At 39.2% G+C, this 50,524-nt stretch overlaps 2 protein-coding genes across 3 annotated transcripts; both read right to left on the bottom strand.

Moving 5' to 3' along the window:
- Window positions 1-1,203: 1,203 nt before the first annotated feature.
- Window positions 1,204-22,977, bottom strand: eml2 (EMAP like 2). 2 transcript variants are annotated; one of them, XM_048982287.1, is made up of 22 exons: window positions 22,823-22,977; window positions 19,018-19,197; window positions 17,916-18,042; window positions 15,616-15,720; window positions 12,134-12,162; window positions 11,838-11,967; window positions 10,945-11,094; window positions 10,234-10,303; window positions 9,690-9,800; window positions 9,471-9,566; window positions 9,158-9,292; window positions 8,903-9,002; window positions 7,202-7,356; window positions 6,665-6,790; window positions 6,405-6,536; window positions 6,231-6,298; window positions 4,632-4,720; window positions 3,539-3,636; window positions 3,375-3,462; window positions 3,186-3,281; window positions 2,962-3,092; window positions 1,204-2,515 (listed from the first exon to the last, which is right to left on the bottom strand). In XM_048982287.1, exons 1-22 carry the CDS (start codon window positions 22,896-22,898, stop codon window positions 2,390-2,392), a joined length of 2,418 nt encoding a protein of 805 aa, XP_048838244.1. In that variant the 5' UTR covers window positions 22,899-22,977; the 3' UTR covers window positions 1,204-2,389. The 2 variants fall into 2 exon arrangements, with proteins under 2 accessions (XP_048838244.1, XP_048838243.1); XM_048982286.1 differs by lacking the exons at window positions 15,616-15,720; window positions 17,916-18,042; window positions 19,018-19,197; window positions 22,823-22,977 and adding an exon at window positions 14,606-14,740.
- A 4,714-nt stretch (window positions 22,978-27,691) lies between these two features.
- On the bottom strand, window positions 27,692-47,713 carry clip3 (CAP-GLY domain containing linker protein 3). Its single transcript, XM_048982291.1, has 14 exons — window positions 47,527-47,713; window positions 40,800-40,942; window positions 38,454-38,593; window positions 37,089-37,182; window positions 36,133-36,294; window positions 35,282-35,400; window positions 34,556-34,792; window positions 34,074-34,209; window positions 33,221-33,367; window positions 32,657-32,791; window positions 32,020-32,143; window positions 31,677-31,741; window positions 30,949-31,021; window positions 27,692-30,637 (listed from the first exon to the last, which is right to left on the bottom strand). Exons 2-14 carry the CDS (start codon window positions 40,927-40,929, stop codon window positions 30,583-30,585), a joined length of 1,617 nt encoding a protein of 538 aa, XP_048838248.1. The 5' UTR covers window positions 40,930-40,942; window positions 47,527-47,713; the 3' UTR covers window positions 27,692-30,582.
- Between the last annotated feature and the right edge of the window lie 2,811 nt (window positions 47,714-50,524).

The raw sequence follows: 50,524 nt of genomic DNA on the forward strand, positions 1-50,524 counted from the left end.
TGATCTTATCTGACAGCAAAATCTTTTCCCAGTCTCAGGCACCTTGTGATTCTGGACAAAATGTGCCAGTCATCTGACCTTAATAACTTATAGCGATTCTCCCTGGCAAAGTCCAGGTGTGTTTTCAAATGGTTTTTTTTTTTTCAGTGATGACATCTTTTGTGGCCCACACATGCCAGAGAGGTAACGTCCCACATTCCCAGCACCACTGCCCCTTTCCAAGGTCAGATCCATTTGGGTCCTTCCACTCATGCTTGTGAGCCAAATGGCGCAGCACATTACCCCTGCATTTTAACTTGTGGGAGGTTAGTCCACAACATGACTTTATGTAGCCATGGCTCCTGAAGACAAACATCACCATCAGGCTTTGCTCTAGGAGTAACTCCTCGTATCCCTTACCTCTACACAGTGTCAGCTCTGGAAACAAACCAGTGGAGGTCCTAGACCATACTGGGGGAGGGCTTAGACTAGGGCCAGTGGTTCTGTTGGACGGATGCATTTGATCTTAATTTCCTCCAGGTATTACTTACACTAGATTGCCATCATGAAGCAAAAGACAACTTTAGATGGTCTTGCTTCCAAAAGCTTGATTATTTTTTTCCGTTGCTAACTTTGATTTTCACCAAACTCGACCAACCAGCAAATCGCATTGAGTCCATCAAGAAAGTGGGTTTACGTTTGTTTCACCTGCACCCAGTGCACAGTTTTAGCCCACATATATAAATATAAATAATAATATTAATAATAATACCAATAACAACAATAATAATAATAGTAATAATAATAGTAATAATAATAATATATTTATTTCAGATTCAAGAAGCATACGAATATAAGGGCCCATGTATGTTGCGAAGGGGCGCTGGCCCCCTTGGCCTCCCCTGGAACAAACATCTTGATCTGGGGTGGAGCGTTTCCCACTCTGGGGACCCCCAAAGTGAATGACCTCAGGCAGGTGTGAGGATACTCAACTTCTTTTTCAGTGGAAAGCAAGTTTCTATGAAACTGTACATTGCAGAGGAAAATCACTGTTTGTTTATATACACCAAACAGTAGATGGGAGGTTGCAGCTTTAATGAGAGAACTTCAAGGTACGGTGTTCTCTTATTCTCTTCTATTTTTATTTTTGGGATCACTGTGTGTCCATCTAGGTTAACAGGAGTTCATTTAAAAAAGTAAATATGTTCCAGAAAATAGACCAGCTTGCTTTTAATGTACTTTTTATTCCCATTACAGATTATTCAATTATTCAGTTGTAACTCCTATCCGTCTTCACTAAGTGTGCTTGAACAGCATTGTGTTCTTTTCCCCTTAAAGAGACTGTTTTAGGACTTCATGTACAAATTTATAGATTTGTTGATAACCCGGTATGACAGTGAATATATGTGGTTCTTCTTATTTTATTGCATTTTTAATGCATGAACATTGAAACTAAACAGTTTATATATGTTTATTCAGGTAGAAAATCTAAGAAAAAAGGAGCAAACCCTACATTTATGTTAAAAGATCAAGGATTACAGTCCTGTGCATCACATCAAGTTTAGATATTTAAATTTCAGGTCTACTTATATTGATTTTATATATACACACACCACACCAGGCAAAAATTTGGACACGCCAAGTCACCCTCAAAGAAGAGTGATACTGTCACATCACATGACCTGGCCACCTGACCTAAACACAGTAGAGATGGTTTTGGAGGCATTTGACCAGAGGGTGAAGGAAAAGCAGCCAATGAGTGCTCAGCATATATGTGGGACCTCCTTCAGGACAGCTGGAAAAGCATCACAGGAGGCCACCTCATCAAACTGGCTTACAGTAGACAGTAGAGTCAGCCAGTCCCTGGAACAGTTGGGGTTAAGGGCCTTGCTCAGGGGCCCAATGATGGGATCAAACCAGGGATTTGATGATGGGATCAAACCAGAGATTTGAACCAGCGACATTCCAACCCACATAGCGGCCCGCTCCACCCACCAAATAATTTTAATACTTTTTGGTCAGTGCATAATTCAATACGTTATTTAATAATTTTGATGTCTTCATAATTATTCCAAAATGTAGAGAAAAGTACAAATAAACCTTTCCATGAGTAGGTGTGTCCAATCCTTTGACCGGCAATGTATATATAAATATATGTATATATGTAGATATAGATATAGAATCACGCACTTTTAAAATGACAGCAGAAGCTTCTTTTTCTTTCCCCAACAGCATTAACTACTCTTCTACGCATGCTTTTCCCTTTTTGCCACTGCCCCATCTAGTGGCTACTCAGCATAGTACAGTACAGTACACTCAGACAGCAGAATGAGGTTAAGAAACAGGTTTAGGCACAGCAGTACTGCCACCTAGAGGAAAGAAGGCTTCAGTGAAATGCACCAAGTTCTCTTTAGCTGATCGCCCACTGCAGGATGCTAGTGTCTTTTCCGCCAGTGGAGATCAGCTGACTGTTGTCAAGCAGAAAGGCAACGTTGGTCACATGGCTGCTGTGTCCACCATAAGTATGGGCAGGTGCCTAGATCGATATCAATGGGAAATGCGTTACATATTGAACCAATTTACCCGATTTGTTATTGGTTTACAGTCATGCTGCAAGAGATTCTCAGTCTTTCCCCATGTATACTGGCGTTTAAAATCAGTACAATTCTTTGATGGAAAACATTTAACTTTACAAAAACAAACATTCTCCATAATATATCTAGAATTTGTATACAAGGACGCACATACATATATACACACACTATACAGAAGTGAATCAACACATAATTATATAAAAGCAGTATTTTTAAATTCATTAACATACGTTGACATAAAAATATATCCTACATAATAACTATAACACCATAGGTACTTCCAGAAGTATAGAATTATGCTGCGTTATGCTGAAATCACTCTTAAAGTTTCAGTTAAACACAGAATGTTTTCCTAAAGAACAGATAATACACAGAGTTCTTTACTTACACGTGGTTGTGAACAAGGGTAAGAGAACAAGTTGACTTTGCCGAAGTCATCGGCAGTCGCCAGGAGTTTGCCGTTAGGTGACCTGCACGCAGCATTAATGTCGGTGCCATCTTCACCATCATGCCAGATGCCTGCATCAAGAGAAAAGCACCATTAGCATAAGAACACCTCCTGGCACCTGAATGCAAATTGATTTGATTTAAAAGAACCGGACTTTGTCTCACCAAAGACATTGAAGCCCAGAATACAGGTGGAGGTGGCCCAGTCCAGGTTCCGAACAGCGTCTGCACTCGTCACATGTTTGCTACTTGCCGATTCCCCTGACAAATTAAAAAAAAAAAAACATAAAATTCATGTACTCATTTTTCAGTAAAAGTGAATTCTATGCAAACATTTTTGAAGAAGAAACTCACAGAATAAGATTTCATAATCGCCAGAGTTGGTGACAATGTACTGGCTGTCTGTGGACCAGTCCAAGTGGGTCACAAAGCTGGAATGACCCTGTTAAGTAGGGAGACTCGTTAGGTATTTGTCGAGGGACGTGCTTTCGTTTCCGGGAGCATGTTAATATACTCACTGTACATTTCTTCAATCGTTTATACTTTCTTCCATTTTCTGTTACCGCATAGATGTAAATAAAGTTGTCGTGAGATCCCACTGCAAGGAAGTTCCCATCTATTTAAAAATAAACAATTTTAAATTAGTGGAAATTTACTCAAATGTCATATTTGAGACACACACCAAGGAACCCCAAATTACGGTCATATTTACTGAAATACAGTGACAAAATGTCACGTTCTCTTTCTAAAGACTTGGTGTTCATTTCAGATGTGGCGCTAAAATGATTTCCATGCAACGAAAATATACTCCACTACAGTTAAAAAAATGGCAGGTGTGTTGGTCATTAGCTACACTTTTTAATAATGTTACAGGGTGTATTTGTCATTTGGTACATAATTTTTGGTTTGTTGCACACAATGAAACAAATACATTTATTTACACTGGGGAACTTAAATTCGTAAGTACCGAAAGATTATGCTAACTGTGGCTTTGACTTGGTTACGGCAAATATTGATTACAGTCAGTCATAATGGGCAGTTTGGGAACATTTTGGTTTCCCATAAAGTACACCAGTACTGGCTGATAATACTTATATTGTCTGTCATCCAAGTTCAATATAACAGAGCCATTTTGCTGGATATGCATCACACTCGAGATGACATCCATGCATCCAGTGAAGTAATTTAAAGTAATCCTACAGAAGTACATATATAGTAAACGTGCAACATCAATATTGTAACCTTTAACAAATTTGTTTCACCTACAAAATGCAACACAATGGTTCAGGCTGAAAATGAGTATCCGTGAAATGTAAAAACCACACACTTGTGCGTGTGATACATACAGCAAAAGCTGATACTTGTTCCTGCCTCTTTAAGGGATAATACATTACACTTCTATTAGTACCTTTAATTATAACGGTAAGCATGCAAGAATCAGGAAACCATGCTGAATTAAACAATGCATTTTTTTTTATTAATGTGTCTTGTCATCAGAACAATGCTAATGTGCTCTAAAGACGTCAGTTTTGGGCGTCATAATATCAAAATATATAAGAGGTTTAAAAATAAATACATAAACAATCAAATAAATAAAATATGGTGCACTACCTGGTGAATACTTGACAATGGAGATGATCTCATTACCATCGGTGTGCATGGAAACGAGGTCGCTAGTTTCAGTGTCGAGGACCAGCCACCTACGAGCGTCAAAATAAACAGCAGCTGGGTCACAATGGACATTCACTGTCTACAGCAGTCAGAACTGATCTCTTACATGAAGGCTTACCATGCTAAGTACCGGCGTTTTAGGCATTCATACCCATTGTTTAGAAGTAGAAATCTTTCTGTACCATCTAAAAGCTGCAGGATCGCTGTCGACTCCTCATTCTGCTAACTGTGTTTTCAGCTTCTCATTATTAGTCTAGATCTATAGTGGCTCTCCTGAACCGATAGTATATATCGATTATGACAAAAGTTTATCACCACAACTGCTTGCATCCAGGGCTGTACATTTATGTTTTAATGCCGTGTTTCTTGATGATTACGAGATGATGTAATGGTATCTTTCTGTTCCTATCTTTAATCTGCTTGCTGTTTGTTGCATGTCACTGCAACCACCATGCAAAGCTGAATTCCTAAATGTGAACTTATAAGGCTGATAAGTCTCATTCCGATTCCAATTAGGCACCAGGCATCACATGGCAGTACTAAGTGAATGAACATTTTCTTAAGCACCACAATAGCAGTAAAACGAACGAGATTCTTTAGACATTCCTTCAGCACAAATTTTCATTTAACATTAGCCGCTCTCATTGCATGTTCAATGCAAAGCCGCCAAACATCTTAACCACACATCTGAAACATCCGCAGTCATCACAAAGCCTGCCGGCAGACTAGCATTTTTCAGTAGATTATTCTATGAGGCCCTGACCGCATGCTGACTCAAAGCAGCTTACTCTTCCTCATTTAAGTAGCAGTACATATGAGTAAAGTAATGCTTGTAATGCAGATGCTGCTATTTGGTTACCATTAAGGCTTTGTTAGGAACACAGTACAACATTCCCATGGGCCCCCCACATTTAGAGACTATACAGAGTGTTACTATGAGTTATTAACCCAGCTTTCAATCTAATCTCTACTATGGTAAAAAAAAAAAAATAGCTCAGCAACGTAGTTACTTCCTAATAATGAGTTATGCAAAACACAAAAACCTTTTGTGATGCTTCCAACTGAATGTTCTTCTTTATCATTTCCTATTTGTAATGTTCTGTTATGGCAGACCAAAGCCTTTGGATTGCCAGGTGGAATTCCGGTCTGTATCAGTGTCACCAAATTCAGACAGCTGGCTGGCGTGAGACTTTCAATCCGAGACAAGTCTGCTCATACATTTACACGTAACAGTTTCATTACCTTATAGTCAGTCGAACGACACCAAGGCTTTTGATGCGGCTAATTTTAGTTTTACGATTGCATAATATAGATTTGCCGTAAGGCTTCTTGCATGAGCGTGAGAGTCAGAGAGCCTCAGTGTCGTGTCAGATTAATTCTTATACTGACCATTATAATGCATTATGAAGGTGTCAATAGTGCATTATCATGACTGCTCTAAGTGTTACCATAATTTCCACTTGGATATTAAAGTTGTTAGTTTTGTGATTTTCTCAGTTATAGATCCTTCAGCATTGAGCTTCTATATTCATGATCTACCTTGCTGTCATGGTGCCCACTGCAACAACTTCACCACTGGGGTGAAAACCCACACACCGTGCAGCATCCTACAGGGTAATTGGGAAAGACATGAGGAACAAGACACCAGTTAATTATGCGGTGTTATCAGGAAATAAAACTGGATCTGAAGTTCACTATCAAACAGCTTTGGACCTCGATGTACTTGCTCCACAGGGGCCGATGAGAAGTGGCATCCCAGACATGTACCAGTTTGTCTTGGCCGCTGGTTACAAACCAGTTCTTGGTGGGATGAACATCCAGACCCCAGAGTTCATCAGTGTGCCCCTTTCCGGAGAGGGAGAGATTCAAATTTGATGTCAAAACTGGGTTTTGTGCCACAGTGGGTGTAAAACGTTACGGTTGTATTTGATAATCATCGAATATTTTATTGGTATAAAATGCTGCTCCTGTACCTGGACAATGGGACTGAGATCTCCAGCGAAGGAGCCCTGAAGGATGGCATTGCGGGTCGTCCCCACAAACAGCCCGTTTTGCTTCCCCTCCGCCAGGGAGCGAACTGGGCCAAACATCTCAGGTACCTGTAATTAATGAGATCAAAATTAAACCCCCCCCAAAAAATTAAAGCTCTTCCACAGCCCAACGCAAGGCAAAATAAAGTTTGAGTTACACAACTTCAACTGCATGGCCACTCCTCCAAAACATTAAGCACGCTTTCATAAACTGAGAATAGTATTTGGTAATTGATTAAAAATTACACTTCAGGGCAGATAAGAGCAGATGTTTGAAACGTAGCACAATGAATAATTTAGGGATGCTACAGAAGCAGATGTTTATACAACATTTTAGCTCCTTAAATGTTTGCAGATTAACAAAGAGAGCTGCCCAATACTGCCCATCGACCATGACTGTCATGCTGCACAACCCCTTCAATAAAAGAATAGGACAGTGATGTTTAATTGTTCAAAAGTTACCATTTAATGGCTGCCTACCTCTACTTCATTCTGCTTGCGATAGTCATGATCCCACTGTACCACTCTTCGGTCCTTCCCACCGCCAGATACCAGAGTCCCATCTTTCAACAAACACAGAGCGAAAATACCTCCCTCGTGGGCACCTGACACCACCTGTGTAATCCGATAACCACCTGCCAATAAAATGCACAAAAAAAAATAAAAATCCTCAAAATGCCATAATGAATAAATGTATGCAAGTATTTTCCGACCCGGTCCTCGTGGGCCCCACAGACAGTCCACATTTTTACTCCCTCCCAGCCAGTCACACATCTCCCGACTGGGAGAGAAGGGAGCGCAAAAATGTGGACTGCCTGCGGGTCCTCGAGGACTGGATTGGAAAACATTGATACAAAGAATTTAACGTAACGCTTTACATTAACTGCACCTGCATAATGAATTCATAGAACATTCATAAGGAGCATAAGCGTACCATAACATCCTAATATACCTTAACAGCTTTAATATACATTAATAACAAACAGTATATGATTACATGCATATAAATGTGTATAATCAGTGTGTCCATCTTTTCTGTATTGCCCAAGAAACTCCTGGAGACCCAGTACAGGATAAGTGTTTGGAAGACAGACAGGTCAAATTTTATGAATAATCCCCAGTCAGCATACAAGACTAGTAAAGAACATGGAACAGACCACCTACTGCGCTGAATGGCACAGAATTCTGTGAGACTGATTAAAAATGGCCACTACACTATGGATGACAGGAACAGTAATTTAATTTAAAACTAAAGGACGAAAAGCACCATCAATTTTACACGAGCACAATCATTCATCTGTTCCAATCACTACTGAGAGTGATGTGTACAGTAGAACTTGGGAGTTTCTATTCGAAAATGCAAACTTATGTTTATTATTCAGAGCATTAATATTCAGGGTCTGGTCTGTGGTAGATGTCATTTTTAAGTTTAAAACAATCAATTACAGCAAGCCGAAAACAGCCCAATTTGGCCAATTATTGTGTCTAATTATTTAACAGTTGCATTTGTTCAGTATCTTTTTCCATTTATGATTCATTATTGCTGGCAGTATTTTGGTTCTCTGCCAGAGAGAAAATAAACATTTAAATTATGCAAGCCCTGTAAATGCTGAACTTTTACTTTCATCCATCCATCCATCCTGCACAGCTGCTGACAAAGTACAGGACAGCTGGGAGCTCGAAGTCTATCGAAGAAAGCATAGGACACAAGGCAGGAAATGCCAGGACATCACAAGACACCCCCACACCAAGGGGAATTTAGAAAAACCAATTTGTTTAAATACATGTCTTTGGGCCTGGGGGGGGGACTGGCGTAAGGCTACAGTGTTATACAATAAGCCACCCAATTGTCGGATGTCTCATTCAACAACCCCCAATCAGAGTCCTGATTACAATGGCAAAAACAAAAACACAGTCTAGGCTGACTTAATTCTAGCCTATCACAAGCCTGTATAATAGTAAACCCAGGATCAACTAATCTTCGTCAGAGTCTTGCTTGGTTTTATGGATGCAGCTTGGACAGATACAGAAGTAATACTCTGCTGCTTAGGAAATAACTGAAGATAAAATTATTTTTTTTTAGCTGTTCAGTGGCTCATACCGATTGGCACACTATTCTGGAAGTTTAGACTGAGCAAATCCTGCATCACCAAAACAAGTATTAGCTTTTTTTCCCCCAACCTTTTCCCCAGATGTAGATATTCCCGCTGGAGTCCCCGGTGATGACATCGCCGTTCTCCGCAAAGGTTAGGCACAGAACATACTTTGGCTTCTCATTTTTCTGTACAGAGATTACAAGTAACATCCACAGAGAAAATATTAAAATTCACAATACCCAATCATGAGCTTTTTTATTCGAAGAACGATGAACTGAACAGACATGAATATGAGCTGTTGTCTAACGATATCACCTCTGTTCAGTGCATGTAGGTTTACCTCAAATAGACCCTGTCGTTTTGTAAGCGTCTTTCCTTCCATGGTCCAAAAATTGAGGTGGGATTTTCCACAAGTGACGATCATGTTTGCCTCAGTTGGGTGGAAGGCAGCAGCCAGGACGGAGTCGTTGGAACACTGTTAAATTAAAAAGGTGCTCGGATACCAAAAATAGCAAAGGAATGTGCCAAGCTATATTTATCGCTCACACTTAAATGCACTGTGAGAAAAACTGTGCAAACTGGCTTACTGGTTCTATGCACCTTATTATTTGTGTACTAAACATACTGTTAGAAGACAGTTCTGACTTAAGCACCTTCACATCTGCAAGTTGCTTCTCTTTCTGCCAGTCCCACACAGACAGGATGTGGTCGTTGGCATCGTCCACCGCACACAGATGGGCTCCTCCATTCTAAGCAACAGGAGGAAGATTATGCAACCAACAATGGAATTTACTGCCGTCAGAAACCTGATACATCATGAAATGTGTCACTTCTCTCTCATGATATCATCTGTCTTAAAATTCTGGGCTTACCGACTTGCAGAAGGCCACACAAGTAACGGCTCGATCAAACACTCCGGCACCAATGATATGCAAGGTATTCAGGCTGACCGAGTCCCACACCCTGATATGTGGATGTAGTTGCTAGGCAAAAACAGACAGTCCCAAGTTCAAATATAAGGGTTGGCAGAGTGATGTCATCATTGCAAGACTCTTAACCCTGATTGATTTCAATTCAATTCAATTCAATTTTATTTATATAGCGCTCTTAACAACAGTCATTGTCAAAAAGCACTTTACATATAACTGGCCCAAACCCCACCAAGCAAGCCTGAGGCGACATTGCTACAGAGACCAACCCTGTTTTCTTAGCTGCATGTTACTTTGGATAAATGCAACTGCTAAACAAAAACATGTCACAACTTGCGTATTTCATTCTTAAATGTGCATTAATATATAAAAACTTGTTTTTTGTGCCGTAACATTACATCACTGCCGACTTTTTGAATTGCTCGAGTCTCTTGTACGCAGTCTGTTCAGCCTCCGAAATACTTTTTTTAAGGAAAAGAAAAATTACCTTTCCGTCACTGGAAGTCCCAGCTACTTGTCCAGTTGCCAGGGTAACCATGTCTGGATGGACTCCCAAACTACAGAGGATTGTTACTTCAGTCAGAATGTGGCTGCACTACCAACAAAGCGACACGGTTTCCCAAATATCCCTTGTGAAGCAGCATTATGATTGCTTGTAGTTTGAGATTCATAATAATAATCTGATTAATTATAAATAATTAATAATAATCACTGCAGTTTGCTTCTGCTGTTGCATGAGCTCTGCATCGTAATCATTCTCGTCCTTGCTGTTGGACTCACTCATAGGTAGTATGGGGCGTTTGTGAGTAATTTTTAAAGAATAAGGAGGAAAAATTAACAAGGACTGGTAAACAAAACAATTCACCTTCCCTAGTACGGAAATATTTTGAATTCCGTAAAGGCGAAACTGAACAGAAAAGTGATTTGTCCACACGGCTTTGTCGGCACAACTTGGAACAATTGGGTGAGTCGAAATTTTATTTATCGCTTTATCAATATTGCATATCACAAAAAAAAAAAAAAAAATCACATTGAGATATTTTAAATTTTTCAAGTATCGTGCAGTCCTAGCTCACACCTTTATTTACCTCCTGTAAAAGCAGGAAGTTTTGTAAAGAAATCTCGAATTCAGGAACACAGGGGAAATGATTTTCAGCCCATTAAATACTAGGATGAAGGGTTAGAAGCTTTTATTTACCACTTGACGTCATCATTGTGACCCAGGTAATGTCGCTGCTGCTGCTCTTCCACATTGTACAGCACCACCACGGAGGCGGTGAAGTAGACGATTTCGCCCGTGGGAAGCAGATAGAGGTTGCTGCGACAGTCCCTGCCCCTGTACCCCAACCTAGGTTACTGAAAGTTAAGGAGCGCAATCAACCATAACCAAAAGGCTGGCTGAAAGCTGATTTATTTCATTTTCTTGGCATTCCTTGCGTCGCGTGGAGCAGGACGGGGCAGGTGAAAGCAGCTTCCCCACGGGAATGAAAAAAGTATCACTTTCATATTCTATTCTTCGTAAATCCCTGCGTCAATAGTTATCAAATTTTCTGGTTCAACCAGTTTCTGCTATTCAGCGGCCAATACAATCAATACAACTGATATTATAAAGGTTCCTCAAATTCATCTGCAGTAGGAGAAAACCTGTCCATGAAGGACTAGTAATGCATCTAACATTTATGGAGAAACAGCAGAGAAGCTTCGCTTTCTACATTATAACTTGCCTCTCTTAACCTGGGATAATTAATGAGTTTGAGTTTTTAGTGATTAATTGAGAATGGAAATGGATGGAATTGTGGAATATAATACAAGTCCGTCCATCCATCCATCCATCCATCCATCCATCCATCCATCCATCCATCCTCTATGCCCACTTGTCCTACGCAGAGTCCCTGGGGTCCGGAGCCTTTCCCAGAAGATATGGGCACATTCAATCTAAATTGTATCATATTAGCTTACACCAGTCTTGCATATGGCCAAGATAATGCAGAAATTAAATGTTTTAAATCTGGACCAAGTCTGATAAACCATCATAACAGCATGTGTCAAAGTGCTCTGCTCCGCAAAGTAAATCGAACAATACAAGGATACACCCAATCGAGCCTGAGCTTCTGTTCCGGCAGCTCCTGCTTAACGTCCAGGGTGTAGCTCTCCCTCAGCCCACTGGGTATATGCATGGTGACGGGCCTTCCACGGAGGAACATCTTCACATAGCCATCCTCTGAAAGACAAGAAGAGAAAGGACCTTATCGCACGTTTCCCCATGTAAACTGACTTACTACACACATGATCTATTATCCGTTTCGTGGCATATGCAGTAATGTTTATAGAAAAGTGAGAACAGCTTAACAACAAAACTGAAAAGCATGATGCATAGAAAAACTCACCCGCATTGAGGGTGCATTCTTTGGATTTGCTGAAAAACAGAACAAAGGTAAATAAATTTAGACAAGTCAGTCAGTACTAGAATCTCAGAGATGACGCATGCGTCATGTACCCCACCCATAAAACTACCTGTCCAAATTAGCTGATGTTTTCAAATATATCCATAAACAATACCTTTCTTTAAAAGTAATGTTTACATACACATATATACACACACGTTTTACACTGAAACGTAATATGTGCAAAATGCAGTAAGTTACCATAGTTATTTCTTTAATAACCAAGTGGAAATAAAAGATATTAACAGACATGCATGGCTTCAAACATTTCTGGGCTTAGCATAAAAACGTCAATAAGGCCAGTGGCGAGACCCAGTGGGGTCAGTGTGAATCCGTTAAATTATCAGGAGTAGATGTTATAACAGGAAAATGATTTATATCTTGTACCATCTCTTTTTCTAGCTAGACATGGCACCATTCATCATTCAGCTCTCATTAGAAACACTAATTATATGTTTATACATACATGTTATATAAAAGGCAGAGAAAGTGATAGAGAGTGAGAGTGTTAGAGAGAGAGTTACAGAGAAAGAGAGAGAGGGAGAATATTAAAAGTGAGTTTCTATTATTTAGGTTATGTTTTGCCATTTTCACTGTTCAGATAAAGAGGAACTTGCAAAAATATAATTAACTGTCTTTAAAAAGAATCTCACCTATGTACACATGTAAAGCAGTAATAATTTATTCACTACCATATACATATTTGAATGAGAAAGAATTTGTAAATATTCTGCCATACTTCTATTCAACGGAAAAAAAAACCGTATTGCATGGTTTCACTGCTAAACAGGCCTGAACGTTTCTTTAACGGCTGTTGTGAGCTACAGCCACGCCTTATAAACCTCTGATGCGCCCAACTCCACCCAAAATGGCAGCCCGAGAGCCAGAAAGCCCACGAAACCACGGCTGAAATTGCCACCCCCGCACTAATGAAAATAAACTACTCCCACTTCCTGGTACCAGGATGCTACAATATATGCTCTCATAAGAGAACTGTCATTCATATCAGCACTGCCATGAGTGCATGATCACATGAAGATACTGTAACATTTATAAAACATATAAGACTTAAAGGTAGCCGTCTTTCCATCTTCTTCACTTATGGTAAATATCTGATGGACATAGATATTTGTGAGACCGAGACAGAAACACAGCTGGCTGTTGGCTTGTTTTAGGGAAGCCCCAATAAACATCCAGTAAGGATGGACCTGGGACTCAGTAATGCGAGGCCATTGATTAAAGATCGCCGTGACAAAAAGTGAAAATGAGAGTAGGAGGAAAAGGAAGGAAAAATTAAATTGCTTTAAGCTTTAAGTTTTCAAATGTAAACAAAAACAATGGCCATTCAGACACAAACTGAATATGCATTTGATCTGATGACAGTCATTTTGCGTCCGAGTCATCCTTCTGACAATAAAACACCCAACCAATCCCTCTAAGCAGAATCATAAAAAACACACTAATAATCATTCCTATTGTCTCACCATGCAATTTTAAAAGGCGTACATTGAAGACTGAGGGTGAAAATTATACCAACTAATGAAATACAATGCACAATGGATGGTAATTTAATCTATAAATGGACACACAGATTACAGAAGCCAGAGTTAATGTAATAACTTTACAAACTGAAACTACACCCAGTATCATAATGAACAAAAATGAGTGGAATTGAAGGGGACACCATATAAAATGTGATTTTAAAGTTAAATGACTAAGGAAACAAATTAAACACAGGTTTTTATCAATGCAGGAACATTCAAAGAAAGGATTCAGCACTGAGATGGGTTGATTATTTCCTCATATATTTGCATCCGTCCAATGGTGCCTGACAAATTTCATGGGATAAAGGAACTGACGTAAATTTTAATGTTTCTTTATCCCTTTTGCAATGTTAGAGAAATTGCATTTCAATACAAAGCATCAAACATTTCTTTATTTTATTTCCTTCAAAAACATAATAAAAGAAAAAGATATCCCATACAGCAACAGACTTGGTCCCAAAGGAACTTGCACTAAACTAATAAAAAAACCCTGTTTGTGTTAAACAGCATGCATCTGTTTATAATCATAAATCAACTCTGAAAACAAGAAATGGGCCAAACTGAAATCTTCAAACAGCCAGTAGCACAATAAACTCTGCTCTCGGTGTAAAAACCTTAATGAATTCCTGGCGTAAAACCAAGGAAGCTCTACAAATCGTGTCCTCCCAAGAGACACGTATTATGTTACCAAAATTAAAAAGGATTTCTCCTTCTTCAGCTACTTCACAACTGATTTAAAAAGACGTTTGCAAATGCAAAACTTTCCCCCCAGTTGCTCATTTGAACCTAGAATTAGAAAGTTCTCAAGTACGAGGAAACAAATAGCTTCTTAATTGGAAAGCACAACACAAAGCAACACTTATAAGTTTACCTGGATGACTTCTTCATAGTAAGTACCACAATGTAACAAAACAGAGCTGAAAACGACGCATGCAGAGAACTTCCCTGTAGAGCTAATGCTAGTGCTTCAGCTCTGCTAGTTACATGGACTTTTCGGCCAATGGAAAAGCACTTCCTGATTCTGCAACACAGCCTTACTTAACTCTGACCACACCCCAATGCCTTACAGTCCAAATATTTAATTTGCAGCTACACAGGAAGAGGTGGTGGTTGCGCAGCACCTTTACTTCCTTTGAAGAACTTAATTACATTATAAGAATTAGGTTTTGATACTTTTTATGCACCATCACTTAAATTAAATACAAATATAAGGAAATGACTTTGTGAAACAAACATACACAGCACAGAGTGTAGTAGTAATGCATGTTTTACACATGTGGGACCTGGAGCTAATTGAGCACACTAATGCAGCTTTTATAAAAGGCTCTGCTCTAAGATCTCCAGTCTACGGCTGTCAGAAAAATCTATGCAACGCAGTTAAATCAATATCCTGCATGATACTCTCATTGGTGTGCTGCCAACACATAAAGCTCATGGTAAAAACAGCAAAAAAAAGAGTAAATGTCTACTTAGGTTTATTAAACAATTCTTACACTACTGTTTTTGTGTGTTCGATACTGTACCTTACTACTTACTGGATTTGGGATGTCAATTAACGGCATAGCAAATTCGAAAGCATCACTAAAACAAATCGGGTGGACTACTCTTTCAAATGTAGAATCGACCTATTTTAAACTAAGCAATACACTCCAAGCTCTTACATCAATTTGCCAGTCTAATGCTGGATTGGCATGACTAAACCACACTGTTTTCCCTATTGAATCCATTTCTCCGGAAAGACGGAGGAAGGGAACAAGCTACTGTCTGTTTGACCGTTGTATCTGGTCCATTTATCAGTGCAAATTTCAGTGAAACTCATTGGTGAGATATTGAAGAGGGCAGATATTAAGAAGGACTGCCATGCGTGGTTAGTACAGTTACCTCTCTCTTTTACCAAAAGAACTGCTGGAAGAAGTTGTCCTGCTCCGGGAGTCGGAGGATAAATCTCTTCTACTGCTGGATAGTCGTTCCGTGGAAATACTTTTTCTATATGGAAGTAAAAAATCATTAAAGAGAGATTAAAGCAAATAGGATGACAGGAAGAAAGATAAAAGATTACATTCATACTACAGAAGCAGCATTATCTGCTTTGAATAAAGAGGAAGTGAGTTAACAGACTGGTAGCCAACATCAAAATCAATAATGCCTTTGTTAGCTCATTGTTCCCCAAGAAAGTAATGAAAAGTAGGGCATACTTAAAACTATGTTGACTTTTCCACCCCCTACTGTGGAAATGTGTACATACACACAAACACACACACACACACACACACACAGTTTTGTAATTATATCTTTGTGTGGACTCTCCATTCATTTCTATGGTAAAAACCATAATCCCAGTCACGACACCCTTAACCCCTACCCAGCCCTAACCTCAACCAAAAGTAATCAAACAAAATACCAGACTTCAGGTATTTTTACTTTGCAATCACAGATTTTTATAAAACTGAGGTTATTCAAATTGGGACCTGAAAAATGTCCCCAGAAGTAAGGAAGTTTCAGGTTTTGCCACACTTTGGGGACAGTTTGGTCCTTAAATGTGATCTATGTAACCCCCTCCCCCCCCCCCCCCAACACACACACACACACACACACACACACACAAAGGCTTTTATTGTTATGGCATAAGGTTACAGGGTTGAGACGGACTTTTCAATTACTGACTCATCAGTCAGACAGCTGCGCACTGCGGTCTGTAAATAAGAGGTAGTTACAATGAGCTGCCTGTTCTGTGGCACTGAGCTGAGAAACGCCAGGGTCATTTTCCTCATTATCAATTCTGTTCTCAACTCTGACAGATCACTATAATCGATGTGTCCTTTTCTTTTCATAGCTCCTTTTGTTTTTAATCTTAATTATTTAACCAAACACTTAAATTATCTGGAAGCCATTATAATAGAATCCAAATAAAATGCATTTTAACAAGATTATGCCCCAAGCAGAAATTTATATATTGTAGACATCTGGTAAATTTAGGTAGTTGCTCGATGCTGATTGCTCTGATGTGTAATGTCAAAAGTCTTAAGACTAAACTGATGCATACCCCAGTAATGGTGGGGAGGAATGTTATTGTTCTATCTTGGCTCCTAAGGTTCTTTATTTTATTATTTTAAAGCCAAACTGCATATATATCAACAAAACTATTATGTGTGTTTCCAGAGCCCGGCATATTTCCCAGATAAGGCCAGCATGGGGGCATGGGGTATTTCTGTAGGGTTATACCCCCAAGGCTAAAAATTTGGTTCCTGTCCGTGACACGCTGTGTGTGAAATTTGCATATTCCTCATGTATCTGCGTGGGTCCCTTCCTTGTGAAAACCTGCACTAATGTTAGGCTGAAAGAACATGCCCAGTACGTTATGCGCTGTACTCCTTAAGGCACCTTAATGGACTGAGGTAAGTAAGGGCCACAATCACCCTGTACTGAATAAAAGGCAATGGATGATGGGTGGATATGTCCTAGACTAGTGTTTTTCAACCCAGTCCAGACAGTCTACGTTTTTTTGTACTCCCTACCATGAGCTGGGAGGGTAGGGAGCTGGGAGGTAGCAAAAACATGGACTGCCTGGCAGTGAGCTGGGAAGTAGCAAAAACATGGACTGCCTGGCAGGGAGCTGGAAGGTAGCAAAAACATGGACTGCCTGGCAGGGAGCAAAAAATGTGGACCGTCTGGGGGTCTGTGAGGAGCGAGTTGAGAAACACTATCCTAGACATGGCTTTCATCCATCCATCCATTTTCCAAACCTCTTATCCTACTGGGTTGCGGGGGGTCCGGAGCCTATTCCGGAATCAATGGGCACGAGGCAGGGAACAACCCAGGATGGGGGGCCAGCCCATCACAGGGCACACTCACACACCATTCACTCACACATGCACACCTATGGGCAATTTAGTAACTCCAATTAGCCTCAGCATGTCTTTGGACTGTGGGGGGAAACTGGAGGAAACCCCACAACGACATGGGGAGAACATGCAAACTCCACACACATGTGACCCAGGCAGGGACTCGAACCCAAGTCCCAGAGGTGTGAGGCAACAGTGCTAACCACTGCACCACCATGCCGCCCCGACATGGCTTTCATCTAGCATCAAAATACATTATATGATACAACAGTGCCATCTTCAGGCAAGGTTTGGTACACTCATTTTTCTCAATGGAGACTGTACATAAGCTAAGCTTACCTTTTGATAGACAGGGAAACCTCCTTTTTTGGTGATGATGGTGAGGAAGGGTAGCCCCCGAACCTTTTCTGCTGTACATATCCATTGCTGAATGGCTTGGGAGGTAAGGCTTGTAAAAGTTGACGGACTGACATAACAGAGGGTGACATATCAGTCCAGAATTTAGGTGGCGGCTGTTTAAGTGTTAATGTCAGCAGCATTGTCAGCCTTTCAAGTTCTATGTAAAGCCTTCTTGGTGGAGCTACTGGCTACTTGCTAAATGCCCATCATCTCAAGTTACTCTTTCAATCATCCTCCTAGAGGAAGACATCAGTGTCAATCTATCCAGCCTGCAAAAAGGCCAACAATTTAAACTAACTGTGGATTTTCAAGAATTAAGATGATCGCTGCTGAATCAGGTCCTGAGAGAGAAATCAACCAGACATATTCTTTAACCACGAGACATAAATTATTACCTAAAGTACCAGCTTTAATCAACAAATGGCTCTAATCCTCCAGAAAGAGGCCATTTAGATGTCATATGATACCACATAGTAGGGTCTGGTTGGCAAGCATTAGTCAAGAGGAGATACATCAGTCAGCATTTAAACTTATGCAAACTGCTCTGCCATTTGTCTTCTAAATTAGCAATAACATTTCCAGAAAAATTATACAAGTACTGTACACAAACACGCAAAGCGTAATTAAAAAATTCTCAAGGGCCTGAGATACAAACAGTCCCCAGATAAAGAACGTCCGACTTATAGACAACTCGTACTTAGGAACAGACTGTCATAAAGCCAATTATATTAAAAAGTCTGGTTAAATAAAATGGCTCGTAATAACAAATGCAACCGCTACTTCGTGACGCTCATGAAAACATTGTATGGCTTCGGTGGTTCGTCGGTTTGAGGTACAATATAGTACTGTATGTACCTACTTTTATTACTCCTGTATAATAATAATAATAATTATTATTATTATTTTATTTTATTTTTATTATTATGTAATGTATTTTTCCGACTTACCTACAAATTCGACTTAAAGAGCGGATCTTGTTCGTAACCTGGGGACTGCCTGTTTATGAACGCTGGTACCCTTGGGCATCGCAGCTGCGACTCACCCTTAGTGGATGCAACCTTCTTCTTGGTAACCTGCTCCTCGCAACAGCACAGTCGACGCAGCGCATCGGCCAGTGCTGTCTTCAGCAGTTGGATTTCATCTTCCTGCAGCTGGACACGCTGCTCCAAGTAGGACAGGCGGTCCTCCATATCTACAACGCTGCTCGCTGACAGGTTGTCATCTAGGCGGCAAAGTGAAGTGAGGGATGTTTGCAAAACTCGGTACAAGAGTTTTCCTTTGTTTCCTGCTCCCTTCCCCTTTCTCCCTACAAATTTCCCTTTGTATAAAATAATACCGAGGTACTAGTGACAGAGCGTTAACATGCTTAAGAAATCTTGTAGGTCCTTGTGTTCAACTGAACGGTGCTGTATTTAAGTGGTTTGAAGCAGGCGAGCAGACCGAAATTCAGAGAATATTAATATAAACATATTTTTATCGTTAACAGTAACACAAATTGCTGACTTCTGCAAATTGCAGCTGGACTTAGATTACGGTGGAATAATACCGGACAATTGTTGCATGCAACCAAAATATAAGCAACCCAGACTGTAAAAAGAACAGAATATATATGTATATATGTATATATATTCAAAAGCAGTTAAATGAACAAAAGACAACTAGCAGCATCAGGGAAGAAGCAAATATCATATAAGATAACATATAAGATAAGATGTAGGTATTACTCAAATGTAGCAATCAATGAAATGCACACATGCCCTCATTAACATTCTGTGCCGCGAAAGAGTCAAGGCAGCAGGCAGCCTGAAACTTAAGCGAAGCTAATAAATTTTTCATTGGCACTCTTATCGATTACCTTCCCTACCTGCCATTCCACTTCTCACTCGACAATCACGCAATATGCTTCACGGCTGCTCCCTGATGTCACATCTACTCTTTTCTAATGGCTTCCCCTCCACGATAACATGCTCTGTGTCCTAGCCATCCTCCTGCATGGACCACAAAGCATGAGGTGGCTCTCTGCAATCCAACACCCACCCTGCTGGCCATATGATTCAGCATTCTGCTGCCTGCTGGCTCAGACCCAGGGTGCAGCAAGAGTGGGAAAATACCCCCATTGATAATGAAAAAAAAATCCACACATGCTTAACTAGTCACGTAGTCTCAAGTCTGGATTCTTTACCCAGTGCTTGCGATGAGATTAAAAATATCTACACTGCAGTGGAGTTAGCTGGTGCTATAATCGGAATTGTAAACAGATGGATGTTTCGCTAAAGGAATCAGGTTACCTTGTTCAATGACACTACAGCAGCGGCTCTCCTGAGACCTTCGATTTTTTAAGCGCTATGCAACTTGCCATCTCATATCTAATACTAAAAATTAAACTGCAGTAGTAATAAAATCTTGAGGTTCAGGGTTCATGATTTTATTTAGAAGGTTGTAGATTTGAAACTATTGTCCTGGAATAATTTCTGCATTGTTGTTATGCTGGTTGTATCACAGCATTCATTCCTATTTAACCTTTTCACGTTTCATTTGGTTACATGACAGCATAATGGTGTGTGCAGCTGAGCGTTTTATTGTTGGTCAAAACAATAAAGTACCATCCATCTTCTAGCAAAGTGTTTCCCAATCTGGTCCTCTGGTCCTTAAGTAGACAAGTTCACTGTCCCCGAGCACCGCATTGTCAATCACTGTTCTACCAATTTTATTTTTATTTATGAAAAAAATTATTCATTCAAGAAATGCTGATTAATCTGACCAGAAAGATAAGTTATGAAGGCCAGTATCAGACCTGCTGATGTAAACTAACATGGCTTATAAACTAAGATTTTCTGCTCTTTTTCCAGATACTTGTATCCAAAGCAATGTAGAAATCAGAGCTCAGGATCAGTCAATCCCAGGCAAAACCGGAGTTATGAGCCTAGCTGGAAAAAATTGAGACCGAAGTACAATTTTTTGTTTCATCTCTTTCTCAATTTATGCGTGTGCGTCTGTGAATAATATATACACTTTTTTTTTAGAATTTAGTGCTCAGTTTTCATTGTTGACACACCACAGCACACAGTGCACAACAATGAAATGTGTCCTTTGCATTTAACCCATATGCGACATGGCAGGGGACAGCGTCCAGGGAACAATAACGTGCTGGTTGGAGATTTGAACCAGTAATCCTTCAATGACAAGTGCACTTCCCTAACCATCAAGCCACCACTACAGCCTGGTTCTTCTGTGTTTCTCATTAATGAAGAGCTTCTTCCTTGCTTTATGGGACTTCAGTCCTGCTTCTAAGAGCCTGATACAAACTATCCTATCAGTGCACCTCACACCTGCACTTAATGTTTCCCATTCCTTTTGAAGGTCACTTCATGTCATTGTCTGATTCATGAGACACTGTCAGATAAGTTAACAACCAACTCTGGCATTAGAGAGTCACTTCCACCCTCTACCTGGCTGGTTTCTGGTCGTTCCCAGTGTCTCCTGCTTCACCTTATTCTTGTGCATTGCTGTCTTAGAAATTTTCAACCTGGAAGCAGCCTGCTGCTCAGCGTAGCCTTCAGCCAGCAGAACCACGGTAAAACCAGGATTTAAAAAGGCAGATTTGTTTAAAAAAATGGCGTGGTCTCTTATTCTTTTCCACAGCTCTGTATGTGTTTTTATAAAATTAATATTTACCTTTTTAACCTCAGATGCAAACATTATTTTTTGAGCATGAATACCACTGAACATCATCCTTTGAAACACCATTCCTGCCGGAACAGCATCACACAAAAAAAAAATTGGGTGACTTGTAAACATAAAAGGCAGAATTAAAGCAGCGATACACGAAGAAATCATCGTGGAAAACTTGCTGTACTCTGCAAGAGATCAGAAACTATGGAGAAAATGTTTGCCTAGCAAGACAATAATCCAAAAAACACAGAACTAAACCCACCGCCTGAAGCAAGTTAAAATTGTTCTTCATCAGAACCAATAAAGACTGCAGTTTCTTACAAAAGAACATCCACATATTGACTGGAGAAGAAACACTTTTTTTATCAATAAAAAAGAACCTCTAAAACCACTATCACATAAACATTATTTAAATATCCAATTAAATTTTTCATTATAGAATAAGGTAAAAAAAATCTGTTAAACAAGAGTATTTTTTACAGCTGCTGAAATTTCATTATTATCTTAATGATATGTGTATGTTTTGTAATACAGGGTCTTTCGAATTCCTATAAATTTATTAAATCAAAGGCAAATTTCAGGTAAATTGAATGTAAAGTGATTAATACAAATAACTGAGGGGCAATCCGAGCGTGTTTGTTTCCATTCCAATGACATCACTCCTTCCAATGGCATCTATACTCTCACTTCAGAGCTACAGCAATTACTCAATATCAGAATTACAGTACTTAGCTACCACCATATTAAACTATTTTTTATAAACTATTTTTCAACAAATTATTTTAAAGTTTAATCATAGACTCGTGATTATTTCCTTCAACCTTGGTATCCATAACAGGCAAACAGAAAATGGCCATTTACTGTACTAAACATGTACAAGACAGGTGAAATGGCTCTGTTGAACACGCCTACAAACATATTCATAACGCAGGGTTACGAATATATTATTAACATCTCAAAACATCTTCATATACTTCCATCACGGAATGAAGAGTGATATTTTCATAATTGCAAATGCCGTAGTACGACTACCTAGCAAATGTACGAAATTTGCCTCAGTCACTGACGCTACATACTTAATGGACATGCATGACACTATTTACATATAGAATCTTAACAAGATCGCGTTTCATTTGACTGCTTAATGGACTGAAATTATATCGGGAAATACCGACCATTGCAGTACTGTAGAAGAAGAGAAGCGGTGTCATAAGCGTTTCTGCAGGAGACAATCCTTTCAGACATTTTCATTTATTTATTTCTTATGCCTTCTGTCCTCGTTCTCTCAGTCCTTCCTTGCTTCCCTCCAAAATAAATTGTACTTAACATTAACCTTACACAAGTCTGCTGCTTCGTTTGCGGGTTACCGTTTCTGTCTTCCCGGTCCTCCTGTCCCCTCTGTTCCCCTGTTTCTATGGAAACAGCATCATCGTCATCATCATCACGTTTTGTGTCGGCGGCAATAAAATGGAAGCAGCTTGAAACCCATTACAATAAAACGAAATCTAAATAAAAAAATGAAAATATAAATCATGAAAACAGATTTTAAAAAGTCCCCTTTACATTAAAATGTTATCAAATCTAAGTTATAAACCCAAAGACAATATTACAAACTACACTCCTGAGTGTACTGCCGTCTTCTCGGTAGTTCGAGTTGTTTTTTACGGCATGGTGGTTGATACCAAAAACTAATACGTATAGATAGATATCCTATCTTTGCTAAACACATTTACTTATGAACTGTGATGTTGAACTAGAGGAAAATGTGACCTTGTGCGACTATTGAGAGATTTATTAAAGATTTCTGAAGTGAGAATTATAAACAACCAGCATGAATAGGCTAATACGAATTTTTCTTCTCGAATTTCAAACTCTCTGAATTCATGATTTATGACCTGCACTCCTGTACAGATATATATGCACACAGTCACCTATTCTACATCCATTTAGATTTTTTTCCCTATCCTAGTTAGGCGTAATTCCGTCACCTTTGAACTAACTTAAAAGTATCTTGCTGTAACCTGGTTAACTGCACCTGGTTCTAATTGATATGCTTTTTTTTATTTCACAAAACTCAAACAGTTTCTTGTTTATCTGAGATAATCTGATCTTCTGTATCTAAGTTGGGAAATCTAACTGTGACAGCAATAAATTTTGCAGGGTTGCCGGCTCTCACACATCTGGCATGACACTCACAGTTTCAGACTCGCGTTTACACAAGAAGTCTTACGGCAAATCTATATTATTCTATTATAAACCTAAAATTGCCTACATCAAGAGTATTGGGGTAGTTTGCAAACCCCAAAGACTATTTACAAGGTAACAGAACTGTGCAGACTTGTCTCAGATTGAAAATCTTATGCCAGCCAGTTGACCAAAGTTGGCAACCCTGAATTTTATGAGAACTGTGTGGTCGGCCAAAGTTAATACAGGCATCACCTGAGTGATTTGCATTTGTAGGTGCTGTGACACTTCAGTGTACGGGCCTTTCTTCATAAAGGCATTAGGACCTACCCATCAAGTGGGTAGTATCGATTTTTACTACGGTCACTAAGGAGAGTGACATTGTATACATTAAGTTTGTTGTAATTAATGTAAAAATAGAAGCAAGGCCACAGTCTCATTTTATGATGCTACGATGTTTAACTCTTCTTGTTTATTTTATGTATTACTGTAAGATTTTACCATACAATGAAGAGCTGGTCAAATATTTTTTATTATTATCATCTGTAAAATAGATCATATATGCATGTAGCCACAGGCTAGCTGAACCACAGTATGCTAAAAAATGCTAACTGTCACGCCCTGCCTGCAACACCTGTTTTTCCTTTGTCTTACCTCTTGTTCCTGCCCACCTGTTACTCAGTCCAGGTGCCTCTCATCTGATCCCTCATCTTGTCTTGGATATAAGTGCTTCTCAGTCCTTCCCCAGTCTTGTCATTGATGTCATTCCTCCTGTTGTCCGCACCATACCGTTTAGTATTCCTCCTGGTTTAACCCCTTGTGGTCTTGTTTAGCTTCTCTATTCCTGTTTTGCACCCCAATAAAGCCCCCTTTTGTTTGCTGTCCGCTTGTCCCCGAGTCGCTCCCTTCTGAAGCGCGGCACTACTTGGGACCGATTCTGTCTGCTGCCATCAAACACCACAATGCCTCATCCTGATGTGGTACCCCCCCCCCCCTCCTCCCCACCCCCTAACATGTCAGGAATCATCCTTGTACAGTAAAAGTCCAATGCTATCTTTTCATTATCTGCACATATAACGTCTGTAATTTCCTCTTTTTTAATATTTGTTCATTCATGTAGTATCACAATTTAATTAATTTTTCCATGGGATTTTATTTGTGACTGTGTGCTATTGTCTGTTTGGCATGACATGTATGTTTGTCTGTGCACTAGCTTCTCGCTGCTGTATGTGCTAGAATTTCTCCCTGGGATCAGTAAAATGCCTCTTAATCTTGAATAAGTAAAAAAGTCAGTTCAACATCTTGCTGAGCTTCGGGGAATTTTTGTGGCTTGGTGGATCTGGGGCTCTGTGCTTTGATCAGATGGTTGACAGTCCCAGTCCCATGGCTGTCAGATCCTAACAGCTCAGCCCTTGTTAAATCTCTCTGCAGTCACTATCTGACCTTGCGCTTTCATTTGTGCGTTGCTTTGGGTAAAAGCATCTGATAAATAAACGTAATGTAAAGTAGAACAAGACTTGGCTCTGTGTCCCATGAAAATTGGGATCCTGGACCCAAAGCAGCAACAGCCGTAGGGCTTATGCAAAGTGAGCCTTAGAATTTAATCTTCCAAAGACCTGAATAAGTGAATCAGCAATGCTGTTTCATCAGCAGTAAAGGGTTCATATTCTGAAGTCTTGCCATACATGCTCAAAATGATTTAATATTGCTCGAGCTCTACAGTCGCTGTATATCTTTTCACCTACTGTACTGTAAGTGGTGCTTTTTTGAATCACACCCATTAATGTTCAGTGATTTCACAAGTGTCTTTTTCACATGATCAGAGATGAAGGAACTAAACATGAAAGAACTGAACTGTCAACAATGCAGTCACTGGTTAATACATACGAGTGTTGCATAAAGACAAATTCTGGTAAATGGTTTACATAACATATTACAATGTCAGAGGTTAATGTTTCACCAACCCAATGATAGGGGACCCCCAGATAGTCCACATTTTTGCTGCTTTCCAGCTTCTAGCCAATGAAGAACTCCAAACACCTGGCATGGGTGTATTGGGAGTGCTGAGAGAGAACAAAAATATGGACTGGGTTGGGAAACACTGGTCTATGTTATGATTTGTCCTGATCTTCAGGATGTCAACAGGATTTGCCCTTCTTTCAATTTTGTCAAGAAAGTAAGGAGTGTCAAGCAGTTTGGCTATTGAGGGAAGCAGTACTCAACTATCTTCTTAACAGCTTATTAAGAGAAAATGAAACGCAACCTTAATTATGTTTTACTTGTTATTAATTGGCCCAAAGAGTTCGATTCTAAATGAGAAGCTTGTTAGAACCTGACTAGAGAACATATGAAGTTCGTCCAACGTCTTCCTCACCCTCACTTCTAAGCTGGTAGAACAAGACAAAGTACCCAAAATATTAAATAATAAAAGGCATGTAAACACTACACACACGTATAAGAGACAGAATTAAATCGCAGACTCCGGAGGTGTGACCCACTGCTACCTGTGGGATTATCGAGCTCTTTAAACCAGTTTAAGGTATTCGGTTGCAGTGAATTCTTATGTTGTTTATGCTGTTTATGGTCAGGCAGCCATTGGTGTACAAGGAATACAGAAGAGAGCTCAGTACTCATCCCTGGGGGCTCCTGTGTTGAGGATAAGTGTGGAGGAGGTGGAATCATTCAATCTGACAAGTAGTCCAGGAACCAACTGTAAAGACAGCTGTCCAGGCTAAGAGCTCGGAGCTTGTTGTCAAGTTTGGAGGGAACGATGGTGTCGAATGCTGAGCTGTAGTCCACAAACAGCATTCTCACATACGTGTCCCTCCTTTTCAGATTGGAGAGGACAGTGCGCAGGGTCAGGGCTATTGCATTGTCAGTGCAACAACACAGGCTTTTGGTGATTTTTCAAGGAAATAATATTCAAAGAAATAAATAGTGTTTAATAATAAATTATGAATAAATAATTATGAGTTACAGTTACGTTCTGTGTCATTTGTGAAAGGTATGCTTGTGCTATAGTAACTTCCAGTGGATAGCATTTATCATATCAGTACCAAACCCAGAGGAATAAGCTGAATGCCATTAAGTGAGTAGACCTGCATGACTGTGAAGAGTGCATTTAAACCCAGTGCTGTGGAGATTTACAGTTCTTTTCCTTGAACATTTTATAAATAAATGTGGTGCAATCATCAATCAGTTCGAATCTCTGCCGTAATTTGCATGTCCTTCCCGTGTTATCGTGGGGGTTACTCCCTTTAGTCTCCCCCCCCATAAGTGTGCATATGTGAGCAAGTGGTGTTTAAGTGTGCCCTGTGCTGGGTTGGTGCCCCATCCTGGGTTATTCCTTGCAGGGGTCTTGGACCCCCGGCCACCTGGAATGGATGGATGGGTGGGTGGATGAATGAACAGACATGTATTTGACTCCTGCTTGGACTTTGTGTGTCTGGGGGCCTCTGTAGGTTTCATCTGAGTACGCCAATGTTCCCCACAGACTATAAATGTGAACTGGCATCTCTGACCTTGCTCTTAGTGTGTGATTGCATACTGTATGTGAGTGTGTGCACTGTGATAGACATCCCAGCAAGCGTGCCCCCTGCGGAGTACCTTCAGTGCCTCCTGGTACAGATGTCAGGCACAGTACCAGACTAAACTTTACTACGTGGTTTTAAAAAATGGATTAGAAACTTTTCTCAGTCTTAGTTTACTAGGTAAAAGAATGTAAAGAAAAAAATTTTATAGAATATTTTTAGATATATTATTTTGTTAATTTTGCTTTATCTTTATTAACAGTGATTTTATACATACACAAGACAAAAACTCCTGTGGGAAGTTTATATTAAAATAAAAACAACAACTGATTTATAAAACACATCAAAGTAATTTTATTTTTCATAATAGTAGTCATATGTCTAAGCATGTTCATGCTAAAATACACTTTGAAAAAAAAACAAAACATGGTAAGAGCATGCAGCTGGGTGATTAGTGTTTCTACTGACATGATTTTTTTTATAACTGTACAATTTCCAAGAATAACCATTCTGTTTAAAAAAATGCATGGAAATTGTAATCTTTCTGAACATGTTCTACCTGCATTGCAGCAAAGACTGAATTAAGTAAATGAGCGTTACATTTGTAAATTTCGCTGACAGATAAGTCTTGGTTACAAGAAACAGGAATCAATTTTCAAAAAGACAACTACACTTTATTAACTATTATTGGGACTTTATTTTAACCCCACAACATTACAAACATGTTTTTGTTAATCTAGCTGAGATCTTTCACTGAACATGGCAAAAGAAACAACCACAAAGCTGACACCAGAAAGATATCCGATATGCAAATAAATTGTCATGTTAAGAATCAACTCACTTTGTAACAGTTCATAAATCTACCAGCTACTATCGGAGGAAGCCTTCCGATATCTGATATCCAGCGTTATACCCACAACAATGACAGACGTTCCATGGCACGCTAAGTCAGTAAAACATTTACCTATATGAAGGTCAAATGTTTACTAAGGCCCAGCATTTATCAAGCACTTTGGTCTATGACTTATTCAAACGTAGTTACACTCCAGCAAAAAAATCAGCCATGGAAGCTCAGTCATCTATTAACATTTTTACAGCAAGCTAAAAACTGGTTTTCTGTAATATCGATTTTAAAGTGAGTTTCCTTGCATACTTGCTGCATCATTTTGACAAACACTACGCATTGTTACTGTGAAATCACAAAGGGGAATAGAACCCTGAAACACCAACCTTAAAATATGTATTTTGTTGATTAGTGAACAATTGAAGAAGTATGCCACACAAACCCTTCATCCATTAACAGAACTGAAAGTTTTATCAAAGACTGCAAAAGTATTGATGGATCTATGCATGAAGGAAAAAATGATACTTTGTATACAGTCCAAGACATATTACAAATGACTTCCTGTTTCATTAAAACGCTCAGTCAAATCCATCTCAGAAAGGTACTGTTCATACTGTCCTACTTGAGTACTTCCTGAATGGTATACTATTTTCAAAATAATTGCGTCTGCTGGTAATGCAGCGTAAAGTTATAAAGAGGACTAAACAGCTAAAATGACCACCGAACCCATCCTTAAGCATTATCTGTGGCAAATTCTGTTTTTCTTTTGAAATGCTCATCTTTATGCATGATTACGTGAAAGTGAGTTTTGTGCGTGTACGAAAAGCTTGACGTGCTTTCCCGACATGATTAAAGTCACTATTGATATTTAAGCTGCAAAATTCAGTTCTTTGTATGAGCTTAATGATATACAAAACACAAACCACTTTGGGGACGTTGCCTAATGTTTTATAGCAATTATCTGAAAATTGAGAGTGACATCCATTTTACAACACTTCAACCAGCACAGTTGGACACAAAGCAAGCGATGGCAAAATATTCATCAGTCTATAGTACGCTATGGACAAATGTATACAACATTTTTAATACATAGATGCCTAATGCTCCCAATATACTTATGAACTGGCAGTTCTTAGATATTGACTGAACAATTAGCTTTTTTCATAAGTGCAGTACACAAGGACAAAAACACCCTAGTTTTCATTGGCAAACTTTAAATATAACAGGCAAAATGCCAAACAGCTGATATGAGTTATAAAGATGAATTGCCACAAAGCCATGTCTGAGGAGTAAATGTAATTCCTGGTATTTTTGAGATCGAAAACTTGATTGTAATATCATTCGGATACTTCAACATGCGAAGGCAAGTCAAAACTGCCTTTAGGAATAGTTATCATGTAAGCAAATATTTTGATTTATGTTCCTATAGATGTCAGCACTCCCTCAATTTAAAATCTTCTCAAGGTTTAAACTATTTCAGCTTTTAGCTAGTTTGTGAATCTGCACGATCTGCTTAACTGCTGCGTACATGGCAGTTTATGAAATTTGGTTAGAAAATTTCCAAATACCATCCGCACTTCTTAGCTACTGGCATTTGATCTATACATTATATAATACTGTAAACAAAGAAGCTCTGCAATAATTTCAGTCAAAGTTTTTCTTAAATGTCTCAAAACCGAAACAAAATTTTCCATTTGAAAATATCACGTTACCAAAGGCTTATCGTCCATTATTTGTCAAATTGCCAATAATCCTTTTCTACAATTTAGGAATACATGCATTATAGGAGATTTATAGATTTGATTAATCACTCAGGCTTTTCAAACTGACAAATTACATCCAAAATTCCATCTTATGGTGTCACAAATGGGTGTACTAAACTAGGAAAAAGACAGTACAAGCAGTAGCAAACAAATGCTCTGAAGCAAAAGCTTTATGGCCTAGTTATGTTAAAGCTGCTTTGTGTTAGTAGAAAATAAAGCTAGTTTATTGACATCAGAATGCTGTGCACCTGGTATGACTTTAAAATGATTTTGGTCATATTTAACATGGGGATTAGCTAGCAGCGAACACTAAAACGAAAAAAGTAACCTATAAAACTAACGTCAATATATTATTTTCTTTTTTTAAGCCCCCACCCCCCAGTTTTTTTAGACATGTTAGTGTAACAAACGGAATGCAGGACGTTAGTTACGATACAAGGCACTAGGTTTTGCTATAGGACTGCGACCAGGGACAGAGGTGTGTTGGTTTACTACGGCAATATTGACGGCAACAGTCTGGTTGGTTTTCAGAGAAAAGCAGAAATGCCACAGACACTAAGAGGAAAGAGAGCATTCGATCAAGAGAATGAAGAGAAGGATTAAGAAACTGGGGGTTACGACTGCATCTCTGCACGCAGCATCCAGGGAAACCAACAACAGAAGAGCAACCTGGTAGACAAAGAAATAAGCAGTTAATACACTAGTCTATACCCTTGGAAAAAGGTAATCAAGCCAAGATCAAAGAATAAAGATTCTGATTCTGATACAACTCCAGTGCCTCACTCGGGATTCAATGCCTTTTTGCCGAAACCAGACAAACAAATTGTTTAAATACTAATATTAGTGTTGCGTTACTTTAGTCATCTTAAAGTGTATTTTGATTGTTTCAAGACCAAACGTAATACCATTACCTAAAAATGAAATGCTGGGTAAAAAGCATTCATCTCACGAAAAAGAAATAAAGGCCACTTAAGCTGTACCTTGATATGGAGCTTTCTGATGTAATTTCCTTGGGCGTTCTTACTGACGTAAAGTTACGCTTGGGTTGGGACACTGAAGTAAACAAATGGGAATAAGCACATCAGATACAACACAGCTGAAAACAAAAAAGCATGTAACATGTTGTACCTGTGTCAGGCAAAACTAGCCAGGTTTTAGTTTTAGCATTGACTGCACTTACTAAATACTTCATATTTATTTTTGTGTGTGTGTGTGTGTGTGTATATATATATATATATATATTGTCTACATATACAAACCAGGTATACCAATCTATAGATGTACATTTACTTTTTTATCACATTATATATATACTGAACCGCAGTTTCTAGCAATTTTGCACCTTTTTGCAATTACCAGATTAGATGCTAATTTGCATTTTCGTAGTTTGAATATTTTGAGTTCTTTGTGGAATCACAATAAAACTGAATCTAATCTAATCTACTATTGTGAATACTTTGTGAACAGTTCCCATTTTAGACTCACTAAGCTTATTGGATTCAAACTAAAAAAAGGAAATACCATACTTTCTGAAAATAAACCAAGCCGCCATGAGTACTGGGCACGTTATATAAAAACCAGCCCTGTTCACGGGGGGGGGGGGTCTCCCCACCTTAGTCTTCGAGGTTTGTATGGTCAAATCCTGCTCAGTGTGTGTTTTTAAATACATGCAGTTACCCCTTTTCCAGTTTTCTCATGTCATACTTACTAGTAACCTGGTGAACTTTCTTCACCAGAGTACCATCAGTCTGAGACTCTTTTGGTCCACCAATTCTGGAAGGACAAGAAGCAAATGCAGGTGTGAGGAAATCAAAACCTTGCTGCAGAAGAAACATCCATTTCCCAACCTAAACAAGGAAACAAAGACTCCACCTCACACTTTTAGAAATCCAGCGTGCAAACTGACACCACGCTCACTGCATTGCCAAAGCATGCATTCTGCAGTTATTCGTCTCTTAGAAAAACACACCGCAGCATTTCCAAGGACTATAATTTGTAATAAAATTAAATGGTCATTTGAGTTGCAGCAAGTTTCAATCAAGAAATATTACCTCTGGACACGAGATGGTGGTGCAAACACTCCATGCTTGGGCAGGCAGGTGAAGTAGCGAACGCCAAACACAGATCCATCATGCTTTCCTGTTGGCTGCTCCAACTCCACTCCAAACCAGTATCCTATGCATTCATAAAATTATGCATGCAGGTAATAAGATATCTGCAATAGAAGCTGAACATTGAAATACAGCTGTGAAACAAAGGACTCCTTCTAAGTTTTTTCCCCACATTAATTTTCCTTGATCCCATTACATTTAAATGCATATCCATAGATGGGTAGTTTAAATAAGTAATTCAAGATAGGCGAGTTCAAAAGCAAAACCACTCTGCTGGGACGTGAACTGCGATGTGAAGGTAGCTGCATTGTGAATGTGGGATGTGAAGGTAGCTGCATTGTGAACGTGGGATGTGAAGGTACCTGAATGGTTAATGTGGGATGTGATGGTACTAGCATTAAAATTTAAGCTAAAGCTAAATAAGATACATTTACATAAAGATACACACATAAACAAAGGCCTCTGAGTACTTTTTAGGTATTTCCCGGATGACATAATAATGACTGATATGTTTTAGCGCAGAAAATTCCTGCAATGCTGTTAAACTGTTGATGTTATGAGCAGGACGTGGGACTACCTGGAGCAAAATCTGTCTTGCCATAGAAACGGACAATTCCCTGCTTCTGTCCAGCCACCAGCACCAGGTCCCCAACCTCCACCGTCACTCCATCGGGGTTCAGGCTTCCAGCAGACAAAGACTTGTTTCGAAGAGCTGCAGGGAAACATTGTAAGTATTTTCTAGCATAATTACTGCTCAATAAAGAGCCACATTCATAGCAGCATTAAAAAGTATGTACTGTGTTTAATTTTATCTCCGGCACACATAAGATATTAAATGAGGAATCTTTTTGTGGAAATATTGCAAAAATCATCTAGCATAATCTATCCCTGATAAAGACTCTGACTGTGACTCAATATGCACCAAAAAATGTTTCTATTACAGCAGTGTTTCCCAACCCGGTCCTTGGTGACCCGCAGACAGTCCGTGTTTTTGCTCCCTCCCAGCTCCTTGCCACACAGTCCACACTTTTGCTCCCCGCTGGGAGCTGGGAGGGAGCAAAAACGTGGAGTTTCTGTGGGGTTATTTTAATGTTTCTGATGTTACTAAGTAATGTTCTTGACACTGTAGTGCTCCTCATACTTTTTCCTCGTTCTTTCTCCTTTTTCTCCGCTTTGTTCTTGCCAGTGACGCGGGAGAAGTCCATGCGAGGAGTCTTGGGGGTGGAGGTGACAGATGATGGGGTCTGATCAGCGGCTTTAGTGATTTTTGACACAGGGGCAAAAATTCCTGAAAGAAAAGGTCAGTGTGATCTTCATAGAAAAGAAACTCCACAAACTTACTTGTTTTAACTACACCCTGGAGTTTTAAAGCTTATTAAACTTAACTTGATAAATTGTATCTTTTTTCCTGTATTAAAGGAATTCATTTTAGTCAGAGGAGTAATTCTTTGGAACAATATGAAAAAGTGTTTAAAAATGAGCAAAACATGAACTATTTAAGAAAGGTTTTAAAATATTTTTGAGTACTAAATAGTTGAGTTTTGTGTGAGATTTTTAAAATATTTTGGTTAAAGTTGAGTTAAGGACTGTTCTTATTGTTAGTATATGAAAAAATGGACTGGAATGTATGCTGGGTTATGATTGTCACTGGAGTATGGAAATTTTCTATTTTTCTGTTTCATATTTTGAGTTGATTTCTTTTGCTTTTGTATTTTGTTTAGCATTTTGTTTTGTATTTGTACTTGCTTTGCATTTTGACTATTTCAGCTGTTGTTTATAAAGAAGGATTAAATTGTAATACACTTTATGTATAATACGTTTAGGCTTCAGCCTACAGCTTTCCGGTTTTCGGTTATTGACGGATTTTGTCTGCATGATATAATTGCAATAAGTCAACATTATTATATAATGATTTTGAAGTTATTGTAAAAGAACCAAAATAAATTAATCTTTTTATTCATATTAAGGGACTTGGAACTTTCAAATCCATTTACCTTGTTTGGGGGGGCAGATGAAGTAGCGTACCCCTCCTACACTACCATCGTTTTTTCCCACAGCTTCATCAAGCTCCACACCGACCCACTGGCCACTGGCGAATTCAGTTGTTCCGCAGAAACGCAGTGTCCCTGCCTGCAGATGAGATACGGCGTTACAGGGCAGCTACCCGATTCAACAGCAACGTCTACCCATGTCATTAAATTAAGCACTACAGACATTAACATTCACAGTGCTTACAGCCCATATAGGCTGTCAGTATGCATGCCCCCTCCCTAAACACCTTACAGTTGGAAAGCCTTTAGCAGTTTTTGCTTAAAAAAGCTCCTTTTACCCAAATTACATTAGTGCATTTGCGCCACAATAAGATGCAAATAATCCTCATTTCCACTGGATTTCTTAATTCAAGGTTTAATGCAAGCTGCATTATCCCCCCTCCCCACATACACACACACACAATTAGAAGTGATTTTCAATGCACCTTCATATCATCCAGTAGAACACGGTCACCGAGTTTTAACCCCAGAGAAGAAAGCATGAGATTCCCAGGAATGTTATCATAGTTGGGCAGAGTGGCACGAGGCAGGTTGCAGCTGAGCGGCACAGCATCCAGCAGAAGCTGCTTCAACTCCTTGGCTACCATGGCTGCCTCCGCTTTGTCCAGACTCATATCCATAGGATCGGGAACGACCTCAGCGGGACCCAGGCCTCGGTCATTCTGCCAAGGTGATAAAAAAAGACAACGAACACTGAAATAACAAGAGATTTCATGCGATTTGTCATTTTACAGAAGCAGTGTACCCATCCTATGCAACATTTTCAAAATATTACTTTTACAATTTAGCTTCATGTTTGCAATTAATTCACCCAAACTTTCCATCGCCTGCTAAACATTCAGTTACACAGTCATTTCTGCCACTGCAGTCAATTTTACAGCCTTTCTGACTGATTTGCATGTTATTAGATGGCAACAAAATTTCATTCTCTTCCCTTTAATAGTCAGAGCATACAAGTGGTACCTTTCACCTTTGGTAACTAAATGTTTAACGTTATTGAAACCTAGTACTAGGGAACTGGTTTAGGGTACATTTACAGTTAGACGACAGCAAAAAAAAGATAAAATACCTTCTAAACAAGCACGGCCATTAAGCTACCTGAGGTACAGCTATGTAACAGAAGCAGAAGAAGGGAAGACAAAAATCAATACCCTGACGGTGGGATTTGCACCATGCTCCAGCAGGCACTTAACAGCCCCCAAACAAAGGTTTGAGGCAGCAATATGCAGGGCCGTCCCATGGTTGAAGTCGCTACAAGTAGAGTTCAGTACTGTGGATACAAATAAATGATTAATGAAATACTAAAAATACGCCTGTCATTACCATAACATTTCATCATTTACTGAAGAGCAACCCTGGACAAATCACAATGCTATGCTATAGGTACTTGGCTGCCCAGTTCATTAACTAATTGATTGGCTGAATGATTAATTGACTGATTAAATGCAATGTATAGTTATTTCTGCAATTATTTCTACCAGTCCTCAGGTTAAGAACGTCAGGCTTAGGGTCAACTTGAACTTATGAACAGACTGCCATGAAGCCTGTTATATTAAAAATCCAGATTAACTGCAAGATTAAGATTGTTAGTGCATATGACACAAGTTCAGGTACAACGAAATACAGTTTCCCATCTAACCAGGAGTACACAATGGTGCACAATACAATGGTCTGTAATAAACAACCTCACTAGTTTGTGCGCAGTTACAGCAGTTTGGCAGCACGGGGTGCAGTACAGTACCATACTTAGCTACTTTTATTTATTATTGGATTATAATAATTATTGTTATGCACTGTATTATTATTTTTCTGACTTATCTACAAATTTGACAAATCTCGTTCATAACCTGGTGATCGCCTGTATTCTATGCCATGGCCACACCATCGAACACAGACTAACCTTAAAACACGCATTATTCATCAGTAGACCGCAAAAGGTGTACGAATGATGCACATTTAGATGGTCTGTTAGATTGTGCATAAGGTAAGCGAATCTCATCACCTCTGTGCTTAGAAGCTTTGAGCAACACTCGAATCAGTTCTGGCACATCGAAGTAGGCAGCGTAGTGCAGAGCGTTCATGTTGGTCCAGCGGCTTCTCAGGCTCACATCGGCACCCAGACTAATCAGCTGATTGCACAGTCGAAGTGCCGCAGCAGGGTCACCTGGAGAAAATTAAATGTAAGACCGCTTATCCAGTATTGCCTTATATACCTTTTCCTGCTTTTGCAAAGTGATTTGAACCAAAAAGTTACATTCTCCCAAATTATATTAGCTAACGCCTCAGTTACTTCCTTGGGACTTCCTGTTGTCCCAAAAATTTTGGAGTCTTAACCAGTTTAATATTTGACTGAACAATTCTCCCTAAAAATAAATAAGTTACGACCAGAATGTGCCAAAAATTCTCAGACTTCACAGACGGGAATGTTTGCACGCTTAAGGCGCTAAACAAACCTCAATACCTCAGTCAAAACTCCACATGATTGCATGGGTTTCCTGCTGCAGTCCAAAAATCATGCTGCTAGGTAAACTGGTGTCTCTAAATCACTCAGAGTGTGTGAATGGGTGCCCTGCAAGGGACTGTTATCCCATCCAAGGCAGCATAGGGCACCTGGCTAGCCGTGCCAGTCCATCACAGGGCACACGCACATTCATGCACTGTGGGCAACCGTCTTCGGACTGACAGAGGAAATCATAGAACCCTGAGCTGTAGTACTAGAATACAAGAAAGTACATAAAGTGTTCAGATGATTTACAGCTGCCGATTTATCTCAGGCATGCTGAAAGGAATCAGACATACATAGGGAGGTGCTGTTGCAGTAATAAAATACTGAGGGCATATATGTGGTAGGAATACTTCAGATTGAATTTATTGTTCGTTTATTTTCATGCTTTGTGTATTCTTCGTGTAAGAAATGCAAGAAAGGAATAAAAAGCTAAACAAGAAAGTATTGCTAACCAACTCCATGGGCCCCGGCCTTGCAGCTGTAGTGAAGCAGGGTCATATCTGTCAGTCCATCGCGGTCGTTGACAAGGCAACCTCTTTTCAAGATCTGAGAGCAAAGACGTTAGTCCATTAGTTATTAACCATAAACATAAAGAGATTGAAAAGAAACAATGACGTACTGCTTCCTTATTGTCAACACTCTTGTTTTGATCTGCACAAAATTCAACCGAGCAAGTCAACAAAAATTAACTTTACAAATAAGTAACCAGAATTTCTGTTCAGATCTAATTTAAACAAAGATGCAGTATCACTGATGGCAATAAAGATTTTGTATAATACAGGCCGTACTTCAAATGTATTCAGTGTTTTCCATGCAACACAGACATTCAAAAAATCTGTCCCCTGTTGCATAGCGTGTGTTCCATTCCACTACAGAATATTTAATTGTAAAAATCATTTTTTGTTTTAAAAAGCTTTTTATTAAAGGGCGATAGTGTTGATGATGACCTATTTTGTCACATTTTGTTGTGCTCCATTCTGAGGCAAACTATTTTTGTAATTTACAAACTATTTTCGGTCAAGTCCTAATATATTTCTACTGGTGTAAATTGAGGATTCCTGTGTCAGTAAAAGTACTAATGGGGATACCTGGCCGTTGTGTCTTACATTGAGGCTAAGAACAAGAGTAACATGGCTCTTGAATCTGGCCATTCCTGATGAGATGCTAGTACATTTTTTCACCTATGATAAGAATGTAGCACAGCATCAAAAGATCAGTTATCAGTCAGTGAAAGATTCCCAAATAAATCTGTTAATTATCTTAATAAAGTACTTTAGGTGTTAGAACTATATGTGGGAGACTTACAAGTTATAACATTAATATGGAATACACAGCAGTAGGTATGTAATGTTTTTCATTTTATATGAATACCGATGTGATGCATAGGTAAAAAATGCTATGGGGCAAGACAGATGTTAGTGCTACTATGGAAATGATAAGTTAATAAAATACACTCGACCCTCCTGCATGGCGACATTCTCCATTGTGGTTTTGCAGATCCGTGTAAGAAAATGTGGAAGGGCTAAACAGACCGACTTCATAAATACAGAATAAGCGTTTATCTTTCAGAACAAGAAGCAAATACTTGCTGATTTTAATCTTGGCTGCAGTATAATTACCACAATATGACTGGGAATTCCAAATCGATAGATTGTTTTGAACTCATTTGGACGGCTTGCTGACTTACTCACATATACCTCATTTTGATACTGTTCAGCATTTATGGGTCATCACATAACTACCATGCCCTGTGTCAACAGAATGTCTCTCTCACAAACTACATCAAGCTTTTCATTTTTATACTTGCCACCACTCACCTCACTGCCAATGGTGTCGATCTTATGCTGGACCTGGGGTACCCACTGTCGTATGATGGCGAACAGTTCTGGGATTGTGGTGCGCGGATCAAAGAGGATTTCCTGACAGGCTGGATCATTTGGATCAAAAAACGTGAAAGCTGGATGGGAAGCAGAGACAGACACGATGGTTGAGGAGGGAGGGAACCTTAGCGATGAAGACTGTTCAGCTTCTTCAGGAAGGGTGGCATGGATGCCTGAAGAAAAAACATCACCAGCCACAGACAGCAGTGTCTACCCATCAACAGTGATGTCTGTACGTTGGCTCAAGATACGAGGCAATTCCTCGTGCACTTGGTACTTGGTGAACAATAAAAATTCTGATTCTGATACTGTGGTACGGTTTTAATAAACCCTTTATTATAATTTAAAAAGTAATTCAGTAACTATACTGTAAAGCACAAACAGAATGGTCTATTGAACAGTGGAAACAAATAGGTTTAGATGAGTCACACATCACCCTATTCTCACAACCATGAGTAATATGTAGTAGCTGAGTACAGACGTCCTAGTGAGAATGGTCCAAGCAGCTATGTTCTAGTGCTCTTACAGGATAAATGTAAACGGCAATAAATAACCCTACTTTGAAAGATATCCGTCCTGCTGGGAGTGCAGTCTTCCTGAAGGACAATACTGCCCCCCACAGGAAAGGGTCAGATTAGCATGAAAATCAGAATTAGAATCAGCCTCTTCCTTTCTGAATATGTATGGGATCGTTTTTGGGTTTTTATTTTTTGCTAACCCTAGCCCTCATACCCTGTCCCTTACCAACATAAGTGATTAGAAGATGGATGGTTATATGTCATCTCTACAATTATAACTTCTACATTTGCTTTTATGAGGATGTTTCTTAAAAACTACATAATAATGCATTTTACCTAAATTTGACATCACACACATATTCTATTCCTGTCTTTCCTAATTTGTTTTTTCCTTGGGTTCCACTAATTGATGACGGCCAGGATAGGGACACATGAATTGGCTCATCAGATATGCAAATTAACTCCCATATACTATTATCATTTCTGAAAACCAGCTCTAAAAGTCCTTTGAAATTTAAAATTCATACTAAAATGATAACTATAAAAGCAAAAACATCACTGAACCCTACTATTCCTGAAAACTCATTTCAAAGGTTATAATTGTATCCTTTTAATAAAAAACTGATGACTAATTAAACAGCATATCACACAAATACAGCTATGATACAGGGAACTGCATTTATTATTCGTTTTTGCAGATGGAAGCAGAATAAAGTGGAAATAAGTAAATATTTATGGAAACATCATTAATGTAACGTAATTTGGAAACCTGTCCAATCAAGCATATCATTCGTCCTGTTGACATACACTGGTATCCTTCCTGCTAACCCCCATTGACAACAAAGTTACCACCAGTCTGAAGTACTATCCTTTATGACAAAATGAGCAATATCTATTAAATTCAATGTCCTCCCATCTAGAGTGCCCAGTACCCACAAAACAATAAAAGATTTTATTTGATGCAGAAGTCACACGAAATGACATATTGTTATATGCAAACTGCTTCCAGGTTGCGGGGGTCTGGAGCCTACAGGGCACACTCACACATGTACTCCTACGGGCAATTTATCAGCTCCAATTAGCCTCAGCACGTTCAACTGAAGCAAACCCCAATGACTTGGGGAGAACATGCAAACTCCACACACCCAGGGTGGAGACTCGAACCAGGGTCTCAGAGGTGTGAGGCAACAGTGCTAACCAATAATAAAAGTACCTACATATGGTGCTGTACTGTACCTTGAGCCAGCAATGTTTTCATGAGTGTCACAAAGTAGCACATGCGTTCACTATTATGGACCACTGTAATTAACTGAAATTTTTCATATACTAGGCTTTATGGCAGTTCGTTCATAAGTATGAGTGTTCTTAACTGAGGGGCTGCCTGTATTGTCCAAATTATACTTACAATACGGTGATACTGGTGCAGAACTTCTGATCAAAAATAACAGTTAGACCCATATAACTAATGACATAAATAAAGACTCGGCAAACGTCCAGTTGGAAATCAGCTGTTTATGAAATGGAGAGCTGTAATTTGACATTAGGCCATGAGAAGGCTACATCATCGCAAGCTGTACTTGTTAGGTGAAAGGGGCCATAGACACGGTAACGAAAATGCTTTGGTGAACCATTTCACACAGATATAAATACAACACTTGTTTTACCACAAATACTATATTCTCTGTGTAGTTGCAGAATGTAGGAGGTGTAGGAAGATATTCTGCCACAGACATCCACTGAAAGGGGCTTTGCTAGAGTGACTTACCGTAGTCTTTTGGAAGGGGTGCAGGGGCAGATGGGTGAACCATAGGCCGCTTCCGTGCCTCCAGGCCCAGGCTCTGATACTCAAGGCCTGTCTGCGCTTCCTCCGCCTCAGCTGTCTCCTCTTTTGTCATTGTGCTAGAATACCTAAGACAAAAATATCCAAATGCTAAAAATTTCCAGAACCTCCAATCTGCTCCTTCATAATGCCTTCATAATGCATTCGTGGAACATTCATAAGCAGCATGAAAGTATACAATAACATTGTTATATACCTAAACCGCTTTAATTATGAATTATAACAAACATTATATAAATACAGAGTATGTTAGGATGTTAAGGTATACTTACACGCTGCTTGTTCTACGAATGCATTATGAAGGTGCAGTTAATGTAAAGCAGCACCGAAATATCTTAAAAGGAGTCAACTCAAATTCAGAGCAGTTAAATATAACTGAAATTATATATATATATAATTTCTTATATATATATACACACACACACACACACACACACACACATATATATATATATAGAATTTAATGCATTTAAATACAAAACAGGACTTGTATACAAACAGCACAAGCAACAATATTAAAAGAATATACTTGTAAAAATCTAAGCCTGATCCTATTTTGCATACTCAGCATCTTGTACCACTATAACATATTACAATTTGGACTTCATGAGTCACACACCATATTATATTTCCGTGCATGATAGTATAATCCACAATGTGGACTCAGTGCTTCACCTTATCTAGATTCTGCAGTAATTTGACTGAGAGTAAACAATAAAAATGTCAAACCATTTATAATGAGGCCACTTAGATACACTCCACTTGTGACAACTACTAGACAAGGAACAGCATCTTGTACCTGAACAATATAAAAAAAACCAAATACTCTAATATCAAATGGAAAGCCTTGTTCTACCCCATGTTCAACCATTATACTGTCTTTTTAGTATTTTGCAGAGTTGGGTAATTCAGGTCCAGAGAGTAAAAGTCTAGACCAAGATTTTGTTTCAACCAACCAGTTGAGCATAAAGAGTCACAGTCACACAGTGCTCAACTGGTTGGTTGAAACAAAATCCAGGTCTGGATTTTTACTCTCTGGATCGGAATTACCAAATTCTAGTATTTTGTATTTGTTAGTGTCTTTTTGTCTGTCATATTGCCACCCGTTTACCACATATCTCCACAATCTATTAATGTACCAATAAATGTTTGTATTGTAACATCATACGCTGACACTCTCCTTCATGTTACGGCCTAACCCCAGAGAAGGTCGTAACACTGGGCTTCCGCCTCACTGACCCAGTTTTTCTTTCTCTTAGCAGTACTAACAAGTAGGTCACTCCCTTAACAGCTCTCACTCCGCCTTCATCTCTTCTACCCCGGGTAGAAATCCTGATCACACTATTTGATGGCCAGTGGTAGCTTTTGAAAGAGCCATAGAACTGCATATGAATATTCAGTTCCACGGAGAGTGAAACCAAAACGTGCAAATCTTTATGGTCAAGAATAGGCATAAATGGATGCTGTATACGTGACTTATTTATCCAAATATATCTAACATGCTAGATCAATATTACCATCCCCAATGTTTATCTCTATGCAACAATCAGAAAAAAAAACATTTTCTAAAGAAAGTAATGTTAGACATGACATAATAAATGTAGGGGGTTGTTTAGTAATTTTCATAAAGTAACAAGTAGGAGGAAATCCTAATACAACTTACATGTTAAACAGATTCCACTTTAAACGTAGGATTTAACAAATTAACCCAAAACACAGAGTTAATGGTAGTACATTCGTCTTTTTAAAACAGGCCATTTATAGTTATGTGAGCTCAATTATATGATAAACCCCTAAGGAAATATATATACTTATAAGTCATTCTATATAAGTGGTATGTTTAAAATTATCTAGAAAATTCCATGTAATTATACTTGTATATGCTTCATGGCTTTCCTGATAGCCCACGTATCTGGAATCCTGTACGATTTGTCATCACCATCATCACCTTCAGAAAAATTTGAAGCTTGAGACTGACCCTGTGATTTAGTCATTGATTTATGCAGCGTTCTCTTCAAAAGTAAACAAGTTGTCCTTTTTGTGAGCCGAATAATCTTGAATTCAAGTTAAGATACTTCAATCCTTGTCTCTCCTCATTAATTTATGGTCTTAGCATTAGTTCTCAGTCTGGATTCTGTAGGGTATGACCCATTGCTTAATTCATTGTTCTATGACTCTGGATGTTCCCAAAAATGCCATTACCACCTGATCTTCCTATGTTTGACTTCCCACTCCGATATTGGATTAGCGATTTAGCTTTTGGAAATACACTCTGAAATTAGGTCTTCGTCTTTTCATCTCCATAGCCAAAGACTATAGACCTTAGTGAAAGACCCAGCAGAGCTGACTTCTTGACAAGCAGATCTCTGCACAAGGTACATTGTTAGGATATAAAACCCAGCCCTGGAACATTCTGCAATCCTTAAAGTAAGTCGCCTATTAAAAACGCCACATGCAATCTCTCTCCTAATATCCTATCACCATCTGCAACAGCAGCCCTGGGAGTTTCACCAATCGGAGGAGTAAGCAAAGAGTCATGTTAGCCTAACCAAATAAAAATGACAGAACCTCAAATATGTGCAAGATTTTCAACTGCAGTGTTTGTTATATTATACCAATCGACCTGCAGCTTTTCTAGATTCAGCTAGGGTAGCATTTATTTCTTATCTCATGGGTAAAGTTTTACAATAGGCAATGGCAATTTGATCTCAACAAAGTCCAATAACAAGGTACCTGTCAGCATCCATTAAGCATTTTTCAGAGATGTTTCACCGTCTGGCTATAGGCAGGAGGGCAGGGCAGCTCTGTGTTGGGCAAAAGATCTGCGGCAAAATACACCTTGGAGTTCTGAACCTTAGCTGCTGCCTGTGATTGTAGCAATGATGCCTTGATCATGGTGTTTCACCAGGGAATTAATCACACCATCCAATCTGAACTTTTCCATCACTTGTGATTGAGAAAGCCATAAATGGTAAACAACAGATGACATATTAGATACCTCAGATCACCGGTCCCATCACCTGACAGGACGGTTTACTATTTCATTTATAGCCATAATGGATTCTAGTTTTGGGATCATATTAGGCCTTGCTTAGTATGCTTAGCACAATCCTAGAATTAAGTGAAGCAAACCATTTTACCAAGTTGTGCTGTGAAGTACATATAATCTCATCAGGAAATATGAAGGAGATAAATGAAGTATAGCAATCAATATTCTGAATATTTCACAATGCCGTAAAGTTTGGTTAATGCATTATCCCTTTTTCAAGCCTTCATTAATGAGACTTTACATGAGTGATAAAATGTGATGTTACTTATACAGGCAATATCCTTGTCTGTTCCTCATCAAGGCACATATCGAAAACACATAAATATATTCAGCTTTTATTCCAGAATCTCCTGGCCAACACGTTTATTGATAAGCTAGAAAAATGTCAGTTTCAAGCAATGGATCAATCTAAAGTAAATTCTGTGGTGGGGTAGCCTGAACACACAAACATGAAGAAAGTAGGAAGATTCCTGGAATATGCTAATTCCTATCGTAGATTTATAAGAAACTTCAGTTCTCAAGCAGTGTCACTTGTAGCACTCCAAAAGGATGGATCTAATACTTAAGCATCCAGATCCCACAGTCCTGTTTGCAGTAGAAGTAGACGCTCCAGAAGCCAGGGTGGGAGCAGTCTTTTCCCAATGGAAAGGTGAGCTGCCAGCTGCCCTTGGGGTCTCTTGGAACCCTTGCTGATACCTAACTGACCTTGGTCACATATTGATTCTGTTACAGATCTCTTGAACTCGCAAAGCTCAACCACCATCTTGGTGTCTATGGATAGATTTTCTAAAGGATGGCAACTGCTTCTACTGAAGGATCTGGCTTTTGCACTGGAAACGGAGAGATTTTTTTCCACTGTGTTGTTTATTTTTGTAATTATGGTCTACCAGAGGAAATCCAGTGGCCAAGAAGATCATCTCAACCAAGACACGATCTAATTTTTTCAAACTTCTTGTCATACCACCCCAACATGATTGGTGCCGGTTTCTTCCTTTGGCTGAGTACGCACAAAACTTCATTCCATTCCAGTGCATTTTAGGTCATCAACCACTTCTGTTCCCTTAGTCCAGTGGTTCTCAAACTTGGTCTTCAGGTCCCACTGCCCTGCTTGTTTTCCAGCTATCCCTGCCCTACACACGGCTGATTACCTGGATCAGGTGTGTTCAGTCAATCAGAAGCTGAAAGACAGCTGGGACTTGTGTGTGGGGCAAGGATAGCAGGAAAACAAGCAGGGCAGTGGGGCCCGAGGACCGACTTTGAGAACCACTGCCTTAGTGTAATGAATGATCAGTCATCCTAGCAGCAGCAAAGTGGCTGCGGTGAAGAAGGGTAGACAAGGTGACATGTGTGGTTATAGCATGCCATACGTCACCAAAAGCATCATGCAGATCAACTCTGACGGCCTGCTCCACAGTACTTGCCGGGTCAAAAGGTCCAGCTCTCCATTCATGACATGTTATCTCCAACTTCCTTCTACAAAACTAAGCCCATGATTTATCTAGCCTTTTCCCAATCATTAAGCACTGTACTGTGTTGGACTCCTGATGGAAACAAAGCTCGCTGCGGTACCTGGTTGACTGGGAGGGTTACGGACTGCCCTCCCTTGCTATGGAGTTTCATTGGTCCCACACAGAATTGCAAGCTCTTCTATCCCAAGGGAGGGCCAAACTACAGCAGCATTTTCTGGTGTCAGGAGCCCTCTGGTGTCAGACCCTCCACAAAATGAAGCTCAATTTCATCCATGTGAAATTGCCAAAGGTTTCCCTCACGTCAATGCTAAACAGCTACTGATTGTGTGCACCTGTGCTACACTGCCAGTTAGGATTCTAATCTTTCTGCGAAGTCTTGTCTCCCACACTTGAGTTACAGTCTAAGATTTAGTTTATCTTTCAAATTCTTTTGTGTATAACCATTTGCTTGTTTCCTGCTTTCTCTGGATGAGAGCAATCATTCCTAGCAATCATCCTACGCTGAGGACTTGACTCTGATATTGCCAAAATGCATCACATCATTTACTCTTAGAGAAGAAAAAAAAACATACAAATCAATGTACCTGAAGAGGAGACATGACAGCCACTATTTACCCCTGACCTGATGCTATAAGTATGGTTGAGATGCATCCAGTGTATTAAGGCTACTGACTTACTCGAATGAAGAAACATCCATTTTTTTATTACTTTTGTACTGCTGAGCAATACATGGTTTTGGATTTCTCATGGATATAAGCATAAACTGCAAGAATTGTTCTGCAGAACGGTTACTGAATGTGACGAGGGCACAATAAATTTCAACAGCAGAGTACATTTTGATGCATCTACACTGGCAAAGGATATTTATAAAGATAAACCAAATGCACCAATGGTGCTGTGTAATACAATGACACTAATACAATGAGCTGATGTATGGCTAATTTCTGTAGTCTTCAGAGTGCTTGTTCTATGAAACAAAGTAAAACTGCACCAAAATTATTTTTATTTCATGTGACTACAGTTATATTATTTCATATCGCCATAAAGGATCATTCTGTCTCTGCTCCTTAGGTTAATTTCGAGTAAGAATTGTGAATAGTAATGGAACTGGATGACTGTAAAATATATATTGCAGTCATCCATACACACACACACACACATATATATATATATATATATATATATATATATATATATATGTGTGTGTGTGTGTGTGTGTGTGTGTGTGTGAAATATATACTGCTTGTTCAGAAACGAACAATTTGTTTTCATTCCCGTTTATTTACGCCATAGCAGTATCGACAATCTGCGTAATTTTATTTTATTGTACGGGTTGAATGTTAACAGTTTAACGTTTAATATTCGGAATTTTAAATGTGACATTTATATTGTGTTTTTAAATATACATTCACCTTGCTTTCAGCTGTATAAATGCAAAATATTCACTTTCACGCCATCTATCCGTTGTCAACCGCATCTACGAAATTAAAGCCAGACCTCTCCTCCATTATTCAGAACAAATAAATAAATAAGGCATATATAATATAATATAATATAATATAATATAATATAATATAATATAATATGACAGCTATATTTGTAGAGTCGATCATCCTAAATGATAAAATAGCCACACAACGAAAATATTAAAAACGTATTTTAAATACAAATTGGCATCGTCGTAATTTTGCATTTTTTTCTTAATTTTACACAGATATATACGAGTGCAAAACCAAAAACGTAAAAAGCAGGTAGGACGACACAACATGGGGGAGAAACACGCCCCATAGAGAACGAAGGAAAGATCAATGTAGGGGAGCGGAGCGGAGCGGGGCGGGGGACGGCGATTTTTATTCCCCTCAATTTTATATGCATTAATTCGATTATGTTATTATCAATTTATATGTGTTACATTATAAAGTTAAAATAAAATTCCAATGGCTTGCCTAGCGGTTACCATGGCCGTCGTGCATCGCCATCTCATTCTGCTCCGCATCAACCAGCCGTGAGAAAAACAAGCACGTTCGTCAGGGGGAAAATTGATTTTCGTCGAACCGTATCAGATTCTAACATGAAAATGTTTTAGGACCCTCAAGGAAGACAGCAAACGAATTAATCGCTGGTGGCCACTCACCTCACAAGGAGCCTTTGTTTGTGTCTGCCGTCCTAGATGGTCGCTGGCTGTTGGGAGATGATGGTGGACTGAATGGATGCTCGCGCTGCGTCTCTCCTCTGAGTCTGCGTCAGTCTGACTCACGCGCGGTGCCTCCGGGCTCCATTCACCGCCGCTTCTCAAGGTACGAGCTGGCCATGGACTCCCTAGAAGCCTGAATCCAGCCCATAATCCCGAATTATCCAATATTATTGCTTTACTTGGAACCTTTCTGGGCGTTTATAAATAATAAGTCATTATCTAAACGTGATTGCAGTGCTTTTGAAATGTCTGAAACGGGACCAGTCTTCATCCAGATAGAAAATGCACATATAATGAATAATTAGACAATAATTATAAAATGTGATGATCTGAAAGGTGCTTCAGTTGACAAATTAGACTTGATGCGTAACTGCAGTAGTACAACTTCTAAATTTAGTCAGTATGCATGCAGGTATTGTACAGTATAACTAGGAGGACTCAGGTTTTAGCTACACATTTTAATATGTATTGCAAGTAATGATAGAGGCACAGCAGTATACAGGTTTGTGCGTAAAATGGCAAAAATAGCAGTTGATTTCTTAAATAGTATTGTCTCTGTGATGAAAATTTTACAATGTATATGAATTTAATATAAATGTTTAATCTCTTAAGTCTGTTTTCTCTAATTTGTTTTTTGTATTTATCTTAGCAAACGGAAAAGAAAATGGCAGCCTCAACCGCCATTGCCAATGTACCAACATTTGGCAACTCAGCATGCAGTTTTCTCTGTGTTGCTATTTATGGTCAGCCTCCCAAGTGTCATAGAGGGTTCATTAAGAAATATGACTGCCATTGTAGTTTTCTCAATTTAATCAAAATTCTGCAGCTGGTTAATTGGTTCTGTCAATATGCTAATGTCACTAAATTCTTTTTATGAATGTTGGTATGGTAGTTTGGTAGGTATGTTCCAGGATATGCACGACAATTCCGGCTAAATACTTAGTGAAGTAAAGGTATATAAAGTATATAAAGGTAACAATATGGCTGCATGTTCTTGCAGTTAAATTTCCTCGAGAAGTGCACAGTCTCACTATGTGCTTCCTATTACAAAAATGTGTATACCCTATATATCTTAGCTATAATATCGTGAAAAGCATTCAAACAAAAGGTGCTGACTACAAGTGAACAAGTGTTGTGAATTTATGAAATTATCAGAACGTATAAGATTAAGATGTAAAGATTAAGACAGCCTGTAATGTCCCAGGGGAATTTTGCCGTCATTGTATCTGGTAGCTTAAATTCACAATAAATAAATAAATAAATAAATAAATAAATAAACAAATAAATAAATAACACATTCATCAATTAGTTGCATATGCCCATCTACATTAGAAAAAACGTGCTGGACACTTGACCAGTCACTGCCTCTCAACAAACTGAGTTCACTTTCTGTACCCTAGGTACCTGTCTTAATGTTTCCTTTCCGAATGGCAATTAGATTTGCAAGTTGTACCAGTGCCTTCAGTTCAATGCTTTGCAATATGTGTACTCTTTTGCTTCTTTTTACCTGATGACTGGCAGAAAAAGACCTTATGACTTATGTACGCAAGCCAGATAATTACTGACTTGGCAGACATGCTGAGAGCATGAGTTGTCCGAAAGATCTGGACGCTAATATGAGCTGTATAAAGGTTGCATATGTAAAGCCGTATACAGGCTGCAAACATTCACTATATGAACAAAAGTCTTGAGATGCCTGGCAATTACACAGATAGGAATTTTTATGTCATCCTACTCTAACTCCATAGGCATCATTATGGAGTTGGTCCCCCCTTTGCAGCTATAAAAGTTGCCACTCTTCTTGGAAGGCTTTCCATAGGATTTTGGAGTGTGTCTGGATTTTTTTGGCCATTCATCCAGAAGAGCATGTGTGAGTTCAGGCACTGATGTTGAACTTGAAGGCCTGGCTCGCAATCTCCGTTCTAGTTCATCCCAAATGTGTTCAGTGGGGTTGAGATCAGGGCTCTGTGAGGCCAGTCAAGTTCTTTCACACCAAACTCACCCAACCATGTATTTATTGAACTTGCTTTGTGCACTGGGGCACTATCATGCTGGAACAGCAAAGGGCCTTCCCCAAACTGTTACCTCAAAGTTGGAAGCATAGAATTGTGAAAAAATGTCTTGGTATGCTGAAGCATTAAGAACAAGCCCTGCTCCTGAAAAACACCCCCATACCATTATCCCTCCTCCACCAAACTTTACAGTTGGCACAATGCAATCAGGTAACGTTCTCCTGGCTTCTACCACACCAAGACTCATCCATCAGACTGCCAGACAGGGTAGCATGATTCATCACTCCAGAGATCATGTTTCCACTATTCCAGAGTGCAATGCCGGCGTGCTTTACACCACTCCATCCAACTCTTGGCATTAATATCTCGCTTGGTGGTGTGAATCCTGTGTGCAGCTGCTCAGTCAGGGAAGTCCATTCCATGAAGCTCCTTGGGCACCTTTTTTGTGCTGGTGTCAATGCCAGAGGACGTTTGGAACTCTACAGTTATTGAGTCAGAAGAGTATTGGTGTCAACAGAGCACTATGTGCCTCAGCACTCAGCGATCGCACTGTTTTATTTTACGTGGTTTATTTCGGTTGTTCTTCCACTTTGCAATAATACCACTTACAGTTGACTGTGGAATATCTAGCATGGAAGACATTTCACAAATTGACTTATTGCAAAGGTGGCATCCTATGATAGTACCACACTTGAATTAACTGAACTCATCAGAATGACCCAGTCCTTCACAAATGTTTGTAAACCTGACTGCATGGGGAGGTGCTTGATTTTATACCCCTGTAGCAATGCGTGTAAATGAAACACCTGAATTCAGTGATTACGAGGCGTGTCCCAATACTTTTGCTCATATACTGTACGTTATGAACTTGGTGGAATCATGAGTGTTTGAGTCTGAGTCAAGATCGAGTAAAAATTCACCCGAGT

This window comes from Brienomyrus brachyistius, chromosome 17 (assembly GCF_023856365.1).
Source record: "Brienomyrus brachyistius isolate T26 chromosome 17, BBRACH_0.4, whole genome shotgun sequence".
NCBI lineage: Eukaryota > Metazoa > Chordata > Actinopteri > Osteoglossiformes > Mormyridae > Brienomyrus > Brienomyrus brachyistius.

Coding starts and splice junctions, on each gene's coding strand:
- clip3 (XM_048982291.1), bottom strand. CDS start 40,929: ATGACAAAAGAGGAGACAGCTGAGGCGGAGGAAGCGCAGACAGGCCTT. Junction 35,401..36,132: donor CAAAGCTTCTAAGCACAGAG/GTGATGAGATTC, acceptor TTGTATCCACAG/TACTGAACTCTACTTGTAGC. Junction 31,022..31,676: donor GAAAGTTCACCAGGTTACTA/GTAAGTATGACA, acceptor TGTTTACTTCAG/TGTCCCAACCCAAGCGTAAC.
- eml2 (XM_048982287.1), bottom strand. CDS start 22,898: ATGAAAATGTCTGAAAGGATTGTCTCCTGCAGAAACGCTTATGACACC. Junction 15,721..17,915: donor GTTTCCCTGTCTATCAAAAG/GTAAGCTTAGCT, acceptor ACTTCCATATAG/AAAAAGTATTTCCACGGAAC. Junction 6,537..6,664: donor ATCTCAGTCCCATTGTCCAG/GTACAGGAGCAG, acceptor CTCTCCGGAAAG/GGGCACACTGATGAACTCTG.